Source organism: Thalia democratica, chromosome 4 (genome assembly GCF_965202585.1).
Source record: "Thalia democratica chromosome 4, ktThaDemo2.hap1.1, whole genome shotgun sequence".
Classification (NCBI taxonomy): Eukaryota; Metazoa; Chordata; class Thaliacea; order Salpida; family Salpidae; genus Thalia; species Thalia democratica.
Window position 1 is genome coordinate 46718595 of NC_139168.1, and position 72089 is coordinate 46790683.

General features: G+C 24.5%; 4 protein-coding genes across 4 annotated transcripts in view; 3 read left to right on the forward strand and 1 right to left on the reverse strand.

Moving 5' to 3' along the window:
* LOC145835068 (neuronal acetylcholine receptor subunit beta-4-like) overlaps positions 1–3535 on the forward strand; it is an 8994-nt gene extending 5459 nt beyond the window's left edge. Inside the window, exons 6-9 of the mRNA XM_082942613.1 lie at positions 1–145; positions 1955–2137; positions 2720–2874; positions 3269–3535. The exon at positions 1–145 is cut by the window's left edge and continues 67 nt beyond it. Of these exons, the coding sequence (XP_082798739.1) occupies positions 1–145; positions 1955–2137; positions 2720–2874; positions 3269–3370 (585 nt within the window). The 3' untranslated portion in view covers positions 3371–3535. The remainder of the gene's footprint in view (positions 146–1954; positions 2138–2719; positions 2875–3268) is intronic.
* A 6271-nt stretch (positions 3536–9806) lies between these two features.
* LOC145834645 (uncharacterized) lies at positions 9807–28309 on the forward strand. Its single transcript, XM_082942127.1, has 17 exons — positions 9807–9912; positions 11474–11619; positions 13019–13126; positions 13412–13537; positions 14245–14340; positions 14840–14950; positions 20317–20498; positions 22063–22229; positions 22346–22465; positions 24061–24178; positions 24982–25082; positions 25417–25589; positions 25726–25804; positions 26102–26190; positions 26498–26641; positions 26822–26882; positions 27975–28309. The coding sequence occupies exons 1-17, from the start codon at positions 9814–9816 to the stop codon at positions 28068–28070; spliced, it is 2016 nt and encodes a 671-aa protein (XP_082798253.1). The 5' UTR covers positions 9807–9813; the 3' UTR covers positions 28071–28309.
* Positions 28310–39348: 11039 nt separating this feature from the next.
* Positions 39349–54314, reverse strand: LOC145834049 (matrix metalloproteinase-24-like). Its single transcript, XM_082941376.1, has 11 exons — positions 54100–54314; positions 50722–50925; positions 48571–48638; positions 45234–45520; positions 44046–44210; positions 43074–43206; positions 41857–41994; positions 41628–41758; positions 41293–41436; positions 41069–41209; positions 39349–40236 (listed from the first exon to the last, which is right to left on the reverse strand). Exons 1-11 carry the CDS (start codon positions 54256–54258, stop codon positions 39776–39778), a joined length of 2031 nt encoding a protein of 676 aa, XP_082797502.1. The 5' UTR covers positions 54259–54314; the 3' UTR covers positions 39349–39775.
* A 14049-nt stretch (positions 54315–68363) lies between these two features.
* LOC145834893 (intraflagellar transport protein 88 homolog) overlaps positions 68364–72089 on the forward strand; it is a 7469-nt gene continuing 3743 nt past the window's right edge. Inside the window, exons 1-2 of the mRNA XM_082942421.1 lie at positions 68364–69872; positions 70137–70259. Of these exons, the coding sequence (XP_082798547.1) occupies positions 68384–69872; positions 70137–70259 (1612 nt within the window). The 5' untranslated portion in view covers positions 68364–68383. The remainder of the gene's footprint in view (positions 69873–70136; positions 70260–72089) is intronic.

Below are 72089 nucleotides of genomic sequence, written 5' to 3' on the forward strand. Positions count from 1 at the left end.
TTTCTTGCTGTATTCACTTTCGTCCTTCCTTCAGACAGTGGTGAGAAAATGACTCTTGTAATATCATGTCTGCTATCTCTGACTGTTTTCATTCTCCTTCTTTTAAAGATTGTTCCACCTACTTCCATGAATATTCCTCTAATCAGTTTGTTGTTTTTATCTCTTACATTTTCTTTGTAAAACTTCATGCTAAAAGCTTTAATAGTATTATATAAAATATTTTTCTTATTCTCAGTAATACTGTATACTTACTTTCTTAAACTGGTACGTTTTTAACCTTTTTAAAAACAACACAAAATTTAAACAAAATTTACGGCCCAAAAACCTTTAGTTTATTTTATATTTTGAAAGAAAAGTAAAAATTATTTTAGTTATCATATATTTATTACTGATATACTAGATCCGGCCGGGTACTAATTCAAAATAAGAAATATATTTAGCCGGATCCGTATTCAATAAGATTCGAATCCGGGTCCGGCCGGATCAAATAAAAACATATCCGGATAGAGCCGGACCCTAATATTACGGACTTGGTAGATCACTAGATTTACTTTACTCATTTTAGCTCCTTACAGTTATCAGTTAATACTATATTGCTAAGAACAATCTAGAGCAGAAGTCTTTACGGGGTGATTAAAAATATCTTAGGCGAGTTGTGAAAATTACACTAGATATTAAGAGAAACTTTGAAAATTACACTAGATATTATGGGCTATTTTGAAAATTACATTGTACTATATATTCTTTATATTCTTTAGTTTATAATAAAGAACAAAGAAATCTTAGGTGTATTTGAGGAGAGTTTTTAAACTTATTCTTAATAACACGGGTTAATTTAAAAAATAAAATCTGGATCGGAAACCGGCCGAATCCTATTTAAAAAAAGATTTGGATTCTAATTTTATGGATCTTTAGATTACTAACATTTATACATACTTCTTATTTTTAAGTAGTTTGAAAAAAGAAAGACTCTCAAAATAAGATTTAAGTGCCAATATTTATTTTATATATCAAAAACTGTTTTGTTAAAAATAGATGTTTCAATAGCCCTTAAAGGTAGACCAGCTCTTTAGTCACAAAACAAAATATAAATCAAATTATTTATTATTTATATAAAATTTTATTCAATATTATGTCAGTAAATTATTTAGTTTCAAACTGTTTAGTAAAAAAAACTATTAGAGAGCGCTGATTAAAAAATATAACAAACACGAGTTAAATTATAAAACTGGTGATAACTAAAAAGATTATACTTTTTAATGCCATACTATTTACCAATCGAGACGAAAATTAGTGGAAATTTACTAGAAATAACTAATTGATACTTTGGCCCAACGCATCCGTATCACAATACTTTCAAAAAAAAAAGGTGCTTATGATGTCTTAATTCTACAGATTTATTTAACGTGTGTATAGAGTCATAAAATGTTGCTTAAATATGCTACATATAGGGATTTTGCTACTTAAAGAAATCAAAACATCAAAATCTTTAAAAATGGGGATATTGGCATGTTAGAGATGACGGCCTTGCAGTCATACAAAGTAAATAACTAAAAAGCGTAGAAATATTATCAAAAGGGCTGATGTAAAATTTTAATAATTAATTGTTCAAAATAAGGGTAGAAACAGGACTAATACAAACCGATTTTCTACAAAACTTAAACTAGTTTGCTAAGTACTCGATACATAATCGTAACGTGTGTTTTTGTATTAAAATTTTTTTTTTTTTGGTGAATAAACTTAGTTATATGTTAATAACTCCAGAGGGTAGCAAAACAATTGTCTGCAAGGTCTATAATTAGTTAATTTTATTTAAAATTAATATTTATCTCTGCAATATTTAAGTTGCAAAGAAGCGTTTTAACACTAGTCAATTTACAAAAAAATACAAATATATACTGCATCAAGTTTTATTAAAAACTTACTTTCTTAACTAGGAAAATAAATGTTTTAGATAAGTTTCTTATGTTCATGATGGTGCTGAACACAATTTCTGTGTTGGCCAGTGTAGTTGTTCTCAACATTCACCATAGAACGCCAAACACGCACGTTATGCCTGTAAAGTTCAGACAACTGTTCATCAGTAATCTTCCAAGGTGGCTGAACATGCAGCGCCCTCTACCTGAGAAAGAAAACGGTAAGTGTTATTAAGATGACTAAGGACCTAAATGAGCTGCTCTTTTTCTTTTTTTTACTGTAGTATTAAGTTTGTTTAAAACTGTAATTAGAAACTATTTTGTTGTAAAAAAGTAGTAGAACAAACAATATTAAACAAAATAAAATACGTATTTATAATCTATTGTGATATATATACATTTAAGATTAAATATTATTCTGTATTCTTGAGCACACATTTTTTAAAGCACTGCTCTAATGCAGTATATGATAAATAATAGTAACATAAAATAATAGTTAAAGTGTATAAGTATCTTTTAATAGAAAAAAGTGTTCCAAAAAACTATGTTATTTTAAATGTTTGTATAAAAAATATATCAATACATTAAAAAAAAACAGTTTAAATAGAACTATTTTTTACAAGTTAAACTTTAGAATGTTTATAATTGAACTAATGCAACAAGCTTTTTCGAACAAACATGGACAACTTTTTGTAAATGATTTAGTTATTATTTTTACTTAATCTCTAATTATCTTAGTTGTGTTTTTTTTTTACGTAGCGTTATAAGATCAGCTAATATATAGAAAATATTAAATTTTACAGACAAATTAGAGCAAAAGGTAAGAGAATTTTCAGGAAGCTCCTTAAAAAGTACTCTTAAATCGCATGACAAAGATGTACCAACCGAAGTTATACATGCATTACAAAGAGTTGACTTTATAGTTGATTATTTAAAGTATGAAGAAAATTATGAAAATGTTAGTTAAGTAAAGTATAAACTAAATTTTTTCCTTAATCTAATTTAGTTAACGTGATAAAAATAGATAAAATTATTACAATTTTAACTTTTTATACCCAGCTATTATCTATTTAGAAAAATATTAATGCTTAGTATCAATTTAATCTATACAGCTCCGTTGGTAACTTTTTCTTTCTTAAATACGTTTCAAATATACATGTTTGACATATATCAACTAAACTTACTTTATATATACGTTTAGTGTATTATTCAGTAGATGTATAAGTGAAACTTATATTTATCTAAATATAAAACAAAAAATTCTACAAGTTATAAAGCAAAATCTAGTTTATTATGTTTTAAAACAAGTTTTTTAAATTCAAATATATTTAGATATGTTTATAACCTATCAGATAAAAGAAGACTGGAAGTTTGCTGCGATGGTTATTGATCGATTTCTGTTTTACGTTTTTACTTTTCTACTTATTGTTGGCACAACTGCTATTTTGCTGTGATTTTTGCTTATCCATTTTTCAAGACCTTAAAAAAATTTAGTCGTCCCTTAATTTTTCTATAGCTTCCTATGCATGACTTTATTTTTTAACTTTTGTTATGATAATCGTACTGTTAATCACTCATTACACACGGTTGATGTATAATAAAAACCAACAAACTAGTTACATTTTGTTTCCTTTTGTTTAAATTACTAAAAGCTAACATGAACTTAAAGTGTTTCTTTATTCAAAAAAAACTTTAGAATCTTTAAAATGTACAAGTTATAATCGATTATATAGTGATTTAAAACTATAGGAATTTTTTAAAATAACATTTCATATAGTTTAATAATTATACATGAGCAGTAAATTATCGTTAGTATATTAAATTTATTACATAAAAGTAAACTAGGTAGTAATTAAGTTATTTTAGAATTTGAAACATTTCAAATTGACTTTTGGAGTCAAATGAACTTGAACTAATTTCATAACAAATTCTAATTCGAAAACAAACAATATCTGATGCCTACAAATATTGAACCAAGTATAACAAAAACCTTTATATATTTAAAAAACAAATTTATGACTTAGTTTTTTGCATTACTACTTAAAAATTTATGTTTAAGATTTTAAATAATGCTTTAAATAATACTTTTAATCATGCTTTACCTTTTTAAAAACCCTAACTATATATCTCAGAACAAACCTTTTTTAATTATGACTACTTTGTATTTTTAAAACATGGAATGATAATAGAAGAAGAATTAGTTTAATCATTATCTTAACTTTTTTTGGTGTGATTTAGTTTGTTTTTTACTTACTATTTCATTCCCTTTAGTTAATAAAATAAAGTTTTACATTGGTTATAGTTTTAAAAAGCAAACGAGTGCTTTTTTAGACTTAAATACAAAATATATCTTTTTTATTTAAAACCAACTTAATTTATGTACGAACATTTCAACTATCGTGATACTTAATATCTACGTATAATAGTTTGGTACTTTATTAGGCAAATATAATTCAAATTTATTTTCAAAAAAATAAGAAAACCTTAAGAAACGCCCAACAAGTATATTTCAATCTTTACAGGGTAATAAACATGACACTAAACTTTTGCTATTTTCCGATGCTTTGAATCGAGAATTTTTTTTGTTTATTTGATGCGAATATGTTATTATAAGTAACATCGTGCTAGTATTAAACCAACGGTTCTAAGTAGAGCGCTCTTCCTTCAATAGATGTTTAACAAGATAAAATATCGACGCAAAAAAAGTTGTAAAAGAACTAAGTGTGTAGAAAGACTTTTCGATCATCAAGCTACATATATATTTACATTATTTATTTGGAGCTATAAGTAAAGAACAAAAAAGAAAAATTTTTAACAAAATGAAATATATAAAAAGAAAAACCTACATTTAAAGAAGAACATAACACCATGAAAGTTTATTCAAAATAACTTAACATTAAAACAAGGGATTTAAACATAAGAATATTAATTTTCTTAGAAGAACAATCTTAGGCCTGTTGACTTGCTTTAAACTGTAAAGTAGTAAAGATCCTTACGCTTCAAAAAACCTATTTACTTATTATTTTTATTTTAAGTTGTGTAATTTGGTAAGTGTAGATACAAATATATACCTAATTATTTAACTATAACAAGATAAATCTCGTCAACAAATACACAAAAACGTTTTACTACAACTATTAATTAAAAAAAGATCGTTGCTTAGATATTGTTAGTTCATGTTTTATCAGTATTTTAATTAACAACTTTACTTTTCAGCATTTTAGAAACAATTACACCAATCATTTTGCAAATCTATCTAAAATCAACTTTTTAAATAAGATTTTAATCATAGTCTACTTGAAATTAAAATATCGTAAATTCGTTTCTGTATTTATTGTATTCTTCTACTTTGAATTGTTTTTTCAAAAGGTTCTGTACAATTTACTACCTTTGCTTTATGAATTAAATATGTCGTTTCTTATTCAAGGTAATTAAGCTTTAAATAGTTTTTTATTTGGAACATTTTTCTCTGTTATTTCTTTAATGTTTCCTGTTATATATCAAAACCTAGAATCTATAATGTTTTTAGACTGAACAAGTTTTTAGCTTCCTTTTTAAATAAAACGTTCAAAGCATCAATTAGAAGTAGTGATCTACCGGATCTACAAAACTAAATTCTGACTGGAACTGGGTTCTTTCTTGAAATTTAGTTCCGTCGGAACCGAATCAATTAAAAAAAAAAGATACGGCAGGATCCGGATACCAGTGAAAAAAGCCGGATCCGGATCTTATTTTTAAATTATAAAAAAAAAAACTAAAAGTTGTAACTGAAAAAATGATCGTGATCAAGTTTTTGTTTTTATTAATTACGTTATAAGTAAAATAGTTTTTTCATTTATTTTTCATACTGTTATTTATTCTGAAAATTGCCTAACTTAAAACAGTATGTATTTCAGTATATTATAATAGTAAAACTAAACTTTGTTATCTTAGGAATCCTACAAGTAAAACTCTATAAAATATGACCTGTTTTAAAGAAAAGCGTCCCGCCTAAGTCCATGTTGAATAAATCTGGCATGTTATGTTTAAAGCGCTTTTAATTGGGTCCACCGACTTTAGAAGTTGACTAACCTTATTATAGAATATTGAAAAAGTTTACAAAAAATAATTTAGTTTGGAATATAGTAAAATCATAGAATTTTTAAACACTACAATAAAAAAGTATTGTTTCAAGAAAAGACATAAATAAACATGAATTAATCAATCAACATGCTTTTATTGATACGTCTATGGTTTGTAGGCCAATAAAAATCAATTAAAAAGTTTAAATTTTCTTTTTACAACCAATATTTTTGTTTGTTAACAAAAAGAAAACAGAAAAAGTTTACTTGTAAACCTGCAATATACAGCAATCACAACTCTAAAAAGTACTGATACTGTAATTTTTTAAAAATCTCGATAGTTTACTTGTATCTTTTTAGGAAACTTTGTGTTATAAATTCGGTTTGGTTATTTCTTTATATAAAAAAATTTAAAAAAAAAAAATGACTATTGCACGTTTTTGATACTTGGATCTCGTCCCGATCTATTTTTAAATCACTAATGCGAAAACTTGTGATCTACCGGATCCACAAAATTAGGATCATTTCGATAGCGGATCCGGATCCTATTTTCAAATTGAGATCCGGCTAGAACCGGACCGGTTTTTAAAACCAGGATCAGACCAGATCAGAATAGTGGATTTGGTCAATCTTTAATTAGAAGTTTATTAATATAAACTTTTGATATATTTTGAATGTATTCATTTATAATTTCTAAGCTATTTTTTATAATAAGCTATAAACAGACCTAACTAAAAATTTAAAAGACCAAAGCTTTCTTCAAAGATTCAAAGTTAAACTAAGTATATTTCATTAAAAGATAAACTAATTAAATAAAGTTTATATAAGACGAACAAGGATTGTGCTTATATGCTGTCCTAGACAAGACGCTGAAAGGTATCCAAATAGTGTGCGACTCGATATCCGAAAGGTTTTTCGTGCACCAGGTCCTACGACCAAATATTTTGAGCGTATTTTTTATCGTTCAATAAACTTATATATGTAAAATGAGAAGATTAGTTATAAATTCAAAGTGTAGTAAATGGGGCTCATAAGTATTAGTTTAGTCTAGCTCAGAGTTTCCTAAACTTTTTTCAAAAGTCTCTTTTAAAGAATAAAAAAAGCTATGACCCCCTCCAACAACATTTCTCAACAAATTATAGTCAATAACGCCTAAGACCTTTTTTTTTTCTTTTTTTTTGCGCTTCACCACCAATTCCAGAATATCTAGTGTAAGTTTCAAATTGTGACCTCATATTCCCCCTTTGCTGCTCATGGCCTACTAAATTTCAGTAAGAGCCCCCAAGGGGAACCCTCGTCTAGCTATATTGAAAAAAGTGTAGTCCTTTTTTTTATGGTATTTTTTATAGTTTATGAGCAAATTTAATCTCATTTAATAAGTTTTTATCAGGTGATTCTGACCGGCTAATTTTTTTCTGCCTGCTTAAACATTTATTAACTAAAATTACTATTTAAATGCTGTAGATAAGCTTACCAATTATTTTACTTTTGATTTCTTTATTTTTACTAATTCTTTCTTGTTTTGTTTTTTACCTTATCTCGTTTTTATTATATTACTGATAAAAAATTACAAAACGTTATTACTATAGCCGACAATGTATTGATAGTAATTGTGCGTAAGGTAAGGAAGGGCTCACATTTTAAAGGTTCGCATAAAAGAGCATTATTCCATATTGTTCAAATAGAAATTTGATGAAAATGTAAATGAAAATTTAATATAAAATATAAACCAAACTAGCTTAATATTTTTAATTTTATATAAGCTTTACTCAAACTATGGTAATATTTTAATTTAACATTACTTTTAATATTACTTTAAGCTAATGTAACTAAAACTATTTAACTTTAGTTAAACTTTTTTACCATATATTACTTGAATTTTACACTCATGAGATAATTTTTGGTAAGTTATATATGAAATATTGCTAATAAAAAACTTGAACTAAAATTCATAAATATAAATAGATTTTTACTGTGTATATAACAAATTTTAAACTAAATTATTTTGTTGTAAGATTTTGAAAACTGTTAATACTATTTATTAATTGACTTGATAACTAAAAAAGTTTTTGTGCACTAAGTCCTTAGGTCAAACTTTTTGAGAGCATTTTTGACTTTCAATAAATAATAGTAATTTAACTATTTATAGTATATCTTTCAAAAATTCTTTATATAAAACAATAACATTTCTTTTGGTTACTTATGCTGTATGATTAAGCTAAAGTAATTTCGTACTGTTTTATTAGTATTAAGCTATTTTATATTACTTTATTAGTTTTTATTTTACTTTAGATTTTTTTGACCTGTTATATCGTATTGTTATATTTAATTTGCACATATAAGCTGCCCTTTGAATTTTTTTTTAATTAAGTAATGCTTTTACTGAAATATCATCATTATGAAAAAAGTAATTACTTGAGCATACATTAAAAAAACCTTTTATGAGACTTTTTTTGATTTAAAAAAGTATAAATACATTACTGTTTGCTATTTTTTTAAGATTTAATAAACTCTATGTTATAGAACTTTTTATCTTTATGATAAAAACACAAACATTTTATGCTTTTATGAATAGAAAAAAGATTTACACCAATATATTTTCTACAACTCCAATTTACTGTTAAAAATAAAAATACCATGAATTACAATTAATTAAGATAAGCTTGTCTACAATTGTAAGTAAAAAATTGTCTGATTATGAATAAACTACCGTGATATGATCTTTGTGGTAGAAACTAAAAAAAATAAATAAATGATTTAGGGAAAATCCCCAACAAATTTACAAAATAGTTTTTTTAAACCAGTAGTTTCCAGACACTTGAAAAAGCTGTGCACAAAAAAGAAGGAAGAACACAAAAGATTATTACACAATATTTATTAACAAAAACCATTATAATATTACCAGTTGTGTTTTTCTTGAAAAAATCAAAGTAATTATAAAATTAGTTTAGAATAGTAGAAAAAAAAAATAGAAAGGTTATTTTTGAACAACATTTTGATATTTATGAAAACTACTTGCCCAAGTTCATACTTAAAGAAAACTGCCCCAAAAATAACATTAGGTTATTGTTGAGTTTAGGAGCGCGTATTTTACTTATTAAATTTAATATTTTCAGAGGTAATTTTTGACATTATATTAAATCTTTATTTTAGCAGGGCTACTAATTTATAAAAAATAACTAATGAAAATTAGTAGCTAAAAATAAAGAACAAAATCTACCAACCAAGGGTAAAGGTTAGAAGTAACAGTGATAGTAAAATAATCAATAAAAAATTTAAATTTATAAAAAACAAAATTAAAAATAAAAATTAACTACAATAATAATTATGAATATTAGCAGAACGAAGCTCAGCTAATATAAATAATTGAATATAATGTCAAAAAGTAACTCTGAAAATAATAAATTTAATAAGTAAAATACATGCTCCTAAACTCAACAATAACCTAACATTCTTTATAAAAGTTTTAAGTTTATTGTTAAAGCTTGTTTACTTTTAATTACTCTAAAATTGAGTACTGTTAATAACTAGAATCATAAAACATTTAAATCAAAAGAGGCCTATGTTAAAAAATCAAAGTTAGAATGTCTATGTACAGTTTTAGTGTCCTGATGATAAATTCCTAAATTTTTATTCAGTTCTAGAATTTAAATTAAATTGTATTCTGTAACAAAGCTAAAATTTATTTTTATACCTTTCACATTTTTGTTAAATTGTTACTAAAGTTAGTATAGATAGACACTGTTGTAAGTATATGCCAAAAACACATATATATGTACATATTTTGGAAGGTTTGGAATGTCATTACTTATATATCTACTTCAGGTTTATTAAAAATGTCTATGCACAAAAGTGAGCTTATGTTTTTACATAAGATTAGAGAGAAGAAGACAACATTAATGAGTGAACAGAAGAGTAAACTGGATCAGAGCATGGTAAGATTATATTATTTATTAAAAGTCAATTGATACTTGTAGTAGTACATTTTTAGTTTAAGTTTTTCGTAATAAGATTTTTTTAAACAAGTTATTTTTAAATTTTAGGTTAATAAGTAATATTATAAATAAACCTCTACATAAATTATTGTTTTAATAATATATTAACCATTGTTTTATTAGTTTACCTCAGGAACTGTACTTATCTACATAAAACTGTTTTAAATTTTCTATTACAATGAATAAATTGAGTTATGTCTAATTTGTGTTCCTAGAGTTTTTAAATGGTTGCCAAACACTCAGGATACTCAGTATATTCTGGATAACTCAAAACAGTTTGGAGTTTTAAAAATTTAAATTAAAACATTTAAAATAGTATTAAATTAAAAAAATCTCAAAATGAGTCAAGCCAGTCTGGTTTTTTATAAAAAACTACTGATAGTTTTAAGATTTTTTGAAAATCTCTGTCAAGTTTTTTTTATTTTTCAATGAGAGTTAGTTGTTCCATTTTCTATATTTAGTTTTTTTGTAACCAGTTTTTATCAAATACTTGATTTTGAAGAGATTTTTTAGTTTTTTAAAGAAATTTTTGAAATAACTTTAAATAATGCAAAATGACTAAAGACGTGTAAGGTTACTCAAGATAGTTTTTTTGTTTTTAGAGTGGCAACCCTGTATAATATTTTAGATGATTAATTTTTGCTGAAAACATATTTTACATACAAAATAATAACTTATTAATGAAAATTTCATCAAATAATATTCATCAGATTTGAATTTATTTTTGTGTAATACTATTTAAAAAAAAACTTTTTTGATTATTGATAATATTGAGTAATCAAGTTTACATTTACAAACTTTTGCACCTTAATTATTTAGAGCTGTTTCATTGTTTTTAAACTTCTACGCGTATTATTATCACTAGTATTTGGATAGTTTTTTTAGTTGTTTTTTAGTGAAAATTAGTAAAAGATAATCATGTTAAATATTCAATGACTGAATATATATTGTGAAAAACTTAAATTTTAAATAGTTAAAGCAGTGCTAATCTCTCATTGTGGACTAAGATTTATCAATTTGCAGTTTACCACTGACCTATTTTCTCTTAGTAAAAGTTAATTTTTTGCTTATAATCAAATGAAAACTAAATACAAGAATCTGCAGCAGATGAACATGTGGCAACTTCATACAAGAATATGTAGTAGATAAAAGACTTGAATTTATCTAGTATTCAACTATTTATTTTTCATTCTCTGTTGTCTTTATAGTTACTGCTTTTTCTAAATTGATAACCATTAATATGTTTAGTCATATAGATTTTTTTAACTTTAATTTGTTGTTTAGACAAGGAATTAATAAACACTGTAAAATAATAAATAAAATCTTCTAACTGAAAATCTACTACATTTTTACTACATACTTTACATATTTATCAGTGCTGTAAATAAGTTTTTAACTTTATGAAAGGATAGTTTAGTTTTTTATTATGTTACATAAATAAAACTTTGTTTCATAAATAGTAATAACATTGTACACTTTAAACTACATTTTCTACCTACAGGAATCACCAATTTTCAATATAAACTCTTTGAAATGCGCATTGGAAACTATAGAAGACTTGGCACATGCTGATGAATTGTCTTACAAGGAAAAAAGCATTCCTGTAAAAATAACTCCTGTTTATACTGAAAATGTTAAACCTTTAAAGTTAGTTGTTCAGATGTTTTATTAATTAATAAAAGTGTTTATACTAGTTATTTAAATACAAGTTTTAATACTAAAACTCAACATCTTTTAGGAAAAAGTTAATAAAATGATCACTAAATCTTACTTTGTGATTAGAATAAATTACATTTCACCAGAAAACCTGCAAACACTTGAGTTATAAACTAAATGTTAATTTTTTTGAGTACAAATACCACTGGACACTTTTTTTACAAACTGTCTAAAGCATTTTTAATCAAAAACAAAGTTATTGTCTCATTCTAACTTAAGCATGTGGTCTGATATTTCAGTTGGTGCGGTCAAATCTTAATATTTTGAGTTATGCTCACTATGTTCTTGATTTTAAATATTTTAGATTTGCTTTAAATATTTATGGCTTTTTGTTACATTATAAAAAAACATCTTATTGCATTCTATTAAAACAGGGTTGCCACTTTACCTGGAAAAACCTGGAATTAGACAATTTAGGCGAAAATAACCTCGAAAAACCAGGAATTTTTTAAGTTTGAGTTTTTGTCAATTTTTATAAAATAGATAAGTTTAAAATGTATTATTTAAGGTACAAGTCAATTGTTTTTTACAGAAGTTAAATAATATATTAAGGGAAAATATTTAAGTTTTACTTTTAAAATTGGTGTGCAAGAAAAGTGTCAATAGAAGCAAGTAGAAGTCAAAGAAAAATACAAAGTTAAAACAAGTTTTAGCACTGCATACTTGTTAAATTTTGTTTCAGTTCTAGCACTTACTTACTTCTAGGACTTAGGTCTTTTAAAAAAAAAAAAAAAATTAACTAATTATTGCAACTTTCAAAATATCAAATAATCATTTAATAAAATAGTTTAACAAGTTATAATAAAAGATAACACGTTCAAACTAAGAAAACATTTAAGTAGACGTTTATATTTGTATTAGACCAACATAACGGCTTTTGAACAACCATCTTTGAAGAATTTAGTACAGGTTCCAACATAATATAATAAATTGCAATACTTACAGTAACTCTTAAGTAATTTATATTTTTTGAACAGCAGTTTTTTAACTAAATAATAACTTACTACTAAAAATTATCAAAAAAAAAGTGTTTTCAAAAACCTGGAAGAAAATCTGAAAAACCTTGAAAAAATTTAGAAAACCTGGAAAAAAATTTGAAAAAAGGAGTTGCAACCCTGTAAAAAACTAACAGCATATTAGTTAAATACTAACTGGAAAACATAGAGCAGATCATATTTGATTTTTATATATTTTTTAAATGAATCATTGTAGTGTTTAATTTTTTCTATAATAAATATTTAAAAACTTTTTTACTTTTTTTGATTATTGTTAAATCTTCAAAAAATATTTTTTAATAAATTTATTAAGTTAACTTTTTATATATTTTTAGTCAAGAAAGTATAGCTTCACAGTTAAGTGACCATTGCAATCAAAGTTTGTATAAAGTAGAACAAAAGTTAGAAGATGAAAGACTTATTATGCTATACAGAAAACAAAAGTAAAATATTTTATGTCTTGAGTTTTTATCTCATTAACTGTGTTCAATGTTGCTTTCGATTAAAATATAAAACAATTGTGTGTACTTAAACAGTATTAAATTTATTGTTAGATAAAAGTAAAGAACTATTAATATATATTAAAGAAGCATTAAAATTATCACTGAATATAATATATAACAATTCCATTGTACTTCACTAGCAATTGTTTATTTTTATACATGTTTTTTAACACTTGATTATATCTATTGTATAAACACAAGCCTCTATTTTTTTTTCTTTTTTAGGGAATATGAAGATCATAAAAAGTTGCAAATGGTAAATTGCATAAAAAAAAGTGAAGAAATTAAATTAAAAAGAAAATTAATTAAAGAAAAAGAGAAAAAAAGATTAGAAAAAATTAAGAACCAAAAGTTAGAATTAGCTATATTTAACTTTTATAAGTAGTTTGTTTGGTTAATTTAACTAAGTTACTTTTTTAAACTTATTATGTCAGCAATATTTTAATATAAAATTAATATTTATACATTTAGTAAACAACATTTGATAGTTGTTACATATTTTTATACAACTTAACCAAGTTAGTTAGTTAGCTGTATTTATTTCTTAGTAACAATTATTACTAATAAATATTTAGTAATGATTTAATGTAAATCAAATAAGGCGTTTAAAATACAAGTTATGATAAATCTATGTCTAACAAAAATTTATGTTGTTTTGAAGCAGGTGTCTGCAGCCTTTTATAAATCACTGACTAATTTTTCTTTAAAAGTCTTACGAAGGCTGCAGATTTTAAAAACTGTTGTAATAAATAATATAAAAGTACAATTTTAAACAAAAATGTGATAAAATAATAAAGCACAGTTTTTTAGCATTTATTGATTAATAACCTAATTGTAATTTTGTACGACTAAAACTTTTTCTTTGAAAGTGTGTTTTTGCTGAAAACTACATCAGTGGCTGCGTTTGTGAGTTTCTTACTATCTCTGTTTTAAAGCATTTAAATTTTTGTTGCAAATTGAAAAAAAAAAAAATATTTAGTGATTTTTATTTTGCTTTATGCTAACTTTACTTATACACAAATTTTTTTCTTTTTTTTCTTTATAAGCTCTTTATTTAGTGAAAAAGAAATGCAAAAGTTATTAGAGCAGCAGTTGAAAGAGCAGAAAAATATGAAAGAACAAATAAAAAATAGAAAGCAGGAAGCTGAAAAAAGGTTTGTTAAGTGGTTGTAAAATAAAATAAATTGTTTATTACAAAATAAATACATACTATATAATTGTTCTTTACTTGTATGTATAACAGCTAAAATTATGACTTACTATTACTAAAATTACTACTATTATGGTTTAATTACTTCTTTAAGTATCACTATTTCGTTTTATCACGCATCAAACTTTTTGTACACCAAAATAGATCATATGCACATTACTGTGCACTGCAGATGTTTAGGAATTTGAAAACAAAACCTTTTTTAAAGTTACTTCTGTTTAACCTTATGTTGTATTTATAACTTGTTATTCAAAACTTGATAAACAGTTAAATAATTGTACCAAAATAAACAAAACTTTTATGATTTTTTAAATAAAATTTACATCTGTTTGTATTTCTTATTAACATTTAAAAATATCTATACATAGTTTGTTTATATATTCAATCATTTATATCAATTTTTTTGTATAAAAGCCGTTTTCTAAAATAAATACATATTTCAGAAAACGTAAAAAAGAAACTGAAAGTTTTGAGCGAAAACAAAAAGCTGAAATGATTTATAAACAAAGTTTTGAGCTAGTTCAAACTTTGAACAACCTGTCTAAAGACCCAAGGTAGTATCTTTTAATAATTTTCTAAGTGAAAAAAAAAAGAACAACATACTTATAGTTTTTAATTTTTAAGTCATATTTTGGTTTAGTTAGTGTCAAATATTGTTTTTATAGAAAGGACAGTTGATTATATGTATGTATCAATAAATATTCAAAAGTTATAAAAAATACTTTTAGCTAGCATAAAACTAAAATGTATTGAAGAAATAACTGCTTGTGTATATTTATTACACTATGCAGTTTTATTTTTTTACAACTAGCTGAAAGGTAAATTAAAATAAACTTTAAGGAATTTAGAAATTTTAAACAAGATTGAAAAAAATACATAAGTAATATGTATTTTTCTATAAATAAAACTTAGTTGAACTTTAAAAGTATTTTTTTTTATATGTTAACAAGGTGAAAAAAATTGCTTCTTTTATTTAAACAACTATCTGGGTTTTATGCATATACAACGGCAGTAGCTCCATTTGAGCACATTCTAGACACTTTTTTTACCATCAGTTATAGATTTTGTTCTTCAATGTTTTTTTTTTCGCTTTAAGTCTCAAAAACACTTGGAAAGCTTAGTCTTATATTAAAACGTGCCTTCTTAAAAAGATTTTATATGGTCAGCGTATCTAAACCTGAACTAAGTTGAGCATAAGCTGATATAAATCTTCTTTTCAATGTCAGAGTTAACGGATATACGACTAATCAAATTCAAACAATGCAAATTCCGTCAATTCAAGTTCTAAAAAAAATAAGTACAGTAACCTCTCGCATCTTTACGCACTCGTGACGTTAGCACTTTCGTTTAGTTAGGCATTTTAGAATTCTAAAAAACTCAAAATATAAAAATTTAAATTTTTTCAATATTGCACAAACTAGGTTTATTGTATCTTTTTATTTTAATATACTTTTTTAATGCTAACTCACCTCTCTATATCTTTAAACTTTGTAAACTTATGTTCCTTGACTAACTGATAAACATTTAGTTATACCTCAGTATATCAAAAATTTAGATATAATTATATAAGTAGTATAACAATAAGAGATTAAATTAAAATTCTGAAAGAAATATGACTGTGTTTAATAATGGGAGTATAATGAATTAATAAGAGTTTAAATCACAAATAAATAATACAGCACTCTTGCTCTATATATGAATAAATAACTAAAAAAGAAATCTTAACAAAAAGTAGCAGTGATACTTATAAATACATAGCTTACACTTAACTTGAATCTTAAATGTTTTATTTTAAACATATCACTAATTTTCATTTGACGTTTCTTTTTTAGTTTAATCTTATGTGGGCAAAGGTCAAATTAAACAAAGTTGTAGTAACATAAACAATTTTTATTAAACATCTTTCTTATATTTATATATTTTTGTTCAAAAGAAAAAATCCATTGCATCACCAAAAGCTTTAGAAACAAATTTTAATATAGACACCACAACATTGTTAGTTATAAATTGAATTTGTTAAGTAGAATAGAATATAAATGTTAAGTATCAAATAAGCCACATTTAATTAAAGGTAAAGATAGAATCTACTTATTAATTAAAATTAGTAAAATTTTTCTACAAGTATTTCTATTTTATATAAATTTAAATCTTTTTATTAATGTATAACTTTATTTTTGTTTTTATATTTATAAATAAAGTAAAAAAAATGTTAAAAGTGGGAAAGTTCTCAGTCTGCTTTTAACTTTTAGCAATATCAAAAAACAACCATTTTAGTAAGTATATTTGGTACCTCTCGTATCCTTACGATCTCTCGTATCTTTACGCATTTTTTCTGTGGACACAATGTGCGTAAATAAGCGAGAGGTTACTGTAATAAATAATTTTTGGAATTAAAAAAGTCACTTGTAGGTCTAATTAATACCTACAAATAATGTTTTTCATTTTGACAAGTTGAAAGTGTTTTTTTTTCAATATGACTAAAATAATTTTTTGAGTTTAGTGACTTTTAGAAAGTTTTGAAAGTTTTTTTATAGTAAATTTTGTTTAATGTTGTTTCACTTTCATAATCTTAACAATTTGACTTACAACCGTTTTTTTATGTTTTCAAATGTACCTTAGTTTTTGTGTTGTCTCTCTTTTAAAATCTTTGGGAATTTGAATTGTCTAAATTTTAATCATCATGCAACCAGAGTTAACTGTTGCCTTATAAATAATGATTTTTGTGCGGCAATTGTCCCCTTTTAAATTAAACTTTTAGTTATCAGCTCTATTTCATTGAATTTGACCCTAACAATTTTTATTTAATACTTTCTGTTTATGTGCTTTAATTATTATTTCAAAATTAGCCGTACATAAATATCTAATTTGCACATTATGCCTAACAATTTTTTTAAAATACGGATTAGTTTTATCAATTTTATTTATTTACAAAATTTATAAAATTTCTACCAATATTTGTTTTAAAAGAATATAAGGTTGAGGTTATACTAAATTATCTTTTGTTTTCGTTTATGTTAATTTTTCGTCTTAACTTTTTGCTTTGAGTTTTCAAAATTAAACTTATTATTGTATTCGAATTTTTTCATCATTTATTCAAAATTACTATTATAGGGCAAGGTTTTTAAACGTATTTATATACCATTTGCAACTTAATATTAACAGATTACTCATTTTGTTATATTATATTGTTACATCGTTTCAAAACTTTAAAGTTTTGAACTATGTCAGAGTTTTGACAGGGTTTGCAATTAAAAATATGTTCAAATGTTGCGCTGTTTTTATCTGTTCAGCAGTGATCTGTAATTCGTCAGAAAATTTGCCGTGATGTTACTCCAATGTAGGAAATGCTCTGAACTGCAGAGCAAATGTATTCATAAATAACATTTGCCTCTACACCAGCAAAAAAGTTTCTGACTACTTCAGCAACAAAAGTAATGTTCGGAAGCATTTGACGCAAATGTTATTTATAAATACACCTGCTCTGCAGATCAGATCATCTCCTACTTTGGAGAAACATCACGGCAAACCTTCCGACAAATTACAGACCACTGCGAAGCAGATAAAAACAGCACAATATTTGAACATCTTTTTAATTGCACACCCTGTCAAAACTCTGACATAGTTCAAAACTTTAAAATTTTGAAACGATGTAAACAAAGCGAACTCTACAGGCTGGAATCAATATTGATAGAGGAAGAACGACCTAATTTAAATACGCAAATAACACTAAATGGAAAAGCAAAATTGTTAACAATCTATTAATATACATATTATTACTTTAGTTTAACTTGCTAAATCACTAAAGTTTGTATTTATTTGAAATTATTCATACGCAGGGTTGCCACTCGGTCAGGAAAAGTCAGGAAATCAGGAAAAGTCAGGAAAAATTAAAAAAAATGACAAAAGTCAGGAAAAGTCAGGAAAAAATGGGGGGTTTTGAAAAAAAGTCAGGAAATTTGATAAAATTTAAAAAAAAGGTCAGATTTTATCAGTTTAAATTTACAAAATTCCTTGTTTTCCAATGCCTTCAAATGGTAAAAATTAATTAAAGGTCCTTTAAAGTAAGAAAAAATTTCCAAAATTTTCCTAGAAATTTACAAAAATATATAATTTTATTTCCAATGCCTTCATTTGGTATAAATTAGTAAAACATCCTTTATAAAACTACAAAAATTTTCTATTAACATATTGAACAAGTACCCTACTTGAACAAGCAGGTTTTGTAAGCTTTTTAGTATTGATGATCTGTAGCAAGGACACTTCCATAGTGAAACTGTGATATATAAACAAAAGTTTACTAGCATAATTTTAGAATCAAAGTGTTTTTTGTTTAAGTAAATAATTGAGTTCTTTATAACTAAGCAGTTAGTTTAGTATTTTATGTAACAAGTTAATGTGTATACTGAACCGGAATGCAGACCAGATGAAGGAAACCATGTTTTCATTAGATGAAGAGGTTGAAGTGCTAATAAAAAAACGAAGAAAATAAATTTTAGTACATACATTTAAAAAAAAACAGTATTTGATTAAGATCTTAATTGTTTTAATGTTTTAACTGTAAAAGTTCGTTATTGTTTTAAGGTTTGTGTTGTGAAAGTTCCTTATTGATTTAAGGTTTTAATTGTAAAAGTTCCTTATATGTTGTTTGTTTATCTAGATACATTTATGCTAGGAAATGCTAAAAAATTGTGTCTTTTTTCAGACAGGCTGTGTTTATAAGGTAATAATACAAGTATTTTGCTGATAGAGCTGTTTATTACAAACATCAATCATACACAGATGGTTTAAGTGATGTACTGGAAGTTTGATGATAGAATTCAGCACAAAACTGTTGTTTTTAACCTGTATTGAAATTAGATTGAAAGCTTTATATAGTTTCAAGTGTTAGGTTATGTATTTTAGAATAAGTTTAGTTTAAGAATTTGATTTAGAAAAGTCAGGAAAACTTTTGTAAAAAGTCAGGAAAAGTCAGGAAATTTTTCTCAGCTTGAACAGTGGCAACCATGCATACGTCATAATTTAAAGTTATTTTTTAAACTGTTTACTAACCAATAGTTTTTTTCAAATTCATTTAACTATTGTTTTAAAAATGGAAATAGTATAGTTTTGAAAAGCTTTATTCAAAATCATTTTTGTCTTTAAGATTTTTTTTTGTTAGTTGATCATTTATATAAACATTAATTATTTATGTTTGATATTTAAAAAATATGTTTTATTTAAAAAAAATATATTAAAGCTCTTTTAAGTGGGCTCAGTAAATTTTTTTTTAGTTAATTTCATCTTTTACTGTTATACATAAATATACATATCTGTTTATTGTGATATATTTATCTAATTATATATTAAACAAAAGATTTATACAGCAGTTTCGTATATTAGATATATCATCTCATATATTCTTCAGTAAAGCTAAAGTTTAATGAAAATGTTTTACAGAAATTTAGAAATTAAAATTTTTATAAGTATTATGACATAGTAATAATGAAGGTTTTTGTGCTGTAAGCTAAGTTCGAAAAATACGCTGGTTTTAGTTTTGTTACTGGTTTAAGAATTTGTGCATTTTGAAAAAAAAAACTTAACGAGCACTATTGGCAAAAAATTTTCTCTTAAACTATTAATCTATATAACTATTCAAAAATATAAATTTAAGCGTTTCTTAACAAAAGATCCTAGCGAAACAAGTTCTCTGGAATATATAATAATAACAAAATATACAGCATTCTTTCTTTATTACAGAGCTCCGTTGAAGTGTGTTAATCTGTTAACACACAGAAACATGTGTTAGTGTAATAAAGAAAGAATACTGAAAAATTTGTTTTTACTATTAATCTATATATTAATATATACTATTAGTTAAAAAAAATATTTTAAATGACCATAAGAATTACTTTTTAAATTTAAATAAAAACATATGCTAAAGGTACAGCTGCTTAACAAAAGATGATTCTATTACTACAAGCGAAAATGAAGTTGATAGATTATTGCAAAGTTTAAAGTTTGTAGCTTTTAGTGATCAAATTATTGATTTAAGCCAGTTACAAAGTATGACAGACCAACAGGAAATGTTGGAAAAAACTGTAATATCTTGCAGAAATAAGTATGGTAAGTAGTTTTCTACAACTTTTTTAACACAAAAATATAAAGTATAAATCGGATGAAAAAACAATAACTTTAATTGATTTATTTTTATCTAGCTAATGACAACTGTTTTCCAGAAGTATGACAAAGACAAGGTTGTTAAACTATAAATATGAAAAAAGGGTGATTTAGTCGTAAATAAATAAATGTATCACTAGTTTGAAATTCTATTGTTTTAATTTCAATAAATCACTAAAAAATAATATATATTTATATTTTAATGCTTAATACGCTTAAACCTTTTGTACTTATTAGATAAAATTATATTAGTTAAATATCTTTATAAATTTTTAAAACAACTTTTTTTGCTGATTTTTTGCTATTACTTTATTTCATAAATGTTAAAAAGATATAAGTATCAAAAAAGAAAAATTGATTAAAAGTAAAAGTATAAAACTGTTTTAAGTTCTATACAAATTCTCAAATTGTATCAGGATAGTTTATGTATACTAAGGCTTCCTCTTTCGTACTTGAATGATTAAAAAACCTGCAAACAAGAAGCAACAGCAAATGCATAAACATACTGATCTAACTTATTAAATTAAAAAAACTTTGTTAATTCGTCATTTTGTTTAAAAAAATGTACTTACTGATTTCAAATTTTTTTGACTGCAGTATGTTATTGTGGCCAAAAAGTACTAACTAAAGTTAGCGATAGAAAGTATTTGAGTTATGTTTTTTGCACAAATAGACTAGTTGGATTTGAATGTGTTTCGGTTTTTAAGAAGATTAAAAAAGATTCAATAAGTCTAATTGCAATTAAAAAAAACTGATTTTACCCCTAAAAATCTCATGTCTTCCGTTTTTTGAATTAAATAGTAATAAAGTCACCTATTCATGTCGTAGGGTAGACTTATAGTTTATATCTTAATTGAAAGCTTGCATTTATATCTATACATTTACGGACATCTCAATTACTTTCTTTGTAATATGACGTCACAATCACACAAAATATACCAATTTTATCTAATTTATGGTTTATTGTTTCTTTACTGGTTGTATTAGAACCCATAATAAAATGGTTTATTTTGGCTTTATTTTGTTCTGAGTAACATATCTCAAACAATACATATAGTTTAAAATAATTTTTAATATTATTTATATACTTTAGTTCACAGTATCTTTGCTTTTTATATAAACTTAATTTTTGGGATATTGGTAGTTTTTTTTTCACTTTTGATCTATAATTACGATCTTGTTGCTTGGTCAAAAAATACTGTTTTTTTAAGAAAATCTAAGTTCACTGAGCAATTATATATTTTTGTTAAACATTTAAAAATAAATCCAATTCAATTTTTTTTAAAGTACAAATTTTCTGCTAATGTTGTCAAATTTGCATGAAAATAAACTAAAACTAAGAAACCACAAAACGGTCTATAAATGTTTCTTAGTTTTAGTTTATTTCCATGCGAATTTGACACTTTTAGCAAAAAGTGTGCTGTACTTCCTACTAAAGTAGTAAAAGTCTTCTTTATTTTTTAACTAAACTTCGTATGTCTATTCGAGTAAACTTTGTACGAATATCTAGAAAATGTCAGAAAATTGAAAATTCAAGAAGACTTAAAAAAGCAAAAAGAAGAAAATGAGAAAGCTTTAGCAGAAGAAGAGCGCAAAAAGAAAGAAGCAATTGCTGAAGACAACAAAAAAAAACTTGAAAGAAAAATTTTAGAGAGTTATCTTCCTTCAGTACCTAAGGTTTAAAAAAGGCTTTAAAATATTAATTTATAACAGTAGTAATTTTATAGAGATGGTTTAATTTTTTGATTATATGTTTTATTTAACAATTACTACAGTTTATAAATAATTTGCAGATTTACGAAAGCTGTATTTCTAGAGGAGCGTACCAAGAATATGTAAAGTTTTCTGCAGATTTTGACTTGTGGTCAAATTTGATGAATGAAGTTAAAGAAAAGAAGAAGACTAATGCAACTGTGAGTGTTTTGGTTTCTTAAAGTTGTTACATATTTGTTTTATAGTTTTTAATTCTTAAGTACTTGAAAAATCCAACTGATATTTCTGATTGTTTATGCCGTTTATACATATTACAAACTTAAAATGATGTTGACGTTTCTCAGATGTTTTTACAAAGCATCAGAAAATAAAAGATAATTTTGTTTCGTTAATGATTTAAAACAGCCTGTTGAATTACGATTTCTCGTTTGATGTTATAATATTATTTTTTAGTACTTTGATTAAAGTAGCTTTGTATAAACTAATTTTTTTTTAGTTTGTTTTATGTATTTTTCATTACATTTAATGTTATCATGTTAATTTTCTCTTGACTTAAAATAGTTTTTTTTCATAAAATGAAGGACTAAGTACCGGTTGGAATTAATGTTGGTATGGAAATTTTAGTAACCATATCAAAAAATTAAGTTGTTAGGTTTATTTTTTAATTTCAAAATTTAATTAAGTAATTTAAAAAGATTAGAACTCATAAAGTTTAACAATTTTTTCGTTTTACTATTTTTATTTCATTGAAATTATTATCTGATTCCCATAATTATATATTTTTTACTACCTTAAATTTCTTTAACTTAAAGGGCTTTAAAAAATATTGTTATCATATTTAAAGTTATAATCTCTTGTTTTTAAATTATTTGATTTTTTTTTGCTTTTGTTACTTATCACTTCCAAAAATTTAAACAAATGTTGTTTTAATTAATATTACTAATTGTTTTAAAATGTTTAGTATTTCATGATTAACTAACATAATTTAATATGCATTTTTTTAAAGTAAATATTTATACGTTATTTAACAAGTTTGTAATGTATTTTCTAGATGTCTTGATACATAAGTGTGTACAACTTTTTTAAAGTTTACATTCATTAATAAAGGATAAAAAACTAAATTAATGACTATTAAACAACGATTAACATGTATTTTAATGGTAGTTATATTTAACAGTATTATTAATGGTATAATAATTTACGATATGCAATCAAATTTGTGCTTTATAAACAGAAATATTTTTCTAGTATTGTAATATTAATGAGCTTATTTAATTTTTACGTTAGATCTAATTGAAAGGCTCATCAAGTTTAGGTTATTCTTTTGATAATTGTTAGGTAGTTTTGCTGACTTGTAAAAAATTTTTGTTTTATTTAGTTTTACTAATCTAATTTTTACATTAACTAAGTTTATCTTTAGTTATAATATAAATCTTAGTTTGTTTATTTTATTTAAAAGTATTGGTATTGAATTGAAAAAACTCAACAGCAACTAAGTTTAAAATGCTAAGTGTTTGATTATAAGTTTATTTAAACGTTTTTTACGTCCAAAAAAAACATTATATAGCATATTCTCTTCAAAAAGTTCTGACAAATAATTGTTCACGGGTTTCTACCTTGCTTTTTTAAGATAGTGTGTATATCTTCGAGTTTATTTTCAAGTTATATGTTAAACAAATGAAAAAAAAAAACGTTTACGTTACGAACACATAAAAGTTTTTTTTTAATGTTATATTGCCTTTAAAATTTGATCAAATTGTAGAAAAAAAAATCTTTATTATTTATCTTTCAACAGTACAAAACTTTTTTAAGTCAAACGACAAGAATTGTATCACAAGCCGCTAACTCCTTCACGAATCGAGCAGGGTCAGATATTATATCTGTTGTTGAAGATCTCTTAAGTATGCTTAAAGGTATTGTTTTTTGTGTAAATAGATTATTAAATTTTCTAAATGTTTTTATTGCAAAAAAAGTACTAAGTAATAAAAATATAAAAATCAATTAGTTTTACTTTATAAAATTTAAGTTACAGTAAGCTACATAAATACTACTTTATTAATAAATTGTTTTTATATTGAGATTTAGACAATAAATTATTAGAGATTTTTACACTTAAGGAGCATAAATAAATATAGTTAAAGCAAAAGTTTTATTGATTTAAGTAAGTTCAATAAAGCTTTTGTTTTAACTATCAGGGCTGTTACAAGGTCAGTAAAATTAAAATAAATGACAAAAGTCAGGAAAAATTGGGGTTTTTGAAAAAAGTCAGGAAATTTGACAAAAATTTGAAAAAACGTCAGATTTTTTCGGTTCAAATATACAAAATTCCTTATTTTCTAAATTCCAAACTTTTCTCAGTTTGATCTGTTGGCAACCCTGACTATATTTATTTAGGCTCCTTAAGAAAGCAATAAATTCAATGAAACTTTTTTTTTAACTATATTTAAATTATTTTTGTTTTGATAAATAATATTAAGATTCTAAGTAGTTTCTACTTTTATATTATCAAATATGTTCTTTTATTGTATGATGTTTGTTTTATACATTTTTTTTTATTTTGTAAAGTTTTATAAACTTCTTATATTTCTAGCAGTTGATTTTTATTAAGTAAACAGTTTAGAAAGTTTAAAGCCTAATCCTAAAATACAGACGTTGTAAGTAACATATACACAACATTTAATTACTTATAAAGTTTTATTATGATTGATTATAACAGGAAAAAGAATGAAAGTACCTGGACAAAATAAGTATTTGTGTGTAACCTCAGTAGAAAACGGTCAAAAAATAGCAAAATACATAATTGCTCAAAAGTTTGCTGTTAGTGAAATGATTAATTTTGAATTTCCATGGGTTTTTAATAGTTACTAGCATTATAATTTGTTGTGTAACACGTTAGTATTGCTTCATAGACGTGTGTTTGCAGAAAGTTTTTTTTTTCCTTGAAAATGATTTTTTTTAAAACAGTTAAATTTTATTCAATTATAATCACGAAATTAACAGTTTTCAATCTATTGAAGGTTCATTAGAACTTATGTGACAATAGATAACTTTTTAATTAAATTTTTATACTGTAAAAACTCTAAGAATTTCCAAATATTGGTTACAATTAATGTTTTAATTTTATACCCGTTGTAATCTATGTGTCTGTCAGGAACAATGCGAGAAAGTAGTTACTCCTTTTCCCCTCGCCTTTACTGTAATTTTGATGTGGAGTCAGGATGAAGAGTTCGGACATCTTTTTATGTCTCACATGAGAAAAAGATGTCCTTACATATATCCCATGTATATTCCTATGAAAGATATTGGTGTTGCTGAATACAAAACGTAAGGATTTATAAAATTTTCTTAAACTAGAAAAAAAAATCGATACAATTAACTTAAAGTACATATAGAAAGTGTTCTGTAAATATTACAAAACTAGTTATTTAAAACTTATTTTGTTTACATAAACTTGGATTAGTTTGATTGGAGCGAAAGAAAAAGAGTCAGGTCTAATAGAAGACGATGTTTACGTAAAAAGGATGTGCTGCTACATTAAGGTTTGTTTTGCATATTATGCTCATCTTAAATCACTAGTTTTGACCAAAATTGTAAAACCTTTAAAGATATAATTCATTAAGTTCAAAAGTATTTGATTTTTTAACGAAAACTCTAAGAAAAAAGGAAGTTAAATTTATGGTCATAATTATAAAAACGTCTTTTGTTACAATTTAGAGTAATTACATTGATGCGTTGTAGTTATTAAGTAGTAAATAGCGTAAATACTGAATAAGTATATTACCACAGTTGTTTTTGTATCAAAACTTTATTCTGACTATTTTATAAATTTTATTTAGGTCTATGCTGCTATTACTCAGTCAGTTCCTCCACCTAAAAGTAAAAAGAATCCTCACGATATTCAAAATGCCTGGATTTGGCTTTCGAGGTAATGTTTTAGTTTTATGTAATTTATCTTATATTTTATTTATAATTACTTTTCTTACTTATATTTAAAATGTGTTTTACATCTAAATTATTTTTTATCAAATACATGTAATATTTAAATTTTTGATAGTTTTAACTATGGAAGCTGTAGACATTGAATAGTCAAAACACTGTTTTGATTCATAAAAAAAAACAAAGTAGTATGCAGTTGTATTAAGATTTAGCCATTTAGCGAATTTTTATATGTTTTTATCTTTTTAACAAGTAAATTCAACAAGGTTGTAGTAACATACATTTTTGTTCAACAGAATTGTAAACTTACCTCCAAGAGCTAACTTGACGCCTTCCATGTTGTTGGAATTTTTGAAAGTAGCAGGAAATGTCTGTTTCTCCACATACAAGCTGCAGTTCAAAAAACTATTAAAACTTCTTAATGATCATTATATTCCAAAGTAAGAAATTTTAAATTACTAGCAAATAAGTAAAAACTTTAGGTTACAGTTTTTTTAGTACACTATTTAATACTTAAAAATTTTTTTTAATCGTTTGCTATTTACATATTAAATATGATTTTAAATTTGAAAAGTTTGTAAAATTAAATAATATTTTTTCATTTAAACAAAAAATATCAGAATTAAAGAAGTTTCTAATGAAGATGTAACAAGTTTAGCACGTCTTGAACAATTTGTTGAGGTCAGTTTATTTTATATTTTAACTGATTAGTTTAATTTTTTTTTAAACCACAACAGTATTATTTTCTAAACAATTTGTAATTTTAATTTTTATCTTAAAAAAAATACATAAACTGTTTTCTTTCTGTTTTTACAAGTACTGTGACTATTATGTAAATATTATCGAAATTTTATAGAGATAAAGCAGCGCTGTGACAATATCTTTAATAAAGATATATTTTGCATTTATAAGACTACATACTGTTTTTGAATACAGTATTTAAATTCTCATATAGACTTTTTTGTAAAGTAATATTTAAAAGTATAAATAAATTATGAAAAAAGAAAATAAAAAAAATAGCCTATTGTATAGAAATATAAACCTGTTGATTAATACATACATATGGATTATGCGTATTAAGATAAAACTTGTTTATTTTGCTTTGGATCAGGGTTTCCCACAGTGGGTCAGTGACCCCATTTGGGGCCATGAGCTGTAAAAAGGCCACAAGGTCATAATTTGAAGCTTACACTAGATATTCTGGAGTTGATAATAAAGAGCAAAAAAAGGTCTTATGCGTTTTTAATGGTAGTTTTTTAAGTAATCTTGTTGGAGGGGGCCATAGCTTTTTTATTTCCGTTTAGAGGGCCTTTTAATAAAAAAGAAATTGGGAAACCTTGCTTTAGATGAAGTAAAAGCTAACTATTTAACAATTCGCAACCTAACTTAATTTTTTTTTTCATCTTAAATTTTGATGCTTTTTATTTAGTTTTAAAATTTTAAATATAAAATTGATTTTAGTTGTGTTTGTACATTTTAAAACTTTATGATTAATAAGCAAGAATATATGGGTATTTTTTTTGATATATTATTAAACATTTTTTTGTCTTAAATAATGTTTCAGGACATTGCTTAGACAAACAATTAAAGCGGCTGAAGTTTTTTTACTATGTTTTAAAATATTACTTTTCTACAGTTTTATTTATCAATGATAAAAAACAACAAAAATTAATTAATCGTTTACAATTTAAATTTAAAGAATTTAAATACGAATATGTAGGTTTTTATTATAGCTTGATAATTTAATTTTAACAAATTATATTTTACTCGTAGAAATGCATAAAAGCTCAAAATGTTGAATTGCCCAGTGACCATATCGGTGAAAGTTTCTGGAATAGTGTCGAGAGGAGAGATCTTGTCGGAGGATAAAAGCTTAACATTTGTTTTTTTTCTTAACATAATTTGGTTTTGCCAAAAATCAGTAAAAAGATTGTAGAATTGTTTTCATTATGTTTTATAAAAAGGTGTATTATTATGTCTTAAATATGTTTTACTAGTTTTTATAGCACTTTTTTAATATTTGCAAATTCCTAAAATTCGATTATAAAGCATTTGATTAAAAATAAATTTTTCCGTATTATTATAGACTACAAAAAAAAAACTTTTATTATACGGTTATAAACGATATTAAATGTTATTTACTAAAAATTTTATGAGTAACTTAGATTTATCCACAAGCTAAAAAAAAGTTTAAATGATTTTAATGTGTGTTGTTATAAACAATAAAAAATAAATTTATGTAATTTTTTTTAAAGACGAACTCTGTAAATTAGGCGTTTTTTTTCAGAGTATTACAGAAAAATAAAAATACAAACTTCATTTTTACACTTACATTTACAATAAAACAAAAGATTTTGTATATCCTACTATTTTGTTTAAAAAGATCTTGTATTAACATAACTCAGTAAAATACTGCTTTTTATTATTAGAAGATAATTTTCTAAAGTTAATTAAATTAACAGTATCTAATCAGGGTTTATACGAGTCAGATTAAATCTTGTTTTTTGTCAATATTTGCAAAATCTTAGTTTTGTCAATTCAAATGCTTAAATTTTGTGTACAATAAACAATGAAAACTATGAAATTCACCACCCGACCAGCAACAACAGCAGCCGAGAAAACGGTATATTATTGATGGCGCCAAACATCTCAGTTTTGTTGATGATTGCCGAAAAAGTACTGATTGGAATATTTAAGTTTAATAAAAAAACTATTTTTTTAATTTTACTATTAAATTGTTAATTTATTTATAAATCCAATTTAAACTTTGTTCCTTTAAACTATTAAAACTAAGGAGACATTGGCAACATATCAGCATTTGTCAGTACAAACACTTGAAAATTTCGGAGGCACAAAATTTATTTAAGTTTTTTTTAAAGTCAATTATATTGTGAACCTTTTTCTAAATAACTGTAATTTTACTAAAATCAATGCAACATGTCAGGATTTGTCAGTACAAATGCTAGAAAATTCTAATACAAATTTGAGAATCAATGTGAAGTATTTTGAAATATTATTTATTTGTAAATTTTTTTCTGAATAAGCGTTTAGTTTTTGTTGTCCAGTATTCTGTAAGCTAGCACTTTAAAAGTGTGATGTTAAATGAATTGTTTGTTACAGGACAATTTATATTCAGACAACTCAAATTATTATGATATATTTTTCAGGGACCATAAGTAGTAAAACAGCTAGAAATAAAAAAATAAATGTACTTTATAGTATATTTATCATTCTATATGTATTTATTTTATTGTAGTGTATTTATCATTCTATATGAAAGTTTAAGACACAAGATGCTCGTTTAAAATGATTTATTCAGTAACAAATTAAAACATAGTTCAGCTAACCCTCATCAATAAAAGTGAATTTTGAGCAAGTATACACTTATAATTAAGTCATAAATGCACATTTGATAATAAAACAAACAATAATCTAACTAACAATCTGTTATAATAATAAACGTTTTTATTAAACATAAAACAAAATTAAAAAAATATTTTTATAATACTTTATGCATTTTAAGTTTATAAACAACTTTTTGTTTACACAATTTAGGCATAAGCGTTTTAAAAAAATAAAGACTCTAGCATACTTGTTATACAAGTTACGTACTTAACATAAAAAAGAAAAATTGTTATCGTTATAATTACTAGCACACTCAAAATTATACAATAAATGTTCTGGAATTAAAATAGATTTATTTAAGATATTTTTTCTAACCAGTAAGAATCCATTCTTTAAGTTAAATATTTTGCTCTCTTGTTAAGTGAACGCCTTTGTTGAGAGATGTGCGTCCTATATAGACACTAACGCAGTGACATTTAGAATTGTATCGATATTTGCTGATTGGATGTAATATCTTTATAAATACCATTTAAGAAATTTCTTGTGACTTGACTGATTTTTAGTTCAACAGCGTACCTGAATAAATCTTTTATGAGCGTTTTTTGTCTCAATTTTTTTAATTAAATTTACGAAAAATCAAAATTTGCGGCCATTATCAAAGATTAGAAATAACTGCGGCCCGTAAATACTTTGATCTATACGATGCAGCCTACTACTTTTAAAAGGCTGCCGAACCCTGGTTTAAATCGAGAAATTTCAGTCTAAAACTTCCAAATTTTGAGGATAATGTCTGTTTTTGATATTTAAGTTTTAACTGTACAAAATAAGTATTAAAAACTTAATAAGAATTGTTTTATTAATAGTATACATAGTAATCAGCTTAACAGTTTTATTCACTAGCTTTAAATGTTCGTCAAAGCTAGACAATTGTTTGCTCTTTGGTAAAAATATCATTGTTTTTCTGTAGTTTACATTTGCATACATGGTGAAATATACTTTTAATAATGCATCTCTGGGGACATTATGCAAGGATGATCTATACGGGTACTATATTTTTTATGTTTAAGAGTAAGTAAGTGGGGTTTTGACTTCAGAATTTTTTTACATCTAAAAATTCATCTCTAGGTTGTTTAAAATTTTAACTATTGTTATTAGTTTCATAATTCCGAGGGTGCTTTTAAGCATCTAAAAAAGAATAAATCTCATATTACCAGTAATATTTATCATTTAGTTTCCTCTTCAAGTGCAAAAAATAATAATTTATCTAAAATAATGTTAGTTTTTCAAAACCTAGGAATGTTAAACCATAATTTTGTTAAGATTATCATAATACCCTATTTGTAAACTGTTCTTTTAGTTGAGGAAAAATGTTTTAAGTTATACTCAGAAAAAAATTGCTTTATATATATTACAATTACTTTTACTAAAAACTTTACTAAACTAAAACATTTATAAAGTATTAATAGTCATGATTGTGGCTATAAACCTGAACTTTTTTAGATAAGTAAAATTTTAATAATAAAGCCGTCATAAAGAGTTTAGAACTATTTAAAGCTTTATAAAGATGTCCAAACACTCCTTTGCTCTTTTTTATCTAATACTTACATTCTAGAGATAAGTTTTCGAATTCAGTTTTATAACTTTTCTAGAAAAAAAAACAAATCTAACAATATTAGTAAAAGTTTTTGTTGAAAATAATATTAAGTAAGTAATCTGGACTTTTTTTTATTTTTAAGGGGTAACACATGATCCAGAAAACTAGTCAAAAAGCTACTCCCCTCCAAATTGTGTGTAATAAATTTAAAAAGGTACTTAAAGGTCAGACTGATTTGCATATCTGTAAGTCTGTAAAGTTTTTAAAGCTTTTTTTGGATTTTTTTTGAAATAGTACTATCCCTAACCCACTTTATTTAAACATTTTGAAAATTAATTAAAAACTAAAGTTTTATTAGTTAAAATTAGAAATAACATGAAAAAAACTTTTTTTGCTGAATCAAAAAAGTATGAAAATAAGACTGACCTTTAAGTATATTATTCATTAAATTTTGAGATACATTTGAAAAAAATAACTTTAGTATAACGAATGTCAGCACAAAATAAAATAAGAACAAGGCTAGTAGACCATTAAGGTCTGGTAAAACTTTAAAATATAGTTCTAGACTTAATCCTTTATACTTACGGCTAACAGCACAGGCTATTCAGATAATAAAAAAACATAAAGTTTTTAGAAAAATTAAGGACTTTGTATCTTTTTTAAAACAAAAAATTGAAAGAAAAAAACAAAAAATTAACAAAAGTTTAAATTTTATCTTCAACAGAAGTTAAGCCTTAATAAGTGTTTTCCCTAAATAAAACTTAGATATCTATAAAAATATAACAACAAACTTGAAATAGTAAAGTATGTTTACAAAAAAAACTTTGTTTTAATTTATTTGATTTTAAAAGATCTTTCAAAGATCTACTTACTTTGTTTAATGCGAACGGGTGGTTTGCACAAGTGGTCAATTTTGCACAAAGCATCTTTTTTGCACGGACTTATCGTTAAGAGCTAAAGTAAAAGTTAAACCAAAATTGTGAAAAATAAACACACAAAACTAGAATTTAAACAAGTAATAATGAAAAACAAAAAAAAAAAAATTTGAAATATAGTTACAATAAATCTAGATAAGAATAGCGCAAATGTGATGTTATTTAAAAATGTTTTTCCCTACTAAGTTAGTGTCGTTGACTTTCAATAAAACTTGATTAAATGTTTTTTCTTTTATTTGGTCTTTAATCTAATACATCTTTAAAGACTATGAAAAAAACAAGAAATATAGAACTTAAAAATGTTTACATCATTAAAAAACCTTACTTAAACTAAAAGGTTCTAATAAATTTAACATGTGCCGCTTATTGATGAAGCCTTTTTAGATTTCATATGGTGTTTAAGCCGAAGTTTAATTGAAAAAACATGTTGTTTTTAAACATAACAAAATTGTATATCGTGTCTACAGGCTGTTTATACATATATATACAGCAAGGTTTACTTAACATTTTTCACAACGCTCCATTTGAAATGATTTATAGAACAATCGCCCCCACTGGTTTAATAAATCAACTTTTTTTTTGTGAATTGGTGCGCACAGCTTAATAAGTACGAGGTACAGATTAAAAAAAAAACAGTACTTTTTTGTAGAGTGTTTCAGTGGCGTAGCGTGGTATTTTGGTCAGGGGGTGCGCAAATTTTTTTCTCAAAAAATCCTCTAAATTAAAACTTTTGTAAATAGCTATAAAAAAACTTTTTATAAGCAATATAATTGAAATTAATTTATTAAGTAAAATAAGTTCGTTAACTGTTTTAAAAAATATTTATATATTACAAAATTAAACAACTAAATAAAAGTATAATTTTCATTAAAATTACTTATACTTGCAAAAATGTAAACTTACTAAATAAAAATTGTTTTTATAACTTATAGTAAACATTATATCTTTAAAAATTAATATATTCACTAAAACGAAAGTATCTGTTTTATTTACGAAAAAATATCAATCTCTTTAATATACAATACAACAGTGATAACAACACCTCATTGCACATAATTTTCAATAAGTTACACAGAAGTTAAAATAGACCAACTTTATAACTGTTATTACAGTTTATTACAACTTTGTAAAAAAGTTAAAAGTATACTTTTTAAATTCATTTCATTTGATTGTATTTGTTTAAAATAAAAATCACAAACAAAGTTTATTTCTCATAGGCCGACGCCGACACGCTTATCTTGTATGTTTACAAAAATAAAGTTCAGAAAACTAGCAGTAGTCTTAACAATGTAGCATAAAAAAAATGTAAAATTGTTTAATTTATTCTTTAAGCGTGACGTATTTTTGTAAACTTTTTGTAGATAAATAATCTGCCATAAGGTTATACTACAGCGGTGCGCTATATTAATTGCGTACTTTTTGAGTCTAAATTCTTATGAAGTTAATGAACTTATAAATTTTTTTCTTATGGAGTTTTTCATTAACATCGGTGCGCATTTGCAATTACGCACCGAATCAGTATATTGAGTAATAACATGTACTTTCCTAACTTGTCACTAATTGGCATTCAAAATTTCGTTTAACTTTTTGAATACTAGATAAACATAGTTGAAAAAAGGCAAATTAAGCAGAAAAAATAAACTATAAAGGATAAAGATATTACATTCTTTTTTTTACATTTTTGTTTTTTTGGGTGGCACGCATGCGCCATGTCCCTCCCCACGCTACGCCCCTGGAGTGTTTTAATAACAAAGTCTTGGTATACAAGTTAAAATGTTCATTTTAAATAACCATATGTCCTGGGCAAGACGTTCAACGGTAGTCGTTGTGTACAACTCGATAACCGAAAGGTTTTTTGTGCACCAGATCCTAGGACCAAATATTTTAAGCACTTTTTTGTCATTTTATAAACAATAGTCATAATTTTAAAAAATAAAACGCTAAAAACTACAACTTTAATTAGTTATAAGAAAATCACATAAATAATTCACAAATATATATCGTTAGATCACTTTAAAAAATGTTTATTAATAATTTGAATATGATTAACATTTATTTTGCAGTGAAGTAAAAGTTTTTTATAAACTTTGAGTTATACAATAGTTCTTTTAAGCAATTTGTTAGAAACAAACATGAGTAAAAACATCAACATCTTTGTAAAAAACGTTCTACTTAGTAAAGTTTTATTTACTATGATAGGCGACTCAGTAACTTATTTGTAGTAAACTTAGAAAACATCATTAAAATCCTAACCGAAAAATTTATAAACAATACACAGTTAAAGTATTAGCAGCTGCAAATATTCCTAAGAAATGGTAATTGCCATTAAATGCACACAGTCTCATTAGTATATTGTAAACTCTTAGTTTGAGACATTGTTTTACTCAACTCAGTTCAGATATAGGTATTTCAACAACCAAAATATTTGCAACAATATATAACAATGGCAGCATATGAGAAGCTGAACTTTAATTATTCAATTAAGAACATTCCTTTATGCAACAAGACAGAATACAAAATAAAGTTAATGGAAAAAATTAGAAGTTTCTGTAGACGAATTAGAATTAAACTTTACTTCTGCACCAATGATGAAGATAGCACAGACATGATAGAAAACAAAGAAACATATGGTTTCAAATCAAAATTTACACCAAAGCAACCTGAAGAACTCAAGAATTTTGAAAATGAAATGTTCGATTTAATTAATCAAGTTAAATTTAGAAAATCTAAAGACAATTTCCAACAAGAGCTTAAAAAAGACTTAAGGCAAATAGGCAAGACTAAAAGCCTAATAGTACCAGCCGACAAGACAAACAACTACTACAAGGTTCTTAAATTAGAATACGACAGCCTATTACTAAAATCGATTCGAAAATCATACAAAAAAAATGACAAAACAATTACGAATGAGATAAACAAAGAAGCCAAAGAGATAGTAACAAATCTTAAACTAGAAAAGAAACTAGTAAACTACTTACCTAAACAACAATGCTATATAACGCTAAAAGACCACAAAAAGGATTTCGCCAGCAATCCCAAAACAAGATTAATAAATCCTAGCTATTCAGACATAGGTCAAATTAGCAAATGTATAATTGACAGAATCAACACTGTCTTAAGAAAATCAACCAAATACCTCCAATGGCGAAGTTATCAAGAAGTTTTAAACTGGTACAAAAACTTAAAAAATACAAATACAAGTTCATGAAGTTTGACATTGTGGAATTTTACCCATCTATATCATAAAAATTACTAAGTAAAGCTTTAGCTTTCGCAAACAAAAGTACAAAAGTAAGCGAACAGGAAATGAAGATTATCTTAAACGCATCTAAATCAGTATTGCATAATAAAGAAAAAGTCTGGGTAAAAAGAAAAAGTAACACAGAAGAGAATGAACTTTTCGACATCACCATGGGAGGAAAGCATGGAGCGGAAATATGCGAGCTAGTAGGTCTCTATATATTACATAAACTCAAGAATGCGCTCCCAAATCTAACAACAGGACTGTACCGCGACGATAGTTTAATTGTCATAGAAAAAAACAAAAGTAATGTTGATATAGAGAAAATTAGAAAATCTATGCACAGCATATCAAAAGACATGGGAATAAAGTTAGATATCGAAAATCCTTCACGTAAAATTAACTATCTAGACCTAAGCTTCAATCTATACAACCACACATTCCAACCATATAGAAAAGAGAACAGCAAAATCGTATATATTAATTCAAAGTCCAACCACCCTCCAGCAATACTGAAGTAAATTTTAAAAATGATAGAAGAAAGACTTTCCAAAAGTTCTAGCAATGAAAGTCTATTCAATGAAATAAGTTAAGATTACAATGACGCAATAAAGTTAAGTGGCTACAATTACAAAATAAAGTTCAAAGGTGAAGATGATGGAAAGAAACGGCCTAGAAAAGGAAAAAGAAAAATAATATGGTTTAATCCACCATACTGCAAATCCATACAAACAAACATTGGCAAGAAATTTCTCCAAATAGTAAACAAATACTTCGGAGTAGACAGTAAATTCAAAAAATACTTGAATAAGAACAACATCAAATTAAGTTACAGCTGTTTGTCAAACATTGAGACAATCATAAAGAGTCATAACAAGAAGCTCACAAACTGCAACAAGAATGATGAAGATGAAACATGTAACTGTAGAGCAAAAAATGTCATATACCAGGCCACAGTAAAAACTGACAATGCAACTAAATCATATATTGGTCTAAGCGCCAACCAGTTTAAAAAAAGAGTGGCAACCCACAGAACAACAATAAATAGCAACCCAGAAGATAGAAATTATATGCAATACAAACAAGCAACTGAACTATTAAAATACATCCACACATTGAAGAACGAAAATAAAATTTTTAAATTGAATTGGACAACACTAGAAAAAGAATATAAATCAAGACCTAGAGTATAAACGTGCAGGTTGTGCTTGAAAGAAGGATTAAAGATTCTTCAAGCAGATAAGAATTGTATTAATAAAAGATCAGAAGTTATGAGTTCTTGCAGACACAGGAACAAATTTTTATTATTTTATTGGAATGAATCTAAAACCTAATAATTTAAATGTTAATAGCATTTTAATCATCTGTTAGTTTTTTTTAAATTGTGTTAAGAATTTGTTGTGTTTTCGTTTATATTGCATTTAGTTTTTTTTTAACTTTGTTATTTTTGTTTATTAATTAATACCAATATTAAGTTCACCTAATTATGCATTTTTCATTAAAATTAGAATAATTAATGTTTATTTATTTTTTTACGCATCAATGAGTTCAGATTCACATTACTGCCAATGTCTAAATGTTATTTACTGTTTTGAATTTATTTGACAAGGTCAGCTAACGCTCACCGAAACCAGGTAATAAACCAAAGCAGTACATAAACATTTGTTTTATTATATGGTATTTCAACAACAAAAAAAAATTTAATGCATAATATATGAAAATTATACTAACTTTACAAACTAGTTCTATGAAGTAAATCGCAAAAAATTGCTTACAAATTAGTTTGACAAATGATAAGCACAACTTATAGCCGATGATAACAACCTGGTTTGAGGATTGTGCATAAAACAAGCTACTGCCGTTTAAAAAACGTAGAACAACAGAGGCGGCTTTTACTAGAGGAGTAAACTTACTAGCAGGTACGTTAAAACATCACTAGTAAAGTTTACCAAATATTATTTTCACAACTTGTGTACAAAACACTTAATGAAATTTTTAAATTTAGTTTGTTTGTCAGAAAAACGTTTTAGTTTTTACATTGAAATCTTTTGTGATATAACATTATTACGTCGTTAAAACTTTTTGTATACACAATTTTTTTTTAATTTGCTTCAATTCATTTAAAATTAAACTACTTAAGAACTTCATGGCAAAACTTAAAATAATTGTATTTTTTTGGCTGTCTGCAAATATTTTTTTAAAGGTTTACAAAGCTGCATTTCCATTTGCTGCTATTTGTGTGTTCAGCTTCAATTTTTCTTTTTCGATTAGCATTGGTTCTAAGCTATTAAGCTCAACTCGAGCATATCTCTAGGAAATTTTGGGTTATTCTCACGGTGCATATATTCATGCAAGTGATAGAAAATAGCACTACGGTTGTCTTATCCTTTATTATCAACAACTTTTCGAAACACTTGGCGTGATGTCTCTACTATGTAGGAGACATTCTGGTCTATATAGCTGGTATGCTTGTGTATGAAATTTTCGTGAAATATCTCTGAATAACTGTTTATAATTTTAAAGTATTGAAACAGTTTTTGGTAGTATATACTGATGCTACTTTTACATTGTGTTTTTCAAAAACAGTTCTTATTCATTTTTGAAACATTAACGAACAAATTCTTGAACATATAATTGTAAAATATTAACATTGATCATATTCAGAGTTATTACCAGTAGTTTTTTTTCTTGCTTTAAAAAATAGTTTACTTTATAGAATTTAATAAAACTATTAGTTTTAACTTTTTTTTAATGTCCTAAATATTGGTTTATCTACAGTATTTTGTTACTTTTGAATACTATTTTTTAATACAAGTAATAAAAAATATTTCACTTAAAAATATGTTTTGATAAGTTATTCGCAGTACTTTTAGTTATAAGAGTCTGTTATTTATGTATTTATAACTGTTTTTTTGGTAGTAATAGAACTTAAGTATCAAATTAAACAATTTGTATGTTATATCTCGCGACTATGCTTGCCTGATGAGTCCTAAAAAGGATGAAACCGGTCGTAGGTTGTCTCGGATGCCGTTGTTGTTGGTCGTGCGGTGAAGTTCATTGTTTATTATGTTATACTTAGTATTTTCACATATTTAAGTAGGATTCATCACACCAAATTATACATAATTAGTTAATATTCGTTACAAGTTGGTGCAAATAATTCAACATAAGTATACTATAATGTCTTTTTTTTTTTAATTAGCGATTATAAAACATTTCTTTAAAAGTTTTTAATCAAAGTAAAATGTTATAGTTGTAGTAACTTTTTGTTATTTTTCAATATAAAAATTGTTATGTGCTTAAAGTAATTATTTTATTTTTAAAGTTAAAGTCTTAAATAATTTTAAATATAAGTTAGTTATAACTTTTTATTAGAAAATTATACAACTCTTTGTCATATTTAAAGCTGTATATTTTGTATAGTTACATGTAAAGCTACATAAAACTTTAATTTTTTTATAGCATTCTGTAATTTGATGTGTTTCCGTAGATTTGAAAATTATAATACTGTGTTTTATTCTTTTCTAAACTTACTCTAAAGTTTTATTAAAACTAAATCATCTGCTTTGAATAGTTCTTATGGACTGGCTAAAAATAATAATGTAAATAAGTTCTTATGTTAGAATGTTTTTATTAATTATATATAATTATATCTTACAGCATGATGCTATTTGTTTTCAAGTAGGACAATTATAAATGAGACATTCTTAAATTCAGCACTTTTCAAACTGTTGTTTACTTGCGTTTATTTTCTTAATAATAAATTCATGAGGACTTAATCTAAGTATAAGAAATTAAAGCAATTACAACAACTTTATCTACAAAATCTCTAATTATTGCAATCTATGGCAAACCTGTCTCACGGTAACTATTAGTTAAAACTTTAACAATAAATCTACAAAATAATTTCTATTAAATTCAAAATATTTTTATGCATATTTATTTGATGTTTGAAAATAAATGAGCTTAGAATGATTAGAATAAGCAACAATAATTTTTAAACTTGACTTAGTTGAAAATAATTTTGCATACGCATTTTGATTTACTTATATTTTTATAGATAAATACATCTTTACATGTAGAAAAGTAGTATGATTTACAAGTAATATATAAGTTTTTTAAATTGAATTATGTTTGTTGATTTAATATAGCTTCAAAAATCAAAATACTTTAGTTAAAAACCAATCTAAAAAAAGTTAAAAAAGATGTGAAAAATCTTAAACTTTCAAATGTATATAACAAACTTTTACACAAAATATTGCAGCAAAACTTCTAAAAAATTATTAGTTAGAATGTGTTACAAAAAGTAAGATGATCGGAATGAAACTATCTTGAAAAACTTTGAACAAAAAACCTTCTTCCATTTTGACATAAAGTTTTTCTTCCGAAAAAAAGTATCAGAAACCTTCGATGGCATTAAAACATCGTCATAATGTCCAAAATGTTTACTCTTACCTTCTCATACCTGTCCCTGAAAATTAAACCTCATCAACCGCAACTTTTGGCGTGCAGCAGTCACGCACATTATTCTTTCTTCATCTGTGTTTTTCAGGTGATGATGCTTTGACCAACCATGCTTGAAGTTGTGTCGGTGACTTCCAGGACTAAGAACAGACGATTTGATGATCATTGGACTTGAACTGCTACTACATTTTCTGTAGATAAGGTAAAATAGAGCTGATACTAAAGTTATGGCAGAACAAATAGAAACGGCTATGATGCCTGGTAAATTATTTGGTGGGTCTTCACTTTCTATTCTGGTGTCAGTTTTATCTTTATTATCAGTATTGTCAAACTTTCTTTTATCATCACATCCAAGAAAATCTTTTCGAAAATCATTTTCTCCGAAAACCCGTTCCATTTTTTCATTGTCATAAGTCCAATACTTAGTTCCAATTATAAAGTATGTTTGCTTACCATCTGCAGTTAAAAACATATCAGTTTTAGAGACTACAGTGTGTATTTGTTTAATAAAATATTATTTTTTCTAATTAGTAGTTATGTTATATAATTTTTATACAGTTTACAACGAAATTTTAACGCCTTAAACAAGAAAACTTAATTTTTATTATTTGAAATGTATAAATATACACTAGAATATTAGGTATAGGAAAAAAAAAAGAATATAAATACAAGCTAGTCTAAAATGATATATACATATATTATTCGCATACATTTAGCTTAATCTAAGCAATTTACTATAAAGTTATAAACAGTCTGGACATCTCAACTAAAAAAACTAAACTAAGTTTTACTGATTTTTGTATTTTCCTACGTTATTAAATATCATTAAATTTTGTACAATAATAACAAATCTAAACAGTATTCTTTTTTTTATTAAACTAACACATGTTTATGTGTGTTAACAAGTTAACACACTACAACGGAGCTCTGTAAAAGATAATTACTGTAAGGAAAGAATAGAAGCTAAAGTAGGTGTATACACACCTTTATCCGAAATAAAAATAACTACTAAAAATTATTGTAGATTATTTCCTTAAAGTGTGTTTATTTTTTACAGAGCTCCGTTTGAGTACATCAACTTCTTGTTACACAGAAACATGTGTTAGTTTGTTAAAGAAAGAGTACTGTTAAAACTTGTTATAATTAAAATTCCAGTGAACTTGTTTTGCTAGGATCTCTACTAGCGAACAATTAACTTTGAATTTTAAATAATTATATTTAGTGTACAGATTTTTATGTAAATAAAAATCTAAGAAGCAATGAAGTTATTTTTAAAAATCAAACATACCTAAAGACGTAAATGCAGCATCAAATCGTTTTGGGGCCCATTTAAATTCACTTTTTTTCGTTCTTTTTTTAGGAAAGTCTTTTTTAGAGTGGATGTTACTACTAATTTTTGAGTAAGGTTCCAATTCCCATATATGCTCCCCTAGATACAATAGTTTGAAAAAATATGTGTTTCAGTTTAGATTAAATTATATATTTTTGTAATTTTTAAATCAAAAAATAAACCTTTAAACAGATATGGCTGACCACTGTTCTTTAGATAAATGGCAGCATCAATTTCATCGTTTTGAAGTCCAATGTGTCTTACATGAACTCCACTAGACCCTCCTCGCTTGAGTTGAGTTCCTTTGTATTTCCAAAACAAAAAACCTAAGGTGTTTTGATATGAACAGCTAAGTTTAATACAGAATATAATCGTTGCGTAAAAGTGCAATTTCTGTAAACAATAAGTTAGTTTTCTAGTTACTTAACACAAAATTGTATACCTTAAAAGTTAAAAGTTTTAAATTGTTAAAGTGTTTGAACTATTTTCTTTTAAAGAACTAGTTTTTTTAACATACCATCAAATAGCCTAATAAACTCTTTGTCTTCATAAACTGCGTTGACTTTTTTAACTTCTTTGAAAAATCTATTTATCTTTGCACCGGAATCAAAAGGTTTGTCTTTCTTTTTTCTCCACATGTAGTTACCTCTATTTAAGTTAAGTAAAACTTTTATTAAGAACAATAATTTTAACAGAGTAAAAAAAATTAAATATATCACATTTAACGAAAGTTTATAAAAAACTACTTGAAAATCATCAGTTCTCTTCTTATGAAAGAAACTGCATCAAAGCTTGTCAATTGACACAATTCAGGTTTTGGTGGTCTCTTTGTCGTCGTTCTTAGCGTAGTAGTTGTTGTTGTAGTTGGAATAGTAGTAGTTTTTCTACAAAAGTGCTTAATTTAATTGAAATAATAAGAGTATAAACTACTTAGTTTTTAAAAACACATTTTTTTCTACTTAACGTACTACTTATAAAGTTCTGCTCTATAGCGAATGATTGCCTAGGGAATACTCATAAATTTTTCAAATGCTCGATTACAAAATTGCGTCATTTTCTTTTAATTTAACTGTTTGACTTCTAAAAAACTTGTTGGCAAACGCCTTAATGGTATCAAAAAAAAATCATAGTGTTTTAAAAAAAAAATTAATAGCAGCAAAAATTTCAAAGACTTTAAGTTAATTCAAAATTTATTTTCATAATAAAGACTAAAAATAATTTGTAAACTATAATTTTTTTTAATGCAGTATAACATACTTCGACTCTAAAATAACTTTTATTAGGACCTACATAAACTTAAAACTAAATTAAGTCGAAACTAATATATTTTGTTGTTGAACTATTTGTAGATTTTATTATTTGTAGATATTTATATCGATGATAATAAATATTATAACAATATGCTTAAACAAATAAAGTTAACTTTGATTAAAACTGTTTTTAAATGTTATTTTATATTAAAAAACCCTTTTTGAATTACGAAAAACTTTCTTCGTAAAGTGCTTGTAAACGTGTTTTGCGCTCGGAAAAATATATAAAAACATATTAACAGTATACTCTTACAAAAATAAAACAATAAGCTTTATAAACTAACATATAATATAAAAACTGAGAAACTTAAAATATAGTTCAACGAATTGTAGCACTAGTTTAGCTTACCAATATTTGATATAGTGCTAAAATTATAAAAAAGTTTACTAAAGTTTGGAAAACTTTTAAAGTTTTAAATAAAAAATGTTTATAACTTGTCAAAAATTTAAAAAAAGTCTTTCATAAATATTTTTTATGTTTTTAATTTAACTTATCAGAAGTCAATGTAAAATAATTACGGTAATCAAAAAAAGAACTTTTATAATTAATTTTTACTAGTGTTCATGCTTTTCAGGAGCATGATATAAAAGTTTAGTTGTATTAAGTATCTGTATAATGAGGATCAAAAACATTAGAAAAAAATTCAACTAACACTGTAGGCTTGTAAGTTTTCGGCGTATAAGTTATTTTAGTTTTAGCTTTTGTCGTCGTAGTTTTTTTCGTAGTTTTTTTAGGCCACTTTGTCCAATGATGTGGTGGTTCTGGATTTCTACCATGGTCATAACCTTATTGTAAAAAACTATTCTCATTAACAGTATAGTTTTATCAGAAATTAATAAACAATTTAATTATTTTGCTCATAAGGTTTTTAAAAGCATCTTTGCGCTGCAATTGTACTTTATGTAAAATGTTTAATTGAAAATTACTAGTTAAACAAATAGTTTTGTGTATACTGCTATTTGTACAAAAAAATTTTTTTTTTAAATTCTCAAAAAATCAAGCTAGTTGGAAAACATTAAATTTTGCATACACTGAGTAATTTTTTTCAACCAAGTTTTTGAGTTGTTGTAAAGAAATGAATTTTTTATTATATTATAATTATCTTTTTAAAGCTTAAAATTAAGCTCTTAACTAAGTAATTATTTTTATTATTGCATGCTTTATAACATCTTGAATAATCTATTTGATTAAAACAAATTTTTAAATATCGGTTGCTCTTAGAAAACTTTTTACTATAGACTGCGGTTCGCGATAAACGTTTTCTAAGAAAATTGGTTCCCACTTAAAAGGCTACCAAACCGTATAAAATACCTTATAGTAGATAATGAGTAAAGATAAAGTGTTAATGACTTTTTGACAGAAACACTCAGTTTAAAACCTATGTTAAAAGGACTTTAAAAATTTAAAGTTTTAAATACTCTATCACTAATACTGTAATATGTACTGTATTGTAAAGCGTCAGATATATTACATTAATATATATTGCACGAAAGCTCGAAGTTTGAAATTTAAAAATTTTAGTTTATAAAACTTATTAAAATTAAAACAAACGTATATATTCATTTCCTTTAAACTTATTTTGTCTAAAAGTTATACTGTTAAATCTAACATGTATAACACTAACCATATATAGCTTTTATACCCCTAATGTCATCATAGCTAACATCGAAGTTAGTCAAATTGTGGTAACGATATACTGGTGCCATAATTGCGTCCATTTTGTCAGAGTGACCTAGTCCAAGAGCGTGTCCAAACTCATGAACAGCAACCAGAAAGAGGTCATTACCAGCTAAAATATTTAAATACTTTTAAGTTTACGTATATCTGTAACATTTAAAACTTAGATGGTACACAAATGTTTAGGTTTTAAGCTAAGTTATTTTGTTAAAGTTTTTGTATACTATAAAATATATTTTCAAAGTTTTTGTTTGTTTAGTTAAGTTCTGAACATAAAAACATGCTTATACATTAATAAGTCTAAGTTTGAAGAAATACACACAATTAAAAGATATAATAAAAAGATTTAATTTTTTAGAAGCGCTTAACTCAGTTTATTTATTTATTTTGAATCAATAAATAAACTAAATTTGTTTTAAATTAATACTAATTTTACCTAATTTTACCTAATTATACACTTATAAGCATGAATTTTCGAAAATGAAACATTTTAGTTTTTTGTTTAGATTTTCATGCATGAATAAAATTTTAAATAATATTTCAGTTTTGCAACATTGTTATGTGCAGTTTACTATTTTATTATACTTTAAAAGGTCGCAATTTTTTGCCACCGAAACCTGGTAGTAAATAAGATATTTAGTTTGCACATCTTTATTTAAAGCTTTATTCAAAATACTTTATAAAAAAAAGCATTTTAAACATCGAAACAGGAAAATGTATTGCTTTTACTAAAGGTTCGTTAGCTTAAGATAACAATTAAAGCTTTTTAAACTTATACTTTTATTAATATACACAACTTCTTGTTATACAACTAAAGCTAAAATTTTGTTTAAAATAAGAAATATTATATCTGACTAAAGACGATATTCTGCTCACAAAAAGGAACAGTTCTATGAAGCCTCAATAAGCCAGAGGATTACCATTAGTAAAATGAAGTACTTACGTCCCGAACTTTTTATTTTATTTTCCAGTATATTACGCTTGTTTTCATCTTTGGCATTTAACGTCCCAGTATATTATTTCTAATTTAATTAAAAAAACAAATCAAATATATCTTTTAAAGCCAACAAATAAATAATTTTGAGCAATTTAACAAAAAACTTTGTTTTAAATAAAATAAAAAATTAAATTAAACCTTCAGGATTTTTATGGTTATACACCCATGGTTCAGCTTCATCAAAATGAGTGTCTCCACCAATGTCCGGACCAGGATAATACGCATGAGCTAAAAATCCGCCTTTTCCGTCGAAAGCAGTATTATCTCCGTGCTCACCCCACGCAAATTTGATAATAATATCTGGTTTTTCGTAAATTGTAACTTCTTCAAATTTCAAGGGTATATGTTGTTCCCACACACCCAAAGCGCGTTTAATTGCTATCTCCGTCGCTTTTTTTCCAACTTTTTGAGTGTAGTTCTTAATGCTGTAATTATTTAAGTTGATATACGGTTAAATAATGCTACACTTATTTTACTAGTCAAAAAATTACAAAGTTAACTGCTTAATTACTTTTTCTTTTGTAAGACTTTGATGTAATTATGTAATTAGTTAATAAAACAACAGTACAACAAAAACTTACATTTACTATACAAAATAAATTGAAATGTAGTTTTTCTTAAATTAACTTAGCATTTAGAATTCCAAATAGAGATTAACTTTTTATTTCGTTAAATTCATGAATTTAAACAAAGTTTATTTAAAGAATTTTTTACAGAACTTAATTTGTTAACCCAAATAGCACTTAATTCGCACTATTAAACTTCTATAGCTTTATTTATTACGACTTTAAAAAATGTAAAAGCTACATATACAAACAAAAAATATTTCAATGAGAAATTAAAATTAAATTTTCTTGTGATTAGTTTATATCACTTATCTTTTTTTTTCTTTTTTTTTGAATAAAGGTCAAGCAGAAATAAATGCTTCAAGTAATATAAAAGTACAAAAGATATAATGCATTCGTTAAATTAGTTTAACAAAAAATCTTATTACAAATGCTTATATTACTCAGTTTAATTGATTTTTTTCTATAGAAATGTAATCTGAGAAATGTTACTTTGTTTTACTTCATACTTTTTGTTTTGTCTAGTGCCTTATAGCGGCATTTTGCGCAAATGCAAATTATCAATAATTTAAAACTGCTTTCCCTCTAGTCTAGTTTAACGCTTATAGTTTTTGAGCTAAGCGAAAATTCTTTTGTAAGTTTTTCAAATATAAGTACTGAAAATAAAACAATATCTTAAACTATTAAACACACTTTTATTTTTAGGTTAATATTTAAGTTTGCTAAATAGAATTAAAATATTACAATACTAATGTTGTCTAATATTTATAAAACAAATGTTAATACTTTGAATTGTAATTTGAAATACCTAACATTTATTTACCTTTCTATAAAACAATATCAAACGTTATAACAAATTAAAAAAAACCTACTTACAAAGTACTAGCGGTAATGGTTTGAATTTTAAGATCTTGCTATATTAACTTTTTTGTTAAGACTTTGATCAGCAACATGAATTAATAACTTAGTGTATGATAACCCTAGATCAATTTTTAATCACACGAATTATTATTTTTATACAGAAAATAATGTTCTCATAATTTAGTATTATATCAGTTTTGTTATTTACTCACTAAGTCGCTGTGAAAAACTTCTTGACAGTTTTTAACATAAAATCTACTTTTAAGAATCTTAACCATTTGATGCACAAACATATGTATTTAATTTTTGGTAATTATATATTTTACCTGATGCTAATATAGAGTTAACATTATTACAAAAAAAAAATTAATTACTTATAAACATTATTAAAGGTATTTGCTAATAAAAGATCCGAACGAAACAAGCTTGTTAGAATATAACATAAAAATTTGAAAACTACTCAAACTGTTATAACTTACGTCGTTTTTCTGTGCTTTGACTAGCACAGTTCAACGGAGCTATAAAACATAAGTAATTCAAAAAGGAAGATATTCTCTTGAAATATAATATCAAAGCTATATAAAATATGTGCGAGAGTAAAATTTCTTTACAATGATAATAACAACAACTATTAATAAACAGCTTACTCATGTAGAGTATTAGTTTACAAACATTAACTTATAGAGTTGTTTTACAGTTTTACAAAATTTTTTTAAACACAACAAAAAATAGTTCCTTATAACATTAAAACAACTAAAGTTAGGAATATTCGATAACAATTTTATCATAAGAAAATCAAAACAAAAAAAAAACAAGCTATTTCGTAAACAAATGGAAGTACTAATCAAAAGTTAAAGTGTTTGTGTGAAGATAATTTTAAAATCAATAGTTATGTCATTGTATTATTCCACTAGATGTTATTAACTGTTTTTTAAGTTGTTGTAATTTATAAAACCAATTATCAAAGTTTTATTTAGTATTCAAAATATTAATTTTTTACAATTACTTTAAAAGACAAAGTACCAGGCAAATTACATGTGTAAACTTAAATCATATTTTTATTATTAATGTTTTTAATATCTATAGCATAATAATAACTAATACAGATAATTATTTGATTATTTTCATTTTGTTTTGTTTTTATATAGTCGTTCTTATATAAAGTAAGTTATTTTTAGTATTGTATTACGGTTTTATATCATTTAGACTGCTATAAGATATTTTTAATAACCATTTATTAAGTATTTTACATCAAAAATAATTAACTGTGAAACTAGCAACGACTTGATATATAAGCTCTATACCTAAGCATATTTTAATACTAGTAGCAACATTTTGGCAATCTTTAACGTAGCTGAGAAGTTCCGCCATTATACATCAAGTACTAGACTAAACCGCGTAACACAAATGAGGCGGCATTCTGCGATTAAATTTTGTACTCATTAGGACTCATCAGACGGAGATAGTCATGATGATCTGTTGTAGATGTCTAACCAAAGACTCTTAAACACTTAATATTATGTTTGTGAGTACAGTAGATGAAATTGACGCAACTAGACTGTTCACAACTCAACGTCTAAATAAGACATTTTCAATTTTTATAGTTTATGCTTGTTTATCAGTTAACTAAGTAGCAATATTTTAACGCATCTTCAGCAAAGCTATTTGTCTTCACCGATGATTGCAAACAATTTAATGATTGAAGAACAAAAGGGTGATTAATGCTGCTTCAGTACTTAAGCCCAATTAGTAAGACCAAAACAGTGGTTTCTTATAATTACATCTACCTAATGAGCCCTAATTAGGACAACACCGGTCGTAGATTGTCCCGAAAACTTTTGTCGTGCGGTGTAGTCTAGTATTCACTTTTTAAATTGAAAATCAGCAGTTTTTAAACAGTGATCATACTAAGCATTAAAATTTTCAAAACTGAGTTTAGTTTAGAAAGTGTTTTAAAGAACTTCTAGTTGAATATTTTGAATAATTTATTTCTAAAATACCAAGTACTTTGAAGTTTTTTAATATACTTCTACATGAATAAAACTCACGTGTACTTGACAACTCTGTTAGACCATTTTTTGTTTACTTTGGTATATCGCTTTTTCCTCTTACCTTCCTGAAACACAATTTTTGTAAGTAATTAGAGGTTGTTGTTTTTAGTAACATTTATTTTTAAATTGCTCGAAATTTCATAAAATATGAAGATATATCATAGCAAGTTTTATAAATATAGAGTCTTTATTAATATATGTTGTATAGCTTTTTGAGAAAAAAAATAAGTTCTGTATTTTTCAAGTTTACTTAGTTAAAATGACTGTGTTCTAATATTTTAATGAATAAAAAAAAATTAGATAACACTGTTATACGTCAAACGCATGCAGTATTTGAGTTATCCTTTACTTACTAAGTGTTTGAGGTGTGTTTATTAAATTTATCCCAAAGTTAATTTGTTTTTTAATCAAATTTGGGCTAATTTTTATTTATTTAGTTTAATCAAAAGTAATCATTTGATTACACACATTAAAAAAAATTGATTAACTCTCTAAATCCAATTTAGAGATAAAACTTCTACTAAAATAGTTGATTGTTCTTATACGCTTAAATATTCAATTTTTATGAAAAAAAATTAATATTCAGTATAAATAAAAATATTCAAAAGTGTAGGCTGTCTTTTTTTAGTAAAAGGAAACGTTTAGACATAATTATGTTTATCTTTTCACACATTTACTTTTAGGTAAACGATTGAGATTTAAGAGATGCATGTAAAACAAAATAAACAATATTTTTGTATGATATCAATCTGGTATTACTAAAAAACAACTTTGTACTTTGTAGCCATTAAAAAAAATATTTCCTCATGACTTATTTGTTTTTGTTTTTATGTTTGTCATACCAAAGCATATCTTAAAATTTTTATGAACTACGTTCCATAAACTCTATAGTCTAATATTTCTATACATTTATCTAGTATTCTTAAAATTAGATTAATATATTTAAGGATTAATATTTTAGAAATTTGTGTAAATTACTTGTAATTGAAATTTCTAACACCATTTAAACTATGCATTATACTGAACATCAAAAGTCTTTTATAATATGAAAAAGATAATTAATACTCATAATTTCAGTCTTTTAAACTTAGGAAAGTTATGCTTTTAGAATATTTGGAGCATTTTGAAATCTGTCTAGATAAACTACTAAACATATGTTTATATAAGTTGTTGATTTTATAAATACTTTTTTAATCTTATCAATGTACTTTGATGTATATATTTTTTTTAAACTAAAGAGGAAAAATATTTTTTAAGTTATAGATTGAAATCTAAACGATATTTTTATTTATTGATTATTTACAACTACTTTACTATAAGGTCAGATATAAGTCTAGAATCGCCCCTGGTGTATACGAATAACCGTTTATAGTACAAACATTCACTAGGTTTTCAGTAAATTTGATATACAAAGGTGCAATACTTTTTAGATATAAAAGTGTAACTATTGTTTTGCTCCTTAAAAATGAAATAAGTATTTTAAACTTCTGAACTTGATCTAAATGTACAATATTTTAGAACTTAAATGAACTGTTCTTCAAGATTTTGAAATTGTTTTGTTTGCTTTTATTTCTTTTCTTTAGCTTTAAATTTGGTCAGACTTTATCTATACTTGAACGATAATTTTATACAAAGTAACTTATAGAGTTTATAAATATTTTAACTTTCTCTTTAATGTTTTTTGTTTATTTATGAGTCCTAGTTTTGGGTTGTTAAAACAAAAATTTGATTGCTTGAGCTAAGAGTAGAGTTTAAATTATTTATAATTACAAATAAAATAAAAATTTAAAACATTACGTCATATTACCTTTATTTATCAAGCAGGCACCCATTTTTCTAAAACAAAATAAGGTTTAAAACATTATGTAAATCCGACTTTAGTTATCTAAAAAACTTACTTTAAGAAAAAATTACATTTAAAAATAATTATATTTTTACTTTTTCATTTTTCTAGTAATAGTTTGGTTACACATTTTTATAGTTGTTTAAGAACCCAATAAATTACAATATGATAAACGACCGAAATAAATGTAATAAGTAATCTTAGACTAAATTGTATTCTATAGTTCTAGCAGTTTTTTCGTAGCTATTAAAATTAATCTTATGAATCACAAGTGATAACTTTTTTTTAATAAAATAAACATTTACTTCTTCGGTGTCGAAATCTCTGTTACCGCATCTTGATTTCGACATCATTTTTAAAGTGCGTTCATCAAGTTCACCCGTTTGTGGCAGACCCATAAACTTTTGAAATTTTATTATTGACTCCCCAAAATTTACTAAGGCGGCAGGACTGTTTGGATCTTCAGACATCGTTGTCTTTCTTGAGTACCCGTACATTTCAAGATATTTCTAAAAAAATATTATTATTAATTTGAGTAATTATTAAACTAGTTCTTATTTATAGGTAATTATTTAAAGTTACTTATCACTTTAGTTAGTTACAAAACAGTGCGGACAAAGTTCTGCCACCTTACTGCAAAGAAGTGTTGACATATTTGCTTACATGAAGCTTACGACTTTTGACACTTAGAATACCAATAAAACTTGAAAAAAAAAGTGGGTTAAAAACACTTCACGTACTTATCTGTAATCAAGACACGCAACCAAGTGTGAAAAAGTAGTTAAGATGACTAGGAGTGTTTAAAATAAAAATCCACCATGACGTAATCAATGATCAAATAAGTCCTCTTTTAATTTTTTTTAAACAACTTTAACTAGTTTCCTGGCTAATTACAAATGCATTATATAGTTAAAACTAAAAATTTTAAACTTTTTATTAAATTAGTTTTAGTAAATTTGACATACCTAAAGGTTTTTTTTAGTTGAAAAAATTTGTATAATTAAGTATTAAATGCTGAAAGTCCATAAGTTTTTTCATTGTTTTTGCTTTAAACTTTAAGTCGTATTTTGAAACTAGCAAGTCAAAAAATTATATCCAAATAAAAAAGTTAAAAATTTGCAAAAAATGTTGGTATTTCAAAATTGAGTTTTTAAATAAACACAGGTAGTATTATTTTTTAAATTGTTATCTAGATGCAATTTCGCATTAGGTCAAAAAATAATTTACTTGAGAAAGATTTTTTAAATCGTTTGCATGTAGTTGTAAAACATAACTTATGTAGTGCATAATTATTTAAAAAGCGCCAATTGCTTAATATATGCAGCACATAAAAATTTTTTACGTGACAATGGTAAGAAATATATTTTAGAAAAACAGTTTTAAGATTAGAACCAATAAATTTTGTTATTATCAAATTCGACTTTAAAGATTTAAACACAAATAACTTAATGACAATGCAATATTAATAGTTTTTTTTGTGGACATATAAATTAAATATAAAATTAATTTAAACCTTGAATATAAATTTAAGAAAAGTTTTTTTATAGGCAGCTTTTGTTTAAGATTTATTTTTTTAGTACATACTAAGCAAAAAACTTAGTTAAAATTGAAAACTCAACAAAGCGACATATTTTGTTTTACAAAAATTTATTTTCAAAGTTGTTTTTCATGTTTTGAATAATATGAATACAAACTTAAAAGTATATCCAAGTAATATTGAAATTGAAAATTAAATTTCCTTTTTGTCACATAACATATAAATTAGGTGCCTTTTTTATGACATATTTTAAAAAGAAACTGTTAAAGCAATTTTATTGTGAAACTTATCTAACCACATCATTTTATAATAAATTATTATAATAAACATGTGTATTAACTTTACTATAGTTTAGTGACGTCAAATAACTTAATTAAACGTCTGCTAAGTTATTTTCTACGTATTAATAACTTACAATAAGAATTTTTGTTTCCGGTAGTGTTATCTAATACTAAAAAGGTTGTATATATTGACTTGAAAATGTAAAACTCATGTCAAGTGTGACTCATTGCATTCTAAGTTTATTGTTGTTTTCTTTTTTAAAGTAAAATTTAAAACTAAGATTTTACTCTGTATAATAAGCGAATCATCTTATAATAAATTCAAAATTTTAAGTTTAATTGTTTTAATTTTTTGCTCTGTTTTCTCGACCGAAGATTCGCTAGCTTCATTGGAAAGTGTAGGATTTCTTGATCTCAGGTTCAAGGACGAACTTTTTAGTTTAAGAAGAGACATTGTAGATAATATAAAAGCCGATCAATATTATTTGAACACTACTTTCCTCTCCTCTTTATCTTTTCCTTTTCACATTTTTACTTCGTTTGAAAAGTTACAGCATGCTTTTAATGATTTTTATTTGTAGGTTGTAAACTTTTTTTTACTTTCAAGCAAAATACAAAATTCAGTTATTTAATTTTCTTTTAGATATTCCGAAGATAGTATACTACCTCATAAAACTTGTAAACTAATTCAAATCTAAAGCTATAAGGTTTATATTTTTTAGAGTTTATCAATTAATACTTACAATACTTTTTAAATCTATTTTTCGGAGACTCTCTGGAAACTAGTAAAATAAGCTTTTATTTAATAACACAATTGTTTAAAATTACGTAAAAAATCAGTTTATATAAATAAAGGCGTTATACTCAAACAATTTAGGTAAACGTTTTATTTGGATATAAACTTAAATTTGTATTTATCAGTTAAGATATTTAATTATTATACTTGGAAAAATATTATTATAAAGATGTAATTATTTAAGTTAGTTTTTGTGTTAAAATCTATTAGTTGTAAAATCTAAAAAAATATTTTTGTCAAGATACATCTGCCAATAGTTGTACAGAACTTTTAATGATCATACCATTTTATATCTCATAAAGCTTAAGTTTTAATAAAAAAAAATTGTCTACAAAGTATTCGGAATTTATAAAAATGTAAAACTTTATAATTTTTTTTCATTTTTAATTGTTTATTTTATTATCACTTATTTCCACAAAAAATAAATAAAAATAAAAAAGTGTCTTTTGGTCTTTATTTAAAAAATAGCTTAAACAACATTCAAAAAGATACATCAGTCAACACTGATAATAAAAACTCCCACGTAGTTTTTGAAAGCTTAAGTTATATCTTGTAGAAGATAATAACAAGTAGGAATGTAAAAAAAAAGTTTAATCGTTTTTGTGTAAATATCACTACTTGTATGTATACTTAATACTTATTTCCGTTGCTTTGTTTACTTAAAAGATTAACTTTTAGAGATGTAAGAAAAAATTTGAAAATTAACTTTGTTTCTGCTTTCTTTAATAACAGTAAAGTAAAGATAAGTCTTTAGTATAAACACCTACTGAGATGTTTTAATTTTATATTCAACTTATACTAAGTTGCTTAGTTCTAAAGTTATTGTGTTTTTAAAATTTAGAACTATTTAATATACACTTAGTACAATTTAACTAACTAACGTTTCTTTTCTTTGGAACAAAACTTATATTGACGTTTTAAAAAAGAATCTTACATTCTAAAACTTTTGAATTAATTTATAGTGAAACTGTTTCTAACAATTCAGTAAAAAGTACAAATAATAAAGTTTTAGTTTATCGTTCACCACACTTTGTAATCGTTTCAACTAAAGTAGACTAATTATACTAACATGTGCATTTCGTTGATCTTGTATGCTTTTTGGTTTTATGTTTTTTCCTTCTGCTGTTGGGGTTTCATTTTGCTTGTAACCTTGACTTGATGGATTTGAGTTTACACATAAATTTTTTATAAACAAAAGTAGCAGAAAGAAAAACGTCGTAACATTCATTGGATGATCAAAAAACTGTACTTTGCCCAAGAAAATGGTTAACAAAATTTAGACTGTTATGCTGTTTATAAGTTTCTTGTTATCACGAATGTTTTTATTTAGACATTTGTTTAAATAAGTATTTTCAAACTTGTTGTTGTAAGCATAGTAAATATTTCTAAGATATTTAACTTTTATTTTAGTTAGAAAAATGAAAAGTGTTTTAAGTGATTGAACTTAAAGTTTTAACTGTTTTTTGTTGCTATATATTAATAAATAAAATTTTTAAAAGTTTTATGTTACAAACATAGTTTTCTTCATTTTTAATACTTTTATCTATAAAGTTGTTAAAATATGGTTTATAAAATAGTTTAAAAAAAAATTAACAGTCATATAGGCTATAACAAACTTTATATTTAACTTACTTTTTTTTTACGTGTTTATTTTTTTCATATTTGTGAAATTATTTTAAGATAAATATAATTTACTGTATATTTTAATAATTGATTATTCTTAATGTAGTAGTGATTTATTATAGTAAATGATTTTATTAACAATAGTAAAATAATTTTATTAACAATAATAAAAAATTCACTAAAACTAGAATTTTAAAAGTTTTCAGAAGATAATTAATCAGTATTTTTAACTAAAATACTTTAACAAAAGAAACTTGTGAAATTCTAGAGTAGGGTTTCCCAAAGTGGGCCATGACAGAAACTTAGATGCCATGAGGAGCAAAGGGGGAGTATGAGGTCATAATTTAAAACTTACACTAGATATTCTGGACTTGATGGTAAAGAGCGGAAAAGAAGGTCTTAGGTGTTTTTAACGGTATTTTTTTGAGTAATCCTGTCGGAGGGGGCCATAGCTCTGTTTAGTGGGCCTTTTGAAAAAAAAGTCTGTGAAACCCTGTTCTAGAGAATAGTCCTAGTAAAAGCGACATTTATCAAGTTTAAAACTTAAAGTATACTAAAATTATTTGCAAAAATACTTTTGCTACGAACTTTGATTGCATAAATAATGTTGACAATAAACAATACAAGTAAATTTACATCACTTCAAACGAGACAATAAATAGTCATAAACTAAATGATTTAATTTTCTTAGGGCGTAAAACTTTAAACCTTTTTAAGTGTTAAAAGATACACAAAATTAATGCTATTTATTTTTTAGAAATAAACTGCAATTATAACAAAGTAACAATGTACCATTAAATTTTAACTTATTAATTTTTTTCTTCATTAGATCTTTAGGTAGCTGAGATTTACTTTTTTCAACTTAACTAGTCCTAATCTTAACTAAGATTAAGAACTAGTCGTGTAGTGTTAGAACAAAATTTCTATTTATTTAAGCATAAACAGCTTTTTTAATGACTAACAAGCATATACGTACAATGTACATTTAAGTTGATAACAAAAAAATAATAGCAATTTTTTTTTTTACTTCATATCGTAAGATAACAATGTAGCTTGTGATTAAAGTTTAATAAATTTATAAAAGTTTTACACACTCATTTATTATAAAACAATTAGAAGTTAGTTAAAATAGATGGCGATTCTAGATGCTTATATTTTTCTTTAAAACTCAACAAATATATATTTTTTATAATTTAGCTATTTTTTAAAATAACTGAGTAGGACATAAACCTTATATATTACTACTATTCTTTTAAATGCACAAACTTACATTATTTTTTAATAATTTTTGGTGCAATTTTTTTTAAAGTGTTTAGACTTTGTTTCAAAAGTATATTCATAATTACATACACGTTCACAGTTTTTCTTAAACCTCGTTTCAAACAAAACTAAAAGTCTTAATTGAGATAATAATTTGACTTTAGAATAAAACAGAACAAAGTTCTGTCTAAAACTTTAAATAAATATATACTTCCCATACGCAGCTGCTAAATTGGCCATTCACTATTTTAATAGATAACTACGAAAGTTATTGAGTTTATAAATAGACTACAGTCATAACTAATTTTTTAAACCTTATTTTGTTTTTTCTTCTATTTAAAAGTGTTTTAGTTTTTTTTTTCACACAAGCTTAAAACAATTGAGTCTATACTTGTTAAAAATAACATCTATCTATCGGTTGTATTATTTATAAAAACATCAAAAGACTAACTTTATTTTTGTAAAATTGTATAAACAAGTTATTCAAGCTGTTTGAAAGATATTAGGTTTAAGTAGACTGCAGTACAATTTTTATTGCTAAAAGTAGACAAAAGTAATCAATAAAGTTTTCAAACTTCAAATTTGTTTAAAAATACTGTTGTTTTGGAAAACGGAGTATTTAATTTTGAAAGTTAATAACGTAGAAAATAACACTGTTATAAACTATTTAGAATTTACTATTATTTTTTTTATGAAGCAACTAAAAGTTATAGTTTTTATAAAAATAATGCGGTTCAAAATTTTGTATGGTTTTCATTTGAATAGTTTTTACATTATTACTAATTAATTTAATTTTTTACACGTAACTATAAACAGACATGAATTTAGAAATTAAGAATAAAATTAAGCTTTGGAAAACAACTCATTCGCTTCAAAAAAGCATAAAGAAACACTACTGTTCTCTTTATATACTAAACATCAATTACACATCAAGATTTATTTAAAATTAAGAAATATAACATCAGTTTTAATTCTTCTAAATCTCATGAATAAAAAATTAAAATATGTTAAGTAATTAAAACTTAAGATTTCAATATTAAATAAATTTAAACGAAAAAATTACAACAACAATCTCGAAATTTTCACTTGCTTATTTTAGGAGAAACTAAAAAAAAAGTTTTTTTTTTCTCCTATCTAGTCATCCTCTTATTGCTTAAGTTATTACAACTCAATAATGTAAAAACTGTTGTTATCAAAAAATTAAAACAAAAAATGTTGTATTAGTATATATTAGTTTTTACTATAACTAGATTAAAATTCTGACAGTCATTTGAAATTTTTAAAATTATTTTAGAACCTATAAAGTGTTTTTTTTATTTTTTTTGATTGCTTATTTACTTGTAAGAATAAATAAATGTAAAAATTTTGAGCAGATGATTCTAAATTATACAAACATATATTGAAACAAAGCGTTTAAGGAAATTGTTTTATTTAAAAAAAACACTGTTTAAAAGTGACTAATTTATTTTTTCATAATTACAAAACAACTTGATCAAAATAAAAACTATAACTAAACACACTGAATTAACTGCACAAAATGAAACCTTTTATTTTAGTAAATGTGCATCGTGTATGTAAGTTTTTACATACCTAGAAAACTTAATTATAAAATAAAACTTTTTTTCCCACTTTTCTCTCATTCCTATCTTCAAACTCTTTTTTATATATAGTTTCTAAAACTTCAATTAGTCTATAGGTTATAAACGTTACTTGCACGGTCTATAGGTTTACGTCAATGCACTTAGTTACAGCTAAAATGTTAGATACTATAGTAATTTCTATAATAGCTTTTAATAGAAAAATTATAAAATAGTAAATGTCCATTACTGTTTTATGATATTTGTTTATCGTTATGTAAGTAAAAGTAGGTTTTATAAAAACTAATTTAGATTATAAATATTTTAATTTTTTACTAAAATAAACAAAAAAAAATCTCAACTTATGCACATATAAGGATACATATTAAACTCTACTAAACAGACAGAATTGTATAATAAAAAAAAAACAAATCCAAGTAATTTTTTTTACCACAACATTACCAATTTCTATTCTTTAATCTTACTTTTCTTTTTTTGTTTTTTTTTTTTTTTTTTGCTTTACATTATCTTTTATTTACTTATTTGAAACTTTTTTATACTTAATTAGCAATTAAAGACCTCTTAAAATCTTTTATGATCACTGTAGGAGTAAAAAACTGAATTATTTCTAAGAATCTATTAAATAAAATATAATTTTTTTAATAAATTTTTTACTCATTAATATTTTTTTTTTTCATTAACTGTTTCTTGCTCAATAAACTCATCAGTATAAATAAACCGGAAAAAACGTTGAAGTCATGTAAAACAAAATGTTAGCAGACCTTAACTTTTGACTAAAACTTTTAATATTTTTGTTTTTTTTCGAAAAATATTAATACGTTATAGCATTTATATCTTATAAGGATATTTTTAGTAAGTCCTTTTTAATTACTAACGTATACAACTAAGTAATATACTGATATAAACATTTGAAGAACTCGGTTAATGGTATGTTGTAATGAATACAACTTAATATTTAGAATTAACACTGTAGGTTTAAGAAAGTAATAAGTTTAACTTACAATTGCAATGTAAACGAGACATAATTAGTTTATCAATGCTTGATGTAACAACTTACAATTAAAACATGATACATTTAAGAATTCTAAATTATCAATTATAATTATATAAACATTTTAAAAAGTTATTTATGATTTAAATTGTAATTTGTAGTAAAAACTTGTAAGTCTCTACTAATTTTGTTTTGTTATAAAGGATTTTTTACATTAGTTTTATATTTTCTTAAACGTCTTTATGAGAGTAAATTACTGTTTATGATTAGAACTTTAAAGTTAAGAAAGTATGAGTCTTCTTAAACTAGACATTCAAAAACAGAACTGAACTAATATAGGCTTAAAATTTTTTGAACTTAATTAAAATTTATATAGTTTAAGTTGTTTTATATAAATGTCACTATACTTTTATTTTATTTGTGTACAGTAGTAGTTTAAATACTTCTACCGTAAGATATATTTTTATAACCAAATGAAAATGCAGTAAAATAATTGTATTTGTTTTTATCAACACTTACTTCCCGAAGAAAATTGTATCAAATTGAAAACTTCAAGCGTGAATAAAATTTATTTTTAAATAATTTATGTTTGTTATATTTAAAAAACAGTGTAATAATTTATTAGCTGGTGTTCGTTAAAACTTTAAAAAAAAACTATTTATAAAATTTTAAAACGAACTAAAAAATCCTAAAAAACTATATACTAGTAAAAAATAACCATTTGATAATTCTTGAAAACTAAAACTACTTTGAAAACTATCAATTTAAAGAAAACGTTAATATCTCACTATATTTATGTCGTGGTCGAGTAGTTGAAGGTAAATGATAAATTTAAAGTAAATTTTAAGATTTAAATTTATGTTTTTACAGATGTTTAAAAAAAAACCATCGTAAAAGACGAATGAGAATCAGTTTTCATAAAACTCTTAATATTTAACTGCTATGTATTTTAAATAAATAAAGTTTTGCTACATTTAATTTTCATTTTGTAAAAGTGAATAAGTGTAGCTTAGTTTTAATGATTATGTAAATTGAAGTAAATTTGTAACATGCAGTTTGAAAATAATTTTTATTTGATTATATAAACTAGCACTTTCAATTGAAAATTTTCTTTAATATAGTTTAATTATGCCTTCTTTTCACAAGTAAGATCCCATACATTAAAAACTTTTAAATGACATCCTTAAAAAATTTTGATTTAAAACTTTTTACATTTGACTAGAAGATTTTCCCGAACAAAAATGATATATCTTGTCTGATTTTTTATAGTATTTGGTTGCTTGTATTCAAAGTTTAAAAGTTTAATAAGAAAACAAAAGCAAATCTACTAACATAAGTTAAAAAAATGATTAAGCAAATTTTACATTGTTAGCCAAATTTGCTTTTTTAGGGATAGAATAGGCCTCAAAAAACCAGTCTATAAACGCCCCTGATAGGTATTAAATGTAAATTATGATTTTACTATACGACTCGATGGAATTATTAATATCAGTGTTTTTCGTCTTACAAAATTAAATAAAATATTTCTTATATAAACATATTTTATTACACTTTGTATCACAAACGTTACAATATAAAAATCCAAAGAACAACAAAATACATGATTACCTAAACTTTAAGAACTTATTTAACTATTTTCAAACCTATTGAGGAACAAACTTAGACTTATTAATCTATTGCCATATTAAATTTGATTTTGCATTTTACACCTTCATTTAGTTGTTATTAAACTTAGATAATATTTTAAGTTAATCTATTTAATCCTAAAAACCTATATGTTTTATAACATTCTAGACTTTTAATGTGCATAAATTCATGTATAGTGCCATATGTTTAGCATTTTTTGATGCTCAATCAAACTTTAATTTTTGAAAATTGTTATCTTGTACGACTTGATTGACATATTATTTTAAGATTGTTTAGTCCTATAAATTTAAATACACTATTTTGTTTTGGTTAGAGCACCTTATAGTAAAAGTTCTCAATAGAAACTTCTTCTTTGAGAATAAAAGCAAGTTTTACACAAAATTTGGTGAGTAAGAACGATTTTTTTATAAAGTAACTAGCTGCAGTAATCCTTTCTGTAAATTTAACTAATTTTCATTTTTTAAGCCTATAACTTACTAACGACATAATGTCCTGTTTAAATTTAGTATACGTTTAGAACAAGTTGTTTTATTTTACATAAATAGGCATAGTATAAAATATATTTTTATAGTTTAAATGTTTGTTTTTTATTGTTTTTGGAACGCAGTAAACACGGGTTTTAGTTATATAGATTTTTCGATTTTTTCAAGTTTTCTATAATGTTTTTGTTTAAAATAGGATCGGTAAACTGTGGCTCACCAAGAAAATACCTTTAGCTTTTAATGTGCTTTTTAACTAAAAAAATATTAATACAGTATAAACAAGTTCAAACTTTTTATAATAAAAAGTTATATATAAACTCTTTTTTTGCTTGTGAGTAAACTCCTGAAGTTTTGATTTACATTACGCATTGCTTTTGTACACATATATTTCTATTGTACTGAGTTTCTTTTTCACACTTTAGTTATTGTTGTCTAGTGACTTTTCCCTTTTATAGAGGCAAGAAAAGTACTTTTTTCATCATATATGCCTAGTTCCTTATGTAGGGTTGTTGTACACTGACTTAATGTTAAGTTACTTAAGGTTAAAGTAAAAGATAGTAGAAAAAGAAATGTTATAGTTTATTATTTAAATATCTTTAAATAAATTTGTTTATAAACAAAATTCTCAATTAGATATTTGTTTATTTTCCAACTCAAATGACCAAACTTTAAAAACTTTCTCCTATACCAAATAAAGTAACAATAGACTTAATACTGTAATGTCTTTATCTAACAAGTTTTTGACTTTGTTTAAGTATTGTCATTCTAAGTTTTTCTAAACATTTGGACCGTATAAATAAGTTTGTGATTAAATAGATATTAAGTTTATCAGAACAAATAATTATTTTAAAAGCTTTTCAAGACTGTTTTATATGTTTAAAATTCAATAAAGTAATTATTAAATTATTTACGTAGGAAGCACCTTTATAAATAATTTTAACTGCTGCTAAACAGTGTTTAATTTTTTAGCAATAGCTAAGCTAATCTTTCCGCTTACGAGAATCCAATAGTAGTGCAAATTAATTCGAATGACGTATAAACACGTCAAAATAAAAAGTAAGCATATAAATTGAAACCTAACATGCAATAAAATAAAATTAATCAACTGGTTGTTTAATTCGGTTTTTGGCATGGTTTTAAACAAATGTTGTTTAGTGTTCAAAGTATTTTAAAAAGATTTTAAATATAAAAGATTATTTTAAAATGTTTTTATCTGTTTAAAAAATTTTAAACAGATAAAAACGTTTATTGACTGTCAAAAATGTTTTCGTATTTTTATACCTCTACTTTTTTATTTTTACCTTTATTAAATTAAATTGTTAAAGATAATGTCTATTTTAATTTTGTAATACAATCTTAATAAAAAAGTTATACAGTTTTTAACCATGTCCAAATATTTCAATAGGATGTCTTTTCATGTACTAAATAGAAATTTATTTTTTTTCTACTAATAACAAGTTTATCTGTATTAGAAACAAGAACTAAAAGTGTCTGCAAACAAAAAACTATTCTTTTAAAATAATTTTTTTTTAAAGTTAAAAAATAGATAAAGATGCATAAATGATACGTACAGTAATTTACAGTAAAAAAAAACAGTTGCTTTACGTAGACGTATAAAGTAATAAGTTTATTGAAAACAAACAAAAAATAAAAAGGATTAAAATAATTTTTTCTAAGTACCTGGTGTACAAAAGATGTTTTGGTTTTCTATTCGTACACTATATGCTTAAATTAAAACTATAATGAGTTAAACAAAAACATTAATATTATTAATTTTTCACAGTCAGAAACATAATTTTAATAAAGAAATATTCACAATAAAGATTTAAAAATTAATAATAAATCAACTAAGAAAACTTATCAATGTAAGTTTACTTAATAATAAGTTTCCTTATACCATCGAAATATTGTGCTTGATCTTAGTTTTTGTAAAAGGGAACCAACAAATTTTAATTAGATATATTTTCTTTCTTTTTTTATCAATAGTTCATACTGTAAATAGCTACAAAAACTAGGCTCTTTATAAACAATAAATATGTTTGAACAAAATGTTACTTGTGACTCATCTTTTTTATAAGGGAAAATTTTGATCAATCACCCTCATAAAATAATGATTCATGAACGATTTACTCTAAATATATGAATAAGATTCAAAACGAAGATATATTATAATAAAAAATTTTACTAGCCAATCAAATTCTGTAAATTTATTTGAAGCTACACTTTAAATCTACTTTTCTTATACTCTAGTCTAAAGCATAGTATTTAAAAATGATTGCACTGAACTACATATATGTAAATATAACTAACAACAGATAATTAACTCACAGTATTTTTTTAGTTTGATAAGGTTTTTTTTTATTTTAGATTAGTTTTCAATTCAAAAAAGTTTTTAGTCTCTTTTTATTTAAATTTATTTCGAATATAACTTAAAGCTTAAGTTTCTAAACATAAAAATGGATCTATTTATTAAAGTTCTTTTTAATGAAAAAAAAATTATCGAACAAAAGATTTGAATTTAAATGTATTTTGCATTGTGTAAAAGAAAATCAAACGCTTAACTTAACTGAGCTACTTTTTCAAAAACATAAAACATCTTTTTTAAGCCTTTTTATACAAAAAAAAAATTCCTTATAGACACTGCACTAAAGAACATCGCTATGATGTGTTTAGCTTAGTTTTTCGAAAAAATATACTATTTTGATTAATAACAATAAAAACGTAAGAAAACAGGCGAACTTATGTGTATGCATCATAATAATTTGTACCATAATGCATCTAACATACCAATTAATCGAAAATTCGCCACATTTTTCCTTTGTTTTGTTATTATTTTGTGTAAATATTTTTATTATATTAATGATTTTAATTATTGGTCATAAAATTAAAGTTCTCAACTTTAGCAAACAATTAAAACATTAATAAATTTGTTTAAAAAAAAACATGCTTCGGTCAAAGAGCTTTCCAGTATAAATAAACCTTATGAAACGTTGAAAAAAGTTTTACTAGGTATTCACTATTGAATAAAACTATAAACTAGAACAAAATAAGTTATAAGTATAAACACTTTTTTATAATAATTAAAGATTGTTATAATTGTAGGTATTGTTAGTAGTTAGCATATTATATTTTTAGTTTATTTTTTGAAGTTAGTAGACTCGTCGTCAGAAAAGTATTCGTTTCTTAAATAAGTTTTATTTAAATACTTTAAAAATTGTTCAACTAATTTATTAACTTTAACTTATAACTAATATTTAGATGTAGTTTTTAATATCAACCTAGCTTACGTCGGGAGATAGTTGTGATCTTGATAGAAAGACGTTTTTCATTGTTTGGCAAATATTGGCAGAGTTTTATTAGTAACGGGCTAAATTACGGGTCACAGTGTATTTAAAGTATCTTTTGTGTGCCGCAGTTGTTTCAAATAAATGTAACAATAAATGGAAATTATTTCGAACCATAATATAATTAAGTATGCAAAATAAAACGAATATTATGTAGCTAATAATTTAATTAAGAACAAAGTTGTAAAATTTGGCCACCATTTTTTATTTTTGTTTTCAAGATTTTTTTTCAGCTAAAAAAGTTATCGCGGGCTGCGGATTTCAGCTTTGCGGGCCGTAATTTTTCGACTTATTTTTCTTTAGTGTTGCTATTTTGGAGTTTTATGTTTTAAACAGTTTTGTTGTTAAGCTATTATTTTTTTCTTAAATTAAGTTTACTTTTTATTCTTCGTATTTTTGGGATTTGCTGTATGCTTTACGTTTTACTGTACCTTGTTTGCAATAACAAGAATAATAATTTAAATGATTACTCCAACTTTTTAATCAAAAACGATATAAAAAAAATATTAACTTGAAAAGGGAATCTTATAATAACCAAAACAAATTCAAAAGAAAGAGTTTTTTTTTAATAAATGAAACACAAAAAAACTTAACAAATTAGAATTTATTGATACAATGGACTCGATATATTTGTATTAAATTATCAAAAGCTGCAAAAAATAAGTAAAAACCTTTAAGAACATGTTTATTTATGGAGTCAAAAAAAAACGGATTAAAGTATACAGTATTTTAAATATAAAGTACAATATTTATTTTTAAAAGATATTGCCATTCCCAAGTATCAAAAGATTACCTTTTTTAATTGAATTTAACGTTAAGTATGATACAAAACATCAAAAAATTACAATTAATCAAAGACTTACTAAAGTAGATTTAAGTAGTTTAAAAAAAGTTTACTTTGTTTCTTGTAAATAAATATAAAATGACATTAAAATGAAATAACAACAAAACAACAAACTTTAAATATACTCAAAAATATTAAAGCACGAAAAGAAAATCTACATAACTAAAAACTGCTAATAAATATGAATACAGATTTGTCAAAAAAAATGGGAACGGGTCAGAAAAGTGCGGCGTCAATTTAGTACAGAATGTTATTAAAGCACGGTAGTATTTTTGCACAATTTCTTATTTTATTTTACATTTTTATATTGCGTTTAAATATAAAACGAACTATGCAATTTTTAAACCAAAAGTTAACATGTCTAACAAGTTTATGATGAAAGAAGTCACCACTAACATAGAATGTCATTTAAATTTGAAATATTTAGAGTGCCTTTCATTTAGACAGCTTATATTGTTTAAAATTTGTTTTTTGATATACTTTTTATTTTTAAACTTTAGAGTCTTTTTCATTAAACAAAGCATTATTTTCTTTACTTAAAATAAGTTATATGACAAAAAAAATTTAAGTTACAAAAAAAATACATTTATTAATGCTTGTCTGATTCCCAATATGCTCTTTTGTTTATGTTTAAAAAATTTTAAAGTATTTTTGATTTTACTTTAAAATGTACATAGAACTAGTACTCTTTTAGTTTCAGAAGTATATATGTTTATAGATTGCAATTTGATTTAGATTATTTTATGAAAGTAACATCTTGTTGTTGTTTGTCTTATATGTCTTAGTTTAAACCAATTTTTGAATTTTAAAGTATAGTAGTAAATAATTCCTAGTACTAGTTTCAGCCGACACTGTTAATAACTGTTTATTTTAACTATAAACAATTAAATGCTCAAGATCGGAAATATTTTTATGTAAAAAACAAAGATTGTTGTATACTAGCTTAAAGTGTTATAGCAGAAAAATATAAGATTTAAAATTTACGTTTATTTTACTTATTTGTTTTTTATATATCAAGACTTTATATTTTATATCTAATAGACAAAATACTGTTTTTTTTTTGTTAACGCAATAAAACATGGTTTTATCCTTCCTAGGAAAATATTTTAAGACGCTCAAAATTGCTTGAACGATTCTAATTTTGTTTCAATAATTATCATAGTTAAATGAACGACAAAAAAAGATGCTCAAAATGTTTGGTCCAAGGACCTGGTGCCCGAAGAACCTTTCGGTTACCAAATCGCACACCGTTTGGATACCTTTTAACGTCTTGTCCAAGGTATATTTACTTGCGTAAATAAATGTATAAATTATTATAGTTTATTACAAAAGACAAAAAAATTGCTCAAAATGTGGGATCCGAGGACCTGGTGCAAGAAGAACCTTTTGGGTATCCAGTCAGACACAACGGAATACGGATACATTTTAACGTCTTGTCAAAGTTAGGACAATAAAATATATATAAACAAAAAACAACTATTCGAAGCAATTTGTTGATTTTCATAGCTCCTTTGAAGTATGTTAACCCGCTAACACAGAGAAATATGTGTTAAATTATTGAAGAAAGAATACTGTATAATTTGTTATTTTTAATAAAAAAATACATATTTTTCAAAAACTTTATACTAGTTGGGTGATTAAACTAACTTATAGATTTTTTTATCACCTATTTTCTGTATTCATCTGTCTTATTTGAGTTTTAGCTGATAAAATAATGCTATTATTACATTAACAAAAAACTGTTTAGTCATACTAATGAACCAAAGTATTAGTTATTCAAAATGTTGCTAAAATTTTTGTAAAGTCGTTCAAGCGTTTAAAACACAATTTTTTTTTTTGTATCCAAAACAACTAAGATGCTTAAAATGTGTCTTGAGTTAATTTTAATATGGACTTGTGGAGTTTTACTAATAATTTGTAAAAACTTTTTATATTTACTTAAAACTTACTTAGTAATGGTGATAAATAAAAAGAAAAATGTATTTATTTTACTTATTGTTATCATTTTGATAATTTCATACCTTTTTTATTAGTCACATTTGATAGGTTTTAAAGTAAATAAATAGAAATATTTTTCTTAGATTATTTATACTGTACAAAGCTTAAAATCAACTGTTTAGTAGAAAAAGGTGAAATAAACTGTATGATAGAATAAAATAAGTAAAAAAAATGTTTTTTGATAAAAAGTTAACTCAAACAGTCTATTTTTAAATATACCCTATGACAGTTGGATGAATAAGTTAAAAACAAACATAAAATATGTTTGGCTGTTGGTAAAAATATTTTGGCTTTTGTTTCCTTTTATTGTTTAAAAAGAGCTTGAAATAAAGATCTTTTTAAGAAAAGCTTTAAATTGTTAATATTACTGAAAAAACATTATGAAGTATAAAATTCATAGCTTTTTGAAATAAAAATAACTAGGAGAAGCCTATATATTTTTTTCAGTCACTTTTCTGTTTTTTATCTGCTATTGATTTAAACTTTCAATTTTATTATTTTTTAATAAAATGTTAACTTTAAAATATATAATATAAGTATTTTAAGATACATTTTATTCATTATTTTGTATGTTTTCCATATGCTAAAAGTAATTAGTTTGTATTAGAAAAAACTGAAATTTTTGCCTTTCAAAATCAAATTTATTTTTTGTACCTTTATTACAATTAAAGTTGGTTTAAGTCCTTAATACTTATAAAATAGGTAAAAAAACAATAACATAGTTGTTGAACTTTTATTTGTTTTATATATAATTTGGAACTTCATTATTAATTTTTATAACAAAATTAAGAGATTATTTTCATAATGTTATTTTATAATATTACAACATCATACACATAATTTTAGTACTAATTACAACTACAAAATTATATTCATCAAAAAGCTAGTTGTAAGGAAAGTTATGCATAAGTAAAGTTATCTCAAAAAATGTTTAGTGTTAGTTATTTTAAGTAGTCTTTAATATCTATTTATGGTATTTTATTTATGGTATTTATCTTTTTTTTCCAAGTTCTAAAAAGTAAAAATAAAAAAAATATATAGATAAAAGTTTGTAAACAATATTCATAAAAACAAATTATACAGTAATCTTCCTCTATTTTACCTTCATTCTTGTAAGAATAAAGGAAGATTACTGTATAATTTGTTTTTATTTATATTCCAGTGAAGTTACTTCACTAGGATCTTTTGTTAGCAAACAATTAAAACTATATTTTGAACAGTTAAACAATATTCATAAACTATGTATAAGTGTTTACTTTAAGTTTCTGCAAAAAGATTGTTTTGATTAAGTATTGTAAATTATTATGACTATTATAGTTAAAAATAAAAGTTATAACTTGCAAAAGGTTTCTATTTTTTGATAAGTTTAAATTTGTTAGTCAATTCTTTGAATAAGTAAGTTTATTTTAATAACATTAATGGAAGAAGTATAAAACTTTGAACAACAAACAAATTAAGCCTTAATTTTGTTAAGTATTAAAATCAAAATACTATTTATATATATTGAAGTCTTTATAAACATGCCATTTAAATTTTAACAGCAAATTATGAAATAATATACGTAAAATGTCTAAACTTGCCAATTTAAGACTTGCAACAGAAGAAGGAGATGAAAATGATTTGTATTCAGGATTTAATGAGCAAAATCCATTGTATGACGTAAATAATCTAGAAGAAGATGAGGGATTTATTCAAGCATTAAAAACAAGCCATGGTAGAAGACCTCTAATGACTTCAATGAAAAATTCTACTTTTGGAAGCAAAAATGGTGGGTTTAGAGCAAATTTAAGTTCTTCAATGGGCAGAGTTCCTTTTGAAAATGAAGTTGGAGCAAGACCTATGACTTCTGTTACAGGAGCTGGGTATACTGCTGCTTCTAAAAAAATTGGTAGTGGAGCTTCTTTTGATCCTTTTAATCAAGCTGGAAATGGAATAAGTGCTGCAAGTGATCTTGAAAATATTGAAGAGGATACACCAGAAGATAAAATAAAAGCTATGGAAAGGGCTATTAGCAAACTTATAGATGAGAGTGCCATAGCTAACTGTGAGGGAAATTTTTTAAAAGCAACAGAAAAAGCTCGTGAAGCAGGTAAAAAAGAAAGACAGTTAGTAAGAACTAGAGAGCAGTTAGGACTAAGTGATGGAATTAGTGTTGATCTAACCTATTCAGTTTTGTTTAATTTAGCTGTTCAGTTTGAAGCAAATGAAATGTATCCTGAAGCTTTAAACAGCTACCAAGTTATTGTAAAAAATAAAATGTTTCAAAATGCAGGTCGAATAAAAGTAAACATGGGAAATATTTATTATAAACAAAGACAATTTTCAAAAGCCACTAAGTATTACCGCATGGCTTTAGATCAAGTACCAAATTCTCATAAAGAAATTCGAATAAGAATAATGCAAAATATTAGCAATGCTTTTCTAAAAATGGGGCAGTATAATGATGCTATAACTTCTTATGAGCATATAATGAATGAAAAACCTGATTTTAAAAGTGGGCTTAATTTAATTTTGTGTTATTTTACTATTGGGGACAAAGAGAAAATGTCCAAAACTTTTCAAAAACTTTTAAATGTTAATTTGGATATAGATGATGAAGACAAGTACCAAGCTGATATATCAAGTGATAAACCTCAAGAGTCTTTATATCTAGATGCCATCAGAAATGATATGTTGCGTCAAATGGAAAGAAAACGACAACAAATTGCGGAATACTGTGTTTTGACTGCAGCTAAAGTTATTGCACCAGCGATTGAAGACAGTTTTGCTAAAGGTTTTGATTGGTGCATTGAACAAGTTAAAATGTCTCAACGGCATGAACTTGCAAATGATTTAGAAATTCAAAAAGCTTTGATGTACTTGAAGGAAAGAGATTTTGATCAGTCAATTTCAATTCTTAAAACATTTGAAAAAAAAGATACCCAAGTTAAAGCTCAAGCAGCAACAAATTTAGCTTTCATTTATCTACTTCAAGGAAATTTAAAGGATGCTAAGCGTTATGCTGATGCTTCAGTAAAAGCTGATAAATTTAATTCTGCTTCTCTAACAAATAAAGGTAGTTGAGCATTTATATAGTTTGAGATTAGGTTTTCCTATACCTCAAAAGTTTGTTTGAATTTTAAATATCTGTAAAATAAACTTTTAACTTAGTTAAAGCTTTACAAAATAATGTTAGGTCATAATGTTTTACTCCCTACACCTTTAAATAATATGTTGTGTTTTTAATGTACTCTTTGCCGATATAAAATACCATTTAAAGAAATAACAATAATTTATTTCAAAGTTTTCTGTTACTAAAATTGTTGTAACTAAATTTTAGGAAACTGTTTAGTCTATGATGGTAAAACAGATGAAGCTATTATGTTGTATAAAGAAGCTTTAGATAATGATTCAAGCTGCTATGAAGCTTTATACAACTTGGGAGTAATACAAAAAAAACAAGGTAAGCTTTTTTGTTTTACTTTAGGTTTCCTAGATATATTTTTACAACTAAAAAATTTAATAAACCTCATTAATTTTTTAATACTTTTTTTTAATCTTTTTCTATTGCAATAAGGATTTTTCAAATATTAAATAAAAAAGTTAGCTTTTTCTTTGATACTAAAAGCGTACTCCCAATAAATTAGCTTAGTAGGTATTTGCAAATTTGTAGCTAAGTATGTTATACTTAATTTCAATTTGATTTTAATTGTTAGCTATAAGCGTTTTATAACAACCACTTAGTTATTTTACTTATACATGTTTATAGAAAAATATATAAAGATAGAGAAAAAAGAAGCAGCATAGCCTAGATTCAAAGTATAGCTATTAAGTTCATAGAGGGGTCAAGACATATATAAAATAAATATTGATATATATTAATATGATTTAATAATAAAAGATTACACTTTTAGTATAGTACTTCACTATTAGTAACTTCTGTAGAATATACATAAGTAAATTAATTTTTGCAATAGATCCTATTTTAAATTATGTGATACTGAGGTATAGACCACACATTTTTGATTGTTTTTTTTATGGAAGTTTAAATTTCACTAAAAATATATCTGCTTTGTTATTGTTTAAGTTAAAGACTTTAAATTTTTTAAAAATATTTCTTTATAGTATAAAAAAAATTTAATGTTTGAGTTCTTGAAGTATTAAAAAAATCTTTAGTAGAAGAAGTTAAATACTAGTAATGCATTTATGGTAATGAATTGAAGAACACTGGGTAAATTATGTAAAAATGCATATATATTTTTAAGAATAGTCTTGTTTTACATTTTGCCTTCATGAAAGTACCTTTTAAAATTTTTTTATCCTAGCTGCAAGACAAGTTTTACAAATTAACAATTATTAAAGTATTTTTAAGGTATAAGATATCAAAATTGGTGAGTTCAACAGTTTCTGTATGAAAGGTGAAAACTAAAACTACAAAAACATTTTTTCACTAATAATCTTCCTTCTACATATTTTGAGCAATCCTTTTTTTCTTTTTATCTTAGAAACTTTTAAATTTGAGAAACAGCCTAAGAAAAAAGGCAGTTTTGTTCTACTGTTCCATGTAAGACTATTGATATTTAAAAGTTTTATTCTTTTTAGAGCTCTGAATTTTTTTTTAATAATATTAGCAATAAACAATGAACTTCACTGTACGATCAACAACAACAGCATTCGAGACAACCTACAACGGTTTGTGCGGTGAAGTTCATTATTTATTATCATTCGCAAAAAACATCTCAACGTTGTATGATGGCCGAAATAAATACTGGCTATGAATTTTAGGTCACTAGCTTGTTCAACTTAAGATTAGATATATTTATGTGGAATTTATAGTTTTCAAGAAAATAAATATTATGGAAATTTCCCTTTAAAATATCTCTTCACAAAATATTTTACAAATCTGGCTATATGTCTTTTTTCTTTTACTAAAATAATTCATAGTTCATACTTTAATCTTTCATTAATAATGATAATTTTTAAATTAAATTATAACATTCATTTTTATAAAATGATTACTTTGACTCTCTCATTTGACCTAAAATAGTTTAAGAATATTGAACTCTATGTATGATAGAAAACATATACATAAATTTGATTCTGATGCAGAAAGAATCAAGTATTTTTAGTTAAAAAAATTTATGTCTAGATCTAGTTCAAAATTATCATAAAGTTTTAGTAAACTTTTTTGAAGAAAACTAATCTAATTTCATCGTTTTAAATAATGTAAAGTTTTTAGATAAATATTATATATCATCTTATTTTTCGCAAGTTTAAAAAATTTCCAAGCTAC

Bases quoted from the DNA above. Each gene is read 5' to 3' on its own strand.
- LOC145834645 (XM_082942127.1), top strand. From the start codon at position 9,814: ATGTCTATGCACAAAAGTGAGCTTATGTTTTTACATAAGATTAGAGAG. The intron at 9,913-11,473 runs GTAAGATTATAT...TTCTACCTACAG, and splicing joins GTAAACTGGATCAGAGCATG to GAATCACCAATTTTCAATAT. The intron at 14,341-14,839 runs GTTTGTTAAGTG...TACATATTTCAG, and splicing joins AAGCAGGAAGCTGAAAAAAG to AAAACGTAAAAAAGAAACTG.
- LOC145834049 (XM_082941376.1), bottom strand. From the start codon at position 54,258: ATGAATGTTACGACGTTTTTCTTTCTGCTACTTTTGTTTATAAAAAAT. The intron at 44,211-45,233 runs GTTTAATTTAAT...TAAATATTTTAG, and splicing joins TAACCATAAAAATCCTGAAG to CTGGTAATGACCTCTTTCTG. The intron at 41,995-43,073 runs GTTAGTTGAATT...GCACTTTTGTAG, and splicing joins AAAACTTACAAGCCTACAGT to AAAAACTACTACTATTCCAA.